Here is a 72089-nt window from a genome sequence, read left to right as displayed (position 1 = left end):
AGTTGAAACTGAGATTCAGTATTTTGGCAGTGTATACAGCGGTGACTTTGTAGGTTATAGATGAAGAAGAAGGATGTTTATTGACATGGACAGATAGAAGGACTTTTTGTTGAAATGTTTAAGCTGCTACCACTAGAAAAACAGGCTAATGAACTATAGTAACATGTGGAGGATAGGCTAGTAAAAAAAAAAAAAAAGAATCTTAAGCAGAAATGGGGAGGGGAGTTAAGAAAATTGTTAAAACAATTTTAAGCTAGTTTCAAGCAATTTAAAGCAAACTCTGGGGTCCTTCCTAGTAAAAGCCCTTTCATGAACATCAAGTGATCTTTTTTCTGTAATTACTAGAGAGATAAAGTTTCTTTGAGCATCCAGGTTTAGTCAAAAGTGCTAAAAACTTTAGGAAAAAAGGTGACATTTTCAATGTTAGGATGTATAGCCATGCAGGCAGTTGGAGTCCTCAAAATAAGAAGCTGTCTGTGTAGTGGGCAATCCATTTAATCACACGTGCAGAACCGCACACAGAACAGTTGAGGTTGGAAGGCACCTCTGGAGATCATCTAGTCCAACCCCCTGCTCAAGCAGGGTCACCTAGAGCAGGCTGCCCAGGACTGTGTCCCGGTGGCTTTTGAACATCTCCAAGGATGGAGACTCCACCACCTCTCTGGGCAACCTGTTCCAGTGCTCTGTTATCCTCACAGTAAAGAAGCTTTTCCTCATGTTCAGATGGGATTTCCTGTGTTTCAGTTTGTGCCCATTGCCTCTTCATCACCCTATCAGAGGGTCTGATTTAACCAAATGGGCACCACTGAGAAGACTCTGGCCCTGTCCTCCTTACATCCTTCCTTCAGAGGGTGTAAAATCCTTCCTCTTAGAGTAGAGAGGGGTTGCGCTTCAGCTACAATCCCCCGCCCCTACACACACACTATTCTCCAGCAGGTGTCCTGCACGCTGCTTCTCATGTTGTATATATGTACCTTTCGGCTAAATAAATGAAAGTGTACTTAAAAATCACTGCAGAAAGTAGAAAAGCTTCCACTTAAATAGTCTCTAAATGTACCTTATTCTGTAGGGGATTAGGCTATGATGATTTAATCACTTGCAGGGACATTCGTATGGGAAGATAGCTGCTAAGACTGAGCTTTGTCAGAGATCTGAATGCAGGGACTGCTAGTTTGCTATTTTTGAGTTGGAAGGATGAAAAAGGGGAAGAGAGGCTCCTGTCTCTTCCCCTTGCTCCATCTAATACAAGTGATGCCTACCTCTAACTAACCTACAGAGTACTTAGGCGTATATTTATTCTTATTACAAACTAAAGAACCTCATACAGAGCACGTGACCTGCATGAGGCAGCATGAGATAGTGTGTTAACTATCACCTGAGCATGCAATAAAAATGTTTACCATAAGTAAAATCAGAAAATGGGCAACACTTAGATATCGTTAATCCCATATATGAAATATCTTTGTTCCCATTACAGGGACAGATGACCTGAGTTCCCAGGAGGTGATGAGATCTCCTGGGAAGCAGTGAGTTCAAACAGGACACCATGGTTATCTCCATACTAGGACATGGTGTCGTGCTAGGACAAGGGCACAGGCATGTGAATTCAATCTTTTACACTGAATTCAGCCATTTACACAACGCAGTTAGCCCAGACCATCAGGCACTCTCTCTCTGGGGCACAGTTTAGGCCTATTTTCAATAGGCTTGACAAATCAGACGTCACTACCCTGTTTTGGGAGGCAGAGAGAGTCTTTTTCTATGGATAGTGCTGGTTGTGCTAGTTGGCCTCAGGGCCAGGGAAAAAGTCATGTCACTAGTTAGTTTACTCATATAGATGTAGCCTGGGATTTTGCCACAGTCCTGACACTGACTTGCCTTGTGCCCTTGGTCATGTTCATTTGCCCATTTGCCTGAGAAACCGTATAAACCCCTGGAAGTTTGGTTCTAAATCATGTCAACAGGTGTTCGAAGTCAGTTTATTTCTCATCCACCTGGATTATGTAGTTATGCAATTTGAATTATATTTTTGAAAATAGTGTTTCTGTTTTTTAAGAACACTAGTGTCTGCTCAGGAGACAATATTACACATGAGATTGTATCGAGTTCCCATGCATTTTTGAGCTGCCTGGTATGGCTATGAGAACAGGCCAAATGAGTACATTCCCTGCACTCCTCCTTTCTATAATCAAGTCTTCATCCTCCGTTGCACATTTGTAAAATATTTTAATGAGCATAGCAGCCTCTCTTTACATTGGACGCGTAGATAAGTTCAAACACGTAGGCCATATGTTTTTGTATTCTAGCTATAGTCTGTGCTATTCAAAAACACAGCAGTACAACTGAAAAACAGCACATACAAAGAAGAAATGGACAAATCTGAAGAGAAGAGATTCATTTCTGACAGGTATTCCATGGCACAAATCATGCCAGAAACAGATTCTACTATATGTTTTGAAAGTGGCCTCATTTAAATGCTTTTGTAACAGAACATTGTGCACTTCACTGTAATTGCAAGTAATACATGCAATGCACCAGGGCAGTATGTTAATTCTGTACAGTTGGTTAAATTCTGGGAAAGAAATCAAATTCTGTAAACATTATGGGGGATTTTCTCCCATGAACACCAAAAAAACAGTGCTCCTGGTTGTGATCCATCTGCAGTACAGACTTAGCGCCGTTTAGGGATACTATCATCTTTCTGTCAAGTTCTCTGCCTAGACTGTCTTTTCCTTTTGCTAGCCTCAATGCTGACCTATTATCTGTTTCCTACTTTATGACTGTTATAGAGCCTGAACAGGAAATCAAAGGCAAGAAAGGTATTATCGTCAAGGCACTGCTGTTTTTCAACTTTTCTCTTGTTTTTCCCTGCAGACAACAAGGTGCCGAGAAGGTTCATTTGCTAGACACTAAAACATGAAGAGCAGACACCTCATCTACATTTTTACAAATAGTAAACAAGTTGGACATTGATGTAAAATGGGTATTAAACCTCCCACTCCTTTCCTCTCCTTTGCACACATTCTTTACTATTGTAACTTTGTAAGGGAGGAAGGGTTTTGACTTTTTTTCTAGATGTCTGATTTTTTTTTTGTAAACAGTTAACTGTTTGGAAGTCTGAGTTGCCGTAATTTCCTTCTACTTCAGCAGAAGGTAAAGCCTCTGAGATGTCTTTCTTGAGAAAGTATAATGGAAGCGATAGAGACAAAGAAGAGGTGTGGCTTTACACTATATATGTGGCTCCCTGGAAACTTCCTGGGGCTGGGGCTGGAGTGAACCACAGCTGAAAACTCTGTAGGCTGTTTTACAGTGGTCTTACCCTGTGGCATGTGCTTTGCACTACAGGCATGAGTGCCCCAAGCCATCAGCCAATCCTTCTGCTGTTTAGCTGTGCACTTAGAATATTCCTTTACCTGGGGGTTCCCCTCATATTGAATCCTTGCTACTGGCCCTTCTCTGTCCCAGTTCTATAGGAAGTGCTCCCTTCTGCCTAGCAGCATATTTATGGATCTCAAGAAGCCAGGACGGAGGCCAAAAACAGTCTTGCAGTGTGTATTAAAAAAAAAAAAAAAAAGAGAGAGAGATCCTTCTGCAGAATATTATATAAATTCAACTTTTTTGCAACAGTTCCATTTGGTGCATGCTTGAGAGAGTCTGAGCCAGGAAATGGAACAAGCTGCTGCAGCCATGGCAGGTATATTTGGTGCAATAGAGGTAGCATGACAGGGCTCTATTACAGTAAGTAATACAATTCCAGAAATAACCTGTGCGGAACATATTGCTTCTGCTGCATATGTCAGGAAATGGACTTTGATCGATGTTGTTGCAATGCAAAATCACATACTAAAACTTTTTAATTATGATGACAATGTAAAAGTAGAGAGGGTGCTCACTGGCAGTGTTCATTGCCTTTATAATTAACAAATGGACAGCACAGATTAATTCTGCATGCTGTTCATGTTTAACAATTCTTTCTAGTTGCTGCCATCAGCATATATATAAGCAATAAGGCATGACAGGGGGCCTGGTTATCATCACCTCTGGGGTGTTAAGAGGCATCCTCTATGGGAGCGATTATCTCATGATAACCGCACCACCTGGAGTTACCATACTGCTGCTATAAAAATTCATTACTGTAAGAGAAAAATGTGTACATTTATACTAGAGGATGAAGTTAGAAGTTTAGGATGCTAAACAACACTATCAGGAGCTCTGGTTTGCATCTCTTCAACTCCATATGTGAATATTCACTAGGCTACTGTAATGCTTTCTCAGTTTTGTAAAATAGAATACCACTTTAGCAATATTTTTGCAGCAGCTTAATATGATAGTCAAGAATGAAACAGAGATGGCACAGACATCAGAGGACAGACAGTGAGTTGGCCACAGACCTTAAATTGCCTTCTCAAAGGGAATACCTCCATTGGCAGAAGACCTCCTAACAAATAGTTTCTCAAAGGAAAAGAAAGCACAGGGAAAGCACAAATCAGATTAGATAGGAGTGTCTATAATTTTAAATTTTAAATAGGCTAATTTCTACTCTGCAATGCATTTAGAGTATATTTAATTTGAATTTATTGTAAAAGTGCAGAACGAAGTACATGGGAATACAATAACTCATTGTCTGCTGTTCTCTACGATAATGTAACAAACTGTTATCTCATACTCTAACGACTGTGATGTTAATGGATTCATATGCTTTTCCTGACCTCTTCAGCACTGGATGTATGTCTGTGTGCCTTCACTGTCCTTCAGGTTTTCTGCTTCACTCTCAACTTTCTTACTAACCTTATTATCTTTGCTTCTTTTCATTTTCTCTTTAGTAGAAAGGGAGATTATATTTAAATGAGGAGTTTTAGTTCTACATTTGTAAAGATGATTTCTTGCTTTTTTTTACTCAGTAAATTCTGAAGAAACTGGCCACTTGCTGATATTGTGACTCCCTCCCCAAGAGCATTGCCTGCTCTTTCATAGGAGGTTATCCCTCTAATTAAATTCTGCTGGCCTGTCACCCAGAGCCAACAGGAGAGAGCAAAAATATCTACTCTGCTCTTGTTTACCACTCTGTCTGTTGCCTTGGCAGAGCATATATAGCATTTGGTGGATGCAAAGGTGGACTTCCCTCAGGCTCTGTACAAGGCAGTGGAAACCATGTACCCAGTCAGGAGAATGTGGTCCAGAGAGTGCAAAGTGGCTACAAAACACAGAATGGTTTCATTTTGTAACCATCTTCTGCTCACCATGTGTTCATTGTGGTTAATGACCACAAGGGCTAACACTAGCTCATCCTTGCACTCAGGCAGATTGTAAGGATCATATACTTGTGCAGTAGCTCCTAGGTACTTGGAGTCCAGCTTTAGTGCATAAAGAATACGAGGCAAATTCAGTTTTTTCATGAGTCTATGAGACAATGTGAAATGCTACCTTCCCTATGTAGATCCAAAGTATCTGAGCTCTGTACGAGCAAAATATGCAAGTGGTTAGGCCGTGATATCAACCCTTGTCAAGCATCAGCTTATAGCATAATCGAAAAGGTAGCTTTGACCTTAAGCTTATTTATACCATAACTATGCAGCATCAGAATAACATATTTTTGGTGACTTATTGACAGAGGTTCTGAAATGATTATTACTCTATACCCATGAAATATTAGTGATGAATGTAAATTATGCTGTTAAAAACTATTGATAGCTATTTTTGATATGGATTAAATGATGATTTTAGTTGTATAAATGCATAGAAAATTTGATTTTTTAAAACTAAAGGTCTTCTCTGTACTAAGAAACTGGACTATTAAGACTGCAAGTTCTGCTGGATCTGTGGATTTTCCTTTACACTGTCTTGTTCATCTAAGGGACAGAATGATTTGATTCATTGTGGTGACTCAGAAGGCTTCCTTTTTGTGGTACAAGAAATGCCTGAAAGAGAAAACTCTTCTGTTAGGGACACTGAGAATTATTTTTTGTAAATAGAATTGTATACTGTTCTACAGATTTATAAATTGTCATGAAATTGCATAGTACTAAACTGCTACATAACATCCTGTGAATGCAGGACACCATGGTACAGAGAATGTCAAAAAGACAAACACATCTTTTGCAGCAACTCAGGTGCTTCTGCAGGACGTTCTAGGTAGAAAAACTCGTGAAGATGGATTTTTGCAGAATTCAAGTACTGGGAGAACTTGTTGGGATGTTTTCTGTTGCCGTTAGAAGCTAATGCAAAAGAGAGTAACTGTGTGACTCTTAGCTTGCCTTGGAGACTGTGACTGTCTCCAAGCATGTGGCATATGCAAGTCAAAACTCCTGTATTTATGGGTTGATAAACCCCTTCACAATTCTGACTTAAAGAGTGAAAAGTAGCTATATAAAGCACTACACCAGAGTAGTTCTTCTGAGAATCTGCATTACAGTAGATAATAGGTTTTAAGAACATCAGCAACTCCTTGTCTCTTGCTGACCTCACCTGTTTCCCCGTTGGAAATCTAATCAAAAGTAAATGCTGTTCAAGATCTTCATTCAAGTTCTACTACTGCAATTGGAATTGAAAAAAGGACTGAACTAAAGACACTAGAGCTCCCATAAGGTTGGTGCTGATGATAGGCGTTAAATGAACCTGCAGAGCTATATAGTGGGCCAGGCATCCACAGTAGTGTGTCCACCTGTTTGATTTCTCAAGATCATTATGAAGCAGATGTGCCTTATCACTCCTGTCCAAAGGAATAGTTTCTTAAAAATTCTGGATGTTAACATGCAGGAGAATGTAGGCTTTTCTGCTCTCTTCTTGGATACTTATGCACAAATTCTATTAGATTACAATGCAGTTGCTTAATCTTGGCCCTTGTTTTCCACAATTTCCAGCTTCTAACTGCACAAGGAACATTGCAACTTGGAAATATGACATTAACTGCTTGCCTAAGGAATAGTGTAATGGTAGTACCCAGCAACCAAAGGTGGTAAATTACTAATGCCAGACAACCATCATAGGTTTTGGTTCACTTTTTTTTCTGTGTAAAATAGTCTAGACCTGCAAACTATGTTGCCATTAAATGACATTGCATGGACAAAAGAAGTTGGTAATTTACTGCTATGACATGTTTGAGCTTGCCCATTTTTTAGCCTGACTGATGCTGTTAGTTTCTGTGACTTTTCCTTTTCAAGAAGCATTCAGACTCAAACTTGTCTTCTGAAGTGCCATTTTGTTCAAAATCTGGCCCTTTCAGCTTTCACTTGCAAGATTATATGGTTCATGAGTCCTGCCTGGTGTGTTTTTCTTTGTTGTGTACTGCAGCTCATGGTGAGCTTCACAGATCTTGAGCAGCTCTACCTTTGATGATGTTAGTACATTTTCTCCGTGGCTGACTTTTATTAGTTTCAAAAGATAACAGTCTATGTAGCCACACACTCAGGTATGTGTGAAGGGCATCATAAGGAAAAATTAGAATTCTCCTCCTCCTCTTGGTCAAATAAAGTCCTTCAGAATGCTTAGATCTGCTTATTGTTATGATATTAAATGCAATAGTAAAGCTGTAGGAAGTCAGATGTGCTTCCTTTTCTTTTCTTCCTCCCTGACATTGGGATAGCACCTGCTGATGTTGGGTTCATTCAAGCTCTGTCAACCTCAGTGCCCCACTCTGCAAAATGAGGATAATAGTACTTAACCCCAAAGAAGATTTTTCAGATGAATAACTCTTTAGAAAACTACCAGGAAGGTCACTTGAACAGAAGGTCTGAACTGCTTTGTATGCCTGAGCATGGGCTGTTTGGAGGCTAGAGGAGCCCTTTCAAACGCATATGCTACATACGTCTGTTCCTGGTTTAGCGGAGTTTCGAAATACCATCAGGGTGTGCTTCTTGAGACTGATCACTGTACATTAAATGGCAGGATAGAAGCCATTTAATGTGTACAAGAATATTGCTTTATATTCTTGAGCACCATCTGCTGGCATTTTGTCATTTAACCAGCTACTTACACAAATGGAGGTAGCTCTATATAGGGAATGTTCCTGAAAGAAACCAGAGCTGAAGTTCTCAAGCAAATAACGTCTGGGCATGTTTCTTAGGAATACTTGGAAAATGGCAATATAGAAAAGGTCTGGAAAGGGCTTTGAGAGAATCCAAGAAGTTGTCACATGAAAAAAAACAGACTTAGTTAAAGCCTTAAATGCAGCATAAGTGATTTGACTAGTGACATGGGCAATGCTTGGAATAAGGATTTTGGCATTTCCAGGGGACAGAGCTCTCCTTGTTCTGCAGCAGGTGAAATTCCATACAGCATCTCTAGGTGTGATGGTCCTCTCCCAGAAAGGGTGGGTAACGGTTTTTGATATGAATAACTTACCAGTAGGGGTGCTTTCCTGAGAATGGGCTTTAGGAAAACCTTTCTAAGGAAAGTGCGGAAAAACATTTAAGGGGGAGGACAGGAGAGATGAAGAAAGGAATAAGACATGAATATTGGCCTGTTTTGGCTCTTTAATGCCAATACTAAATTGGCTCTTTAATGAATACTAAATAACCACTTCTGTCCTCTTTCAAGGCCTGGCAATTCAGTAGAATCTCCAAGACAGGTCTGAAGAGATTGTCTATGACAGAACCAAAATAAAGCATGTAAACACATCTGAACTAGCAATAAAATACCTAGCCCAGGTACAGACGTCTGTATAGCTCTGTGAAGGCTTCATATCCCTTCCAAGAATTTGGCGGTTTAGCCCTACCAGAATTCAGTGCTGGCTATTCCCTACTGTCTCCGCAATGACCAGAGCATGGCTGAATTTCATGAATGTAATGCTCCTACATACAACACATTCATAATAACAGTTTATGTGAAGGTCATCTCAAAGCGGTGTTGCTGTGTCTAATTCTGGGGATTTTTCCTCTGTCTGCTTCCTGTATTTCATATAGAGGCATTTGTGAGTGGGAAGGATTTTATTCTTTAGTTTTTGCAGATTCATGTGGGTTCTGGTCTTTCAAAAAATGGGTTTGGGCTTGTCTGAAAAAATAAACAGCAACTCATAATGGATAGACAGGGAAGCCCAGACAAGGATTACCTTTACATTTCGGAAAATTAAGCCACTGATGCATATTTGTGTATATTTTTAATATTTTAGCACCTTTAATATCTCCAAATGTTATAAATGTTATTCTGAGTGACATGGTGATATAAAAACTTGTGAATGACACCTGCTGTATTCTTTACCTAAGATGTATAGAGATGACAGGAAAACGAAGTAGGAAACACAACATGTTGAGTGCCGTGTCCCACAGAAGCCACAATTTTTACTGATGTATCCTAGAGATCAGTGAAATGGAAGACATTTTTTCTCCTCCTGCCCTGTCCCTTGGTATTTTTTTTCCACACAGCTAGAAAATGAAAATGTTAGAATTAGTCTAAGATAGCAAAGATTACAAGATATGAAGCAATTATAGCTCAAATACATTTTTCAGAGATCTCTGGAGAAGTTAATCTCTAATAGAACATATATACATCAGGAAAACATTAAATATTTATAAAGCAAAAGAAGAAACCACTATCAATGATTTTAGCTCCGCACCTGTGCCTTTTTTTCATGTAGCTACTTATTTCAATGTTAGTAGATATCTACCTCTTCTCAGGAGTTTGGTGCCTTTCCTGAAATCAGTATGAGCACTGGCATTCAATACCATTGGATATTCAAATGGTAACGTAGCTACATTCAACTTCATAAAATTATTTATTGAACCAAAATGACACTCAGATCCATGTACCATATTCTTATTTGTCCAGATATGGCATATGTCAATTTAGATGTGTCTTATAAAATGTGTGCTTATGTATTTTTTTATGAAACTGATGCAGCTCACCATAGCAATGCATTTTCCATTGATAGGGAGAATAGGAGAATAGCACATTGAGTGTAAGCTTTTTAATTTCCTTCAATTTCAGCAAAAAAGACTTTTAAAAACATTAATAAGTACCTTCAGCATATTTCCTTGGCTATCAGAAATAAAATTATAACTGGGATTCAGCCTAATTCTCAAGACACAGTACTTCCACAATGCTTTCCACCTACAAATTCTCCATATTTTTTGTACCAGTCAGTCCTTTTACTTTCCAGTATAACACATCACTGTGGAGAACTGTGACAGTCTAACTGGTGATTAAGTTTAAGCTAAATCTTTAATTTAAATTCAAATCCTTCACAGACCTCTAGTTTTCTGTACCTCTTTGAGTGAGTAATCTTTTCCTCAGTTCTGAGAGGAGGGAAAAGTATTTATACATTACTATTTCTATGTGTGTGGAGAAGTGTGGAATGTTACGGACAGCCTCAATATTGTTTATCATCCTTATCACTTTTAAGTAAGGAATATTAAGCTCTGATGCCTTTAGTCTTGAGATAGAACCACCTTCAAAAAACACTTTATAATATCTTGTCCTGGGAGATTTATGTAGAGATGTTAATGTAATAAAATAAAAAGGAAAGTAGATTAATGATCCTTTACTCCTGAACTTCTTAGTCTTGCTATGCACTTATTGTCTCCTTCACCCACTTTTGCCTAACCAATGTAGAACAGGCTGAAGGTGTTTGTATCAATGTGTGTTTATATCAATTTTCTTGCTGTTGAAGGAACACCAATGGATTACTACAAATGTGTGGATTTTTTTGTGAAGAAAAGGAAGAGTTTGTTGAATGGTATTGATGAATGATAACTGCTTAAGTGGATATCATTAACCACTTGGTGTGCAATATAAAGTATGCATCCAAGATGTAAGAAATTGCAGTAAATTAATGAGCTTGAAAACAGAACAACAACAACAACAACAAAAAACAGAGATAAGAGAGCAATCAGATTTCCATTAAAAGGTTCAAATTATTGAGGTTGTGATACAAAACTAATATGAGCCAATCTAGAAATGTGATTTTCTGCAAGTGCAAAATGAAGTCTGTGTGCTATGTTAACTCCTCTTAAGCATTGAGAGCAGAGGTTAAGCAGGACTTAGGTAGACCAGACCCTGTGCTGACCCTCTCTACTTGCATTAACATGTCCTATACACTGCTCAAACTGACACTTTTTTGCAGGTGAACCAATGGGTCCAAAATCCACTTTTTCTTCTTATTTGAACAGATATTATATAATATTATATAATTATAACTTATAATATTATGTCAACTTCAAAGACATTTTGCAAGCACAAGACAGCTTCTCTGCTGCCATTTGAGGTAAGGCAGTAAAAACTTTTCCTGAGTTGACAGTCCTAAGGCTTACCAACCTTTTAATTTCCACTCACTTGGGAGGAGTTCTAGAGAAGCCAAATGTTTCCTAACCAGTTTAAAATGTCTTTTCCTTATTGCAAACAATAGACAATTAGACAAAATTAAATGACCTAATGCTAGACAAAACACACTTAAAAAGAAATTAAAAACTAGGAAATTGTGGCGAGTAGTACTGCCGAGTATTGTCAGCACTAGAAAACAAATCTTAAAGCAGTTAAAAGTTACATTATGTAGCTCAAGATAGTTCTGGCCTGATTGAAATCCATTGGAATTAATGAAAAGCTTTCTAGTGTGTGCCTACGCCATGTGAAGCAAAGACCTGACTTAAGTTCAGGATTACATCCATTGAACTTGTCACACTCCTTTTTATTCTCATAGCTGGCTATTTCCCCAGCTCAGTCTGCAAAACCACGTCCATGCTATTAAAGAGAAGATAGATAGTCCTTAAGCCAGATGGCATAGACTGGTTGTATCCACCTTACACACCAGTCAGTCCTAAGGATCTGAGGTCTCCTCCAGCTGCACGTGGTGTCCTGTGTGGTCCTAAAGCATAGCTGTTATTTGTGTGTGTACCTGTAGGGATGTCTGACTGGGGTTTTTTTCAGTTCAATGTGTAAATATGTAAAATATAGTAGGACAGTTGTGTCTTCACAATATGGAATTGATTGTGTGTCTTGCATTCCCTGAGCTGTGGCAAATCTTTAAGCAGAGGAGCTACCAGTTCACCTGTGAAAAAAAGTGACAGTTTTTGTTAGAGTGGTTGGTGTGGACGGTAGGCTGGGGAATGGGGAGACTGCTTGTGGAGAATAAAAGGAGGCTGGCTGCGGTGGGGTGATGGTGAACCATGGTTTCTGGAGAAGGAATGGTCTGTGGAGATGGAGGTCCCAGACCTTGGGCCGATGGAACTCCTGAGAGACTTGCAGGCTGGGAAAGAGAGTCACAGAGCCTGAAGTCATCCTGGCTAGTGAGATGGAAGGCTTGCAGGGGGGGAGGGAAAGACCTCTGCCCACACCCACAGTACCCAAAACTTCCCCTTGCCTTTCAGAGTCCTCCTTGGTCCTTCCTGGCCTCCATTTCTCAACCTAGGGCTGCTACTCAACTTCCTCTCCACCTGCCAACCCATCCTCAGAGCTTGCTCCATCTCCACTGCAAAATTAAAGTTTGCTGCTGTCCTCCCTCCTCACACTGGAACAAGGACCAACTGACCTCCTTTGTCTTTAGCCTTGGAGCAGCAAATTCAGCTATGGCTATTCTGCTGAAGGGTATTGAGCTAGCTCTAGAAAAAAATACTGGTCACATTACCACTAAGTACAGCAAAGTACAGCAGTACAGCTAAGTACAGCAAAGGCAGAAGTAAGCATGGTATATGCATAGCACAGTAGCAAGGAGCCATTGCCACCAGGTTGGGCTGAGGGAGGTCTGAGCTGGCAGACATAGCAATGAACTTCACTGTTTTTTAAAATAAGAGGGTTCTTGTCATGGCAACAGCCTGTCTCTGTGTCCTTACCTGTCAGATAAAGGTCTTTAAACTGAATTTGAACCTGAACGGTAAATTCTTGTCCCAAAGGAACATTGCTGAGAATGGGATGATGTGTATAATCTCCATCTCCATCCCTAGATAATCTTAATTCTTACTGTCTTGGTTCAATGTTTTAATTTAAAAGTCATTGTGGATTGATCAAGGAGTGCATTTTCAGAACATAATTGGTGACATACTTCCCTCTGAATTTAACACGCCTGGAAAGACACCAGTGTTCTTCAGGCTATAATGGGATGTTACTGGTAGAACTGCGTTCCTTGGATTCCTTCAGAAGAAATCCTTCCCACACCCCCAACAGCAATTTATGAAGTGATAGAGAAGGAAACTGGTTTTATGCTGCTACTGCTTTAATATCAGTACAAAGCCTTTCCAGCAAAGATACATTACTGTGGAAATCTGGGATTCAGTGGGTCATTGAAAGACAAGGCAAAAGTGCTTCAGTTTAGCATCACAAAAGTAGCCTCAATCTATGAGGCCTAATCTTGCGTGCAGTGACCCATGGGTAGCCCATAAAAGGAAAGCAACTCTGCCACAGTGAAGTAAATTCAAGGCTGCTGCAAAGAGGGGAAGAATAATCTTGGTGGATGAGAGAAGAGTGAGGAGCTTGCATCAAGGAAAATTCAGGTTCGATTATAAAAAAACCTTTCTAATGGTAAAAATGGTGAAGCACTGTAATAGATTTTCTGGGGAGGATATGGAATCTGCAGAGCTGGAAATCTTTAAGAACTGATGAGGCAAAAATCTATCTGTTGTGACATAACTGAAGCTGATCCTGCCTTGGCAAAAGATGAGCTAGATGACCCCTTGAATTTCCTCTAGCCTATTTTTATCTGAAACTGTAGAATTTATCGCACGGCTCTTGATATTTTATGCCTTGCTTGTCGTAGTACAGTCTGGAAACACAGACTGTAGCTGTCACTTAGCAAGAAAAGAAAGTTTCTAACCATTGTGCCTGTGAAGATGAATTCCAAATTGTGGCCAAATAAAAAAGGAAATTAAAAGAAGTCCAACCTGAGAGAGATATATTTTATGTCTCATGAATTTTAAGTGAGGCCTGTGATTTTTGAATACTTTGTATTGATAAAACTAGAGAAGTCCAAAAGGCAGGGTAGAGGGACTTTTCACCGATAAGCATTATGTACTGTCATGAAACTTAAAACTCAGTAAGAATTAAATTCTGCCAGAGCTTGAGATTTTAAAGCTTTGCTCTGCCTGAAAAACATGGAAATTGTTTTCTATGCATGTTTATTTGTCCCTTTGCAACAGGAAAATACTTTTACAGTCATTACAGAAGTGCTTTAGAAAATGTAATGTAATTGAAATGCTGTAGGCAGGGGAAAAAATCATGTTTTGGAGGTGGAGTTCCCCAAAGAAACTGAGTTCTGGCTCCAGCTACATTTTCTTGCTAGAATCCTGCTTTTTAGATAAATGTCAGACAGGAGTTTTGAAGCTGAGAATAGAAGCAGATGATGAAAATAATTCTAATCACTAAAGCAAGATATAGAAACAGCAGAACAGAAAAGTGGTCCTCTGTGTCGCAAGCAGGTAAAGCTAATAAATCCATGTGTGACAGCCAGATACACTGGAGTGTACAAATTATATGCTTTTATCCAGGGAGAATTTTTGAGCAAGATTAAGGTTTTAATGTGACTGCCTTCTTGTGACAATTATCAGTTGGAAGGAACTGCATTATTTGTTGCAGTGAGAGGGCACTGAGCTAAGGTCACTGAGTTGTTCAGTCTTCCATACTGCACTTGAATCACCTTAGGCAGAAAATTGCATGCTTTTCTTTAAACAAGAAAATAGAAGCAAATCACAATGGCCGGGAAAGAATGGAGGCGTGCACAGGCTCTTCTGACTTTAGATGTACATTGAATGTCATGCTAAGGGAAAGAATGGCTAAAAGACAGAAAGAAATAAAAATGACATGTCCTATTTACATTTGTTTGTGTGCTTTAAAATATAATTGCTTTATTCTTGGGTTATTGCTGAAGTACATGGATCTTTAAGTAGCAAAAAAATAACAATGTAGGAAATGCAACCCCTCCCTCCTCCCACCCGTACCCGCCGTATCAGCGATTTAAGTACTTTGAGTACTTTGATGTCTTCAATTCTAATTCCTTTGTTGTGATTTTTATGGTGGCTTTGAAGGTTACTTTGCAGCTTTTTTGTATTTTCTTTCCTAATAGTTTTATCAGGACATGCTTCTATTACAGCTTAGGCACTTAAAGGAAATACATTATTTAAATGTGAAATGGAAAAAGTGAAAATGTAAGGCTAGGGTGCATTTTTCTTTGTCATTCGGAGACATAATAGAACAACTCAGAAGACATAAAAATAAAATTAATATGGGAAACCGCACTCTCTCCTGGCTTATCTGCTAGCCAAATCCAGACGTGGTGCTTCCATCTTTAACTAGCATCGGCATTGTTTTCAGAATAAAAACAAGTAAGTAGCTTATACGTATGTATTCTAAAGGGGAAAAAAGTGAGGCACAGATTTAAAAAATGTCTGAAAGAGCATTCTGCTTTTGACAGTGGAAAAGGGTCTTTCTTTTTAATTGCCCCCATTCCAGACATTTATACTATGCCAACTATTCTCAATGCAATTCACTTTATTATAATAATAATCGTTCTTTATTAACAGTAACGTCTAAGGATCCCAAATGGGGTTCAGGACCCTATTATTCTAGGCACTGTCCATGTGCATAAAAAAACCATGTCTGCTGTAAAGAGCTTACGATCTTGACATATGATGAAGAACAACTGTAAAAGAGAACAAATAATTGTGGAGGGGGGAGGATGGAGGGGAAGTTATCAAGAAAGCCAGTACATGGGGTGCGTTAAGCGGCAGTGTCCGAACACACTAACTGATTAGCTATTGTCAAGGGCTTTGTACAATCTGTAGAGATAGTTTTCATTGTGCCTTCTATATCACTTAGTTTTCAGTTTTTAAAATGCAAATGTGGCTTGTTACACCCCTTGAATAAACTGTCTGGAGGGAGGAGAGAAGCTGGAAGCTGGAATAAATGTAGAATTTCTAAGGGTAAGACATTGAAACCTTTGTGATAGTCGGGAGTAGATTGTTTCCATAGGTGAATCTGGCTCTGATTAACATCTGAGTACATTCAGAGAAATTTCCACTACTTCAGCCTTAAAAAGGTATAAAGGAGTTTGGAATTACTTTTGCTACTAATACTGTTACCATATATCTACTACAGGTTAAAGGAGTCTGAGAAAATAATGCATGCATGTATAGTTGAATCTATTTATGAGTAATTTCTGTTATTTTCTTCCTAGTGCAATTGCTCTTAAATAGTGAACAAGGGAATTTGCATGAATACTAGTGTGGGGATGAATTAGTTTCTTTGACTGAATTGCAAGGGTCTCAGGTTTCTTTTTCTGTTCTTGAACTACAAAACCATAACATCCCTCCCAGAATGGGGCTTGTATGGATTTTCTATAATAATCACATGGGTGCTAGCATCCTGCAAATTTCCTGCTAGTCAATTGTTATGTGAGCATATTAATGGGAATGGATCGCCACAGAACATAGGAAAGCATAAGTAAAGATAGTTGCATTTTTTTCTGAGCAAAATGTTAAGAGAAACTATGTAAGTGTTGGCAGTTCCTCAGTTTAAGGTGCCAAATGTGGTGTTTCGGAGTTATTATTATTTGATTCTTTGAAGGGAAAAACAAGTGTGGAAAAAAAAAATGTGTGTAGCCAAGCTTGTTAATAAGCCAGAAATAGGTGTCATTTAACAGTATTTCTCCAGTTATTATTTATATACAGACACAAAATCAGTATAAGACTACAAGGTCTAGATAGGGCCAGGACTAACTATATTCACAAGAGTAGTCTGATTGATGCCTTGCAAGTTATGCATGTGCCTAATTGTCTGCAGGATGGGTCAGAAAGATCTGTGAACTCCATTGCAGTTTTCTTTGCCAGGTCAGCACTGTCTCTTTCTCACCAGCACATGTGTTTAGTCCTCAGGCTGCTGCAGGTGAGCATGCTGAGAGCAGGGCTCCTGGAGCCAGTTTTTAGCAGCCAGTGCTGTTGACCCGGACTGAGCCACTTCAAGGGAAGCACTGAGCTAATTTAGGAAGTTAGTCTCCTAACTTGCCTGGAGATGTACTTCTCCAGAGGGACATTCAGAGCAGACTGCCAGTTTGGGCTCTCTGGGTTTAGGTTCTGTACAGACAGTCTGAAGTTACTCAGCCCTGTCTCTGGGGAGCAATTTTGCTGAAAGGGAACTCCAATACTTTGTCCTCTAGCTTTGCAGGGGTTAGCATAAAAATAATAATAAAGCAATGCTTGTAGGTAATTTTTTTCCTTTAGATAATGATCACATGATCATGTTCTCTATTGGAAGAAACATGGCAGAGAACGGCCATACTCAGTACTCAGTAACTTGCAGTAACTACAGCTACCAAGAAGTTTTGCCTCTAGTCCAAGGTAGCTGTCACCTCCACAAAGCACTTGTCTTTGAGAAGTGCTCGTTTCTCTTGACTGAAGCCAATGAGCCCTTTGGCAACTTAATCTGGATGTGCTTTAGATGGCTAAGATGAACTGTGATGAATTCCACCTCAGTTCTGCCTACTTTGAAAGGATGGGGTGAGTCATCAGTAGAAACTTTGTGGTGAGGTTTACAGAAGAGCACAAGGAGGTGTGATGTGATGGCCAGTGTCTGCTCCTGCGTTTATCACCCATGGCTGTTTCTCTACCCTCTTCCCTTGTTTCCAAGGTGTAATCCTACCTGAGTGGTAAATGAACCAATTATGTTAGCAAGGCCTTGTGCGTGTGTGGGGTGAAGAGACAAGGCAACATGCAAGTCTTTTTGAAAGCTGGCCAAAGAAAGCCTGGCCAGGGATATGCACTTGACTTATCTGTTTTGAAAAGGTCACCCCATTAGAAGGAGGATTTTGCAGCTGGAAAACTGAGCAGACCGGTGACTCCTCTCTGGCTTTGCACACTTAAAAACATTAAGTGTTGCTCTTTCTCTAGCATTTCCTCTGGGCTAGCTCCAGTGGTGCCTTCTTTAATGGCTTCAATGAACTGTTAGAGGTTTTACTCAAAGACGATGCGGGGAGCCTGGGTACCTGAATGCAGCATGTATTACACTAGGCAGTGGCATCTGTAGAGGTAGGTGCTGCAATGATAAGTCTGGCCATCTTTTTTTTTTTTTTTTTTTTTTTTTTCAGATTTAACCCTTTACACACACCTGTTTTGATACCAGATTTAAAATCACATCTATATAAAACACCCCCTCTCCCTACTCTGCATGCATACAGACAGACACCAGCATACAGACACCTGCACATGGACACACAGACACAGACACAGACACAGACACACAGACACAAACACAGACACACACATGCTTTTGGCAGAGGTCTCCTTGAATCCAGGGAAAAAAGCAAATATCTCTTTTCCTGATAAGCTGAATTGTATTCTGCAGTCTGCTGCTGCTTTGCAAGGTGGATTTTAAGAATTAAGAAGAAAAAAATAAAACCTCTAGGAAAAAAAAGAAAGCGCTAGATCTAGTCAGTGTCAATTAAAAGGGAGCTTCTGATGCAAATAGCACATCAGCACCAATTTTGTCACTTAAGAACTTTAAGATCAGAAGCAATTACCTTCAATAGCACCTTGTTTTTATGTGTCTACCCTTCATAGCCTTGGCTAGTAACTCGGCCTACACCATAATTTACACTGACATCTAATTTCAGTGGATCTGCAAGCAATCTAACTGAAGATGGAGATACTGAAGAGTGAGGAGTCCTGCTTTATCACTGCAGACACAAAGATTCATTATTTTTTGCCAATTCAGAAAGCCAATCTTATGAGAATGAAGATTTTTTGTGTGCGTATGTGTCTGTTTTGCATATCTCATTACTTGAATTATTTCTCGGTTTAGGCAAATGATTGCTGCCTTTAACTAGATGATTAAACACTCTAACATCTCACAAAGAAAAAAACCGAGCCAAGTACTACTAGCATTGAGTAGATTTACCATTTTCAAGTGTCTCTGCAAAATGAGAGCACAATAAAAAGAGTGCATTCATTGCTAATCATATTCTTTGAAGTATGGTAGAGACCTGGCAATTTTATACTGTGCATGAAAGTCACGGTATTAGACTAAGATTATTTTAAGAAGCACTTTTATCATTTTCTAACTGACAGAAAGGGCAAGTCTTCCAGCCATGCAGCTTGATGTTTCCTCATGAAACAATAAAAGAACCCCACAATGATGTGATTAATGACTTGCCTCCATTTTCTCTGATCCCCAAACTTGAATACAGAGCTGCAGAGATCTCTGCACTATTATCCAGCCGTCTATTAGGCCAGGCTAAAACCAGCACAACTTCCTTTGAGAAGCATGTTCCTAAGCCAAGGAATTTGCATATCACAGGGAATAAGGTTATGTAACACAGTTGTTGATTTTGATGATGCAAAGTGCTGTCAGGGTTGCTTTTGTCACAAATAGTGGGGTTTTAAAGTAAGTGTTATAAAAGCATGTATCCTTGCTTGCTGTTTTACAGTATGCAAAACCGCTTAATTTTCTACATGTATAATTAGTGAGGGAAATGTTTGCAATTTGTGTGTCAGTGTGTACCTTTTGAATTTGCGTTGTGCAGATGGTGAAACAAGGCAACTGTCACAAAAGATGACTCTCGCTGCTCTAGTGGGAAATAGTCCCCCTCACTTGCAGTCTCTCTTTCCCAGACTGTTTTGAGCGTTGTAGGTCACTTTTATGCAAACTCTTGCAACATAGTTGCAAATGCCATAAATCAACTTTTGCTTTTGATTTAGGTCCTTAAGAAAGTGACCCCTTTTGATATAGGCCAAAAGAGAGCGAGCCTGAATATTCAAAGATGGTTAAATCTGAGGAGCGTTACCAAAACGCTGTGATGCTGAGGGCAGTTTAGGTGCCCAGCACCTGACTTACCACTTCTGTCCACTGAATGTGGGTAATTTACTTACAAAATGATTGCCAAAGAGAGGAAGAAAAAAGCCCTGCTTTAAAGAGGGGGGAAGAAAAAACATGGGAGGGAGAGGTTTCTCTGTTGCAAAAATAACTGGCTGCAGGTTCTTAAAATATAATCCAGATTGATGAAGGGATAAAAAAGGACAGTTTTACCACTTTAGTTTCTTGCCACTTTTCCGTGATGGGAATGGAAACATTCCTAGGCATAACCTGAAATACAGAAGTTATAGCAAACAAACAAATAAATACCAATCATGATGAATATACAAAAATGTAGCAGTTAGATCCCTGAACTCTTAGTAGTTAATCTTCTGCTGTAACACAGCTGAAGTGGCAGGAGTGGAAAAGCATTTGGAAAGTTCTGGCATTTTGAATCCTGCTATATACATTGAGCTATTAAATCTAAATTGTAGAGAAAAAGCACTGATTTGATCAGAAGCAACATTTGCACTTTCCCTACAGAAAGTATTCCATCCAGTGTCAGTTAAACCAGCTCTAGTTTATTTAGTCGATGGAGTAATAAAATTAACTCAGACAACAAGTGTTAGATGCCCCAAACCAAGGGCATTTGGGACAAAAAAATTCTTCAGTTTTCAGGGTGTCTTTTGATACTCTAGGCATTATCTTGTCTGCAGGGCAAACACTATAGGTACAAAAACCTAAATAGCATCAGTCCTAACTGGGCTGCAGTCTTTCCTATGTACAAAAGGCTTTCTTTTGCCTTCACTGACGGCCGGGAAGTAACCAACAACAGTGCAAGTCATACTCCGAGGACTGCCTTGCACTGGTGTAGCAGGTAAAACATATTCCTCCTTCTCCACAGCACCTCAACAATCTCCACCAGTGGAAATGTTCCACGTGGTCTCACTAATCTAATCAGACTTTATTAACCAGGCCCAGATGCTCTCAGCTTTCTTTGGTAGAAATGTCTTCTTGATACAAGGTGGTGTCCTCAGGACCAAGGCTATCAAAGCAGAACAGAGAGCAATGGCCACTTCACCTTCCTTGATTGACTTTTTAATCAGTCACAGAAATGGAGGTCCTGAAAGCTCTGAAGGATGGCAAAGTCTTTACATCATTCTTTGGTGAACAGTCAGTCTTCCCCTTTGCTTAGCTCTCTGTTTACTTCTAAACAACCTTTCTGAGATGCCAATGTATTCCATTAGAAAAGGAACTCTCCACATGAGATTTTTCATGTTGCTTGGGATACAAGTTTAAGAAAGCTTCCTACTACTGATTTCAGAGGATTTGGACAGGGAGAGGAAATATCTTCAAGCATTCTGGCCAACCAGACTTCATCCACTAGCTCCCTTAAATTCTTAGTATTAATGATTTTGAAACTTCCCTTACAGATTTCTTTTTGCACATACTTCTGTTTAATTTAATTGGAATCAACTGTGATCACTTACTTCATAAATATTTTGTATGATTAGTTCCCCACTGCCAACCAAAGATGGCCCAGCATTTTTGACTCCAAAGCTCGTTGCTGAAGAAACTTGTCAAGTACCATATGCAGAAACATCTGGACCTTTCATCTTGACAAATTTCCAGATAGCTTTTATTCTCTACAATAATAATGTGAAGTCTCCATCTGTGTTCAAATCTGATTCAGGGGGGTTTAGAAAAGCCTGCCCTGACAGAACCTTTTCTGTAGTCTTTCCTCAGAATCATTTTTCATATAAGCCTGTTCCATTTTATCCACGTTATTACTTTCTTTTTTCTTTACAGCCTGTCACATTGTTAAAGTACAATGCTATTCTACTGCCTTTATTTCTGGCTTTCTGATGAAGGATACCCTTCACTACCTATTTCAAATTAGGATTGTTATTCCACCATATTTCTTTTATGGCTGTTACAGAAGTATAATGTCCTGCACCAGTAGCGCCAGTTCCTCCACTATGTTGTCCAGGCTTTTTGCATTAATCCAGGAAAATGTAAATTATTTCTCTCAAAGTTCACCCAATTTCTTACCTGAATTAAGTGCAGTAACTTTCATTACCTGGATTGACTTCTGCTCTCTTCTATTGTGGTTCTTTGGGGGGGGGGGGGGGGGGGCTTCACGTGTGTTTGCTATTCAACCTCCTGCCTTTTGTGTCTCTTTACCCGTTATCGCAGTTTCGTTTACCTAATTTTTCTCTGTGTACTAAAAAACAGGTGTGGAGCTGTTAAGATTCTCTCCCAACCATATTCTTAATTTCAGTTTCATCTCATAAGACCTGTCTATGCTGATTTTAGCATCTCAGTACTCCAAGGACATATAGAAGCCTCACTGATGAGAAGGTACAGAGATGCCTTTTCTGCTGCCAAGACTGATAGACCTTCAGGGCACAGGAACCCTGCCCTTATCCTGTTGCAAGCCCAAAAGCATGTGGTGAGGCTGCTCATTGTGTTACCACCTGATAAGCTGGTCTGTACATTTTTCTGAGGGATATTCCTTACCTCTTAAATATCCTTAGTATTGCCTTGGTGGACTGGGCAGTAATCTGGTTTTAACAATTGTATGATATGTGAAATGTCTTGCTTGCTGGTTCCCCACAGTTACCCCTATAGCTAACAAGAAAGAATGTATTTCTAAAAACCAAATATTAACAGCAGTTATGATGTTTAGAGACAGGAGTATATAAATAAAAGAAAACCTGTACTTTAGATCATCTCCAAAGGATTCTTTCTCTTTTTCATTGATCAAACAAGCTGTCAGGATGCTTAGACAGCCTTGCAGCTGGCATACATTGATTAGACAAAAATCTTCCTCCTACTTACTTTCACTGAAGAGGGTCCTTATTTTGGGGATGCATGCAACCTTACATGCACCAATTCTCTCCAAGTTTCTCTTCAGATCTAGATCTTCCTGAAGAACTCTTGTGGACCCTAACTTGACTGGGATGCTTGTCTGAACATAGTGCTGAAGAACTATTGCCTTTGCTACCAGCTTTCAGAAAGACTGATGTTCCTTAGGCATAATTATCAAAGCCAGTGATTGTTATGGTGACTATCCCTGTACATAACTAATTATATACAAATCAGCAGAATAATATTCCTTACTCTCAGATGGGTGCTGTCACTGTCATCATATCCCCAAATTTTCTCTCTAACAGTAGTGATTACTTTCATTATTCTTTTTGTCCATTCCTGTCCTCTGCTAGAAGGTAACAATGCCCCTAAAAGTCACTTTAGAGCCCACTGTGAATATCCACCCCAAACACAGAATTATTGAATAATTGAGTTTGGAAGGGATATCTGGAGGTCATTTAGTCCCACTCAAAGCAGGCTTAACTTCAAAGTTTGATCAGATTGGTCAGGACCTTGTTGAAACAAATTTGAAAATCTCCAAAGATGGAGATCCCAAAACTTCTCCGGGAACCTGTTTTAGTCCTTAACCACTCTTACTTTGAAAATAGTTTTCCCTTGGTCCAGGCAGATTTCCTGTGCTACATTATCTCTCATCCATTTGCCTGGCACCTCTGAGAAACGTCTGATGCTGTCTACTCTGTAACTCACTTTGAGGTAGCTGAAGGCAGCCATCTGAGTCTCCATCTTAGCCTTCTTTTCTCCAGCCCGAACAAACCCATTTCCCTTGGTCTGTCTTTGTATGTCATGTGCTCCAGTCCCTTAACCGTCTTACTCATTCTCTGCTGGACTCTCTACAGTTGTTACTGGGAGCATCCAAAACTGGACACTATTTCGGATGCACCTTCACATGGGTCAGTCAGAGGGAAATAATGACTTTCCTGTACCTCCTGGCTATACTCTTGCTGATGCTGTCCAGTGTGCTGTTAGCCTTCATTGCCATAAGGGTGCACTGCTGCTTCATGTTCAACTCGTTGTCCACCAAGTCCTTTTCTGCAGAGCTGCTTTATACGTAGCCACCCCAGCCTGTGCCCTTACCTGGGGTTAATTTTATCCCAGATGCAGGACTCTGACGAGCTGAAAAAGAATGCTGACCCATGAATGTTGAGCAAAGGCAAAGCCCCCTGCCCTGCCCCCAGTGAACCCACAGCTCCTCCCAGCTTGGTGCTGTTCAATACTACCCTGTTGTCCAGCTCATTGATGAAAGTATTAAACAGGATCAGCACCAGTACTAAGCCCTCAGGAATGCCACTTATAACTGGCTGCCAGTTAGACTTTAAATCATTGACCGCCACCTTTGAGTCCCATGGTACAGCTAGTTTTTCACTCGCCTTAAAGTTCACCCCAATCTGTCTTGTAGCTCTTCAGTTAGCCTGCAGGAATGCTATGGGAGATCGTGTCAAAAGCCTTGCTAAAGTCAAGGTAAAAGACATGCACTGCTTTCTCTTTGTCTACAGAGCCGGTCATTACATCATGGAAGGCAATCAAGATTAATTAGGATAATTAAGGATAATTATAGATAAAGGATAATTATAGAATTTTCCCTACCTTCCATCAACTTCAGAAGCACATTTTATGTCCTTCCTCTGGTGGTTAGTTCACTATTCCAGTTTCTGGATCTGCACTGGTGACAGACTTATTAATTCCCCTTCATAATTAATCCCCAGTTGAATAGATCTGACTCTTCTCATGAATCTCAGGTTCTCTCCTCTCTGTTTTATCACCTCTTTTCCCTTGCAAACTCTTGTATATCATTCTCATTTCTCTTTGGGCTTTAGCCTGTAACTATATCTATCTTCTGTTCTTCTCTTGAGAAACTGGTTGCTTATTTCTTTATTTGCACTGCAATTTCTGCTTGGCTTTTTTCATTATTCTTCAGTGCCTTTATTTAGAAATATATTCACAACTTGATTGTGTTTATATTTGAGTAGATTCTGGCACAAACATAACTACTTATGAATTTAGCATGGAGTTATCCACTAGTTTAATCATAGCTGCTATACACTTTGATTTACACAGACTAGAAGCATGCTTTATATGGCTTATTAATAGATAGAATAACTCATTTAAAATTGGTGCTCAAATTTCATATGTAAAAGATGGAACTGTGTATTTAAGCTGAAACACTCCATTGTTTTGTAGTAGGGGAAAAATGCCTGTTTACGTTTTCAATTTCAGTTAGTGGATGCACAGTTTATACGCATGTGTTGCTAAAGTGGACTTTAATAGAAAAGCGTAGCCTAATGTATGTATATCTCAGAGATGTGGCAGGCTTTGATTTGCACCTAGGTAACTGTCTTATACTGCAGACTTGCAGGATCATATATAAAGCTTTTAGATAGTGACCATGGCAGTATTTAAGTGTTAAAGAGATTACTGTAGTAAATGAATCTTGTCTAGAAACTAACAGAAGAAAATCTGTTTGGCTTTCCCTTAAAAACACAATGACTTTATCATTTATCCTGACTCCGAATTTTGTCTGTAACTCTTCTGGTTCACACAGTTGCAAAAGGAAAAAGGATACATGCTCCTCTTCCTGTCTATTTCTTATCCAGAACCAAGCAATTACATTTTAGAAGAAACCATTTAAAGGACAACCAATTTCACTGCAAGCATGTAGGCCTCCAGCAGTTTAGCGTGACTCTTACTGCAATGACATCTGTAAATTTGTATCTATCTTTGCTGCAGTGTGCCTCCTATTGTTTTCTATAATTCTGTGGCAGAAACCACATTACTTACTGCCTGCTGAGTTCAATACTGTATTTCAGTAGTTCCTGCCATAATGGACATATCATGCTCACCAAAATGGTATGCCTAGGAGCCTAGGTAGACATTACTGTATGTGTGTGTGTCTCTGTGTGTGTGTGTGTGTGTGTGTAAAAACAAACCTGCTCAGACTTATATGTTTTTACATACATAAGAATATGAAAGAAAGAGAAGTGGATAGATTTTTACAGATATGTATATATCTATACATAAAAATATATTTTGCAACAGACTTAGAGACAAACATCTCATGGCATGTGCAGTATTCTGATTGTCCAGTGTGTTACTTTTGAAATAGATACCTTCTTTCCTCCTGACTGAAGAATTATTTCAGTAAGATGGACTATTTCCCTGCAAAAGTGGATTATGATAAATGAATAGAAAATGCTGCAGTTAACTCGTGGGTTACCTTTCAAGTATCTTGATACTCCCATTGAATATTTCTGTCTTTGAGTTGCTAGCATTTGAAAAGTGAGTGGCAAACATCCTACTGGGGGCTCCTAACACTCTCTATTCTCTGTTGCAGGTAATATGTGTGGGTCCAAAGTCTTCGTGTTTGTAGTGGGAAGCAGACAATCTAGCCTACAGTGTCTATACGTATCTGGCAGAATGCTGCATTACAGCCAGCTTCCATGAGGTTTGTATGCAGGGCAAAAACCAAAGTCCACTGAACTCACTGAATGCTGAAAAAGACCAGCAATATCTGAAAAAAGACAATAGTTGAGTACATTTAAAAGACAGATTAAACCTACCAAAACACACAAGAATCTGAAGTCATTATTCTTCTCATATGAAAAAAAAAAATGTTGCTATCTTCACCTAGAGCTAAATTTAAGACTAGAATCTCTATTTTTATTTTGATTTCCCCCCTTTCTTTTCCTTGGCGGTTTTATATCAGACTTTCTGAGCTGTCTCGTGAGTACACCCCTCTTATGATTTGAGGACACCAGTTTTTTGGAAGTCAGTGTTTGAATGGAAATGTTGCATCAAGCTGAATCTACACAATGCAGAATGAAATACAAAAAGATTTCTATATTTTAAAATACACATTGATCACAAATATGGAAATGAATATTAAAATTAAAGAATTATAGCAGTCTGATTTATATTTGTCTTTAATTTAGTTCTCTTGTCCTGTATACATGACACATTCTTTAATCACATGACTGAATATTATTTTTTCCCGCACAGAGACCATTCTTCTTTCTTAGACTTGAACCCTTACACCTCTAACTGATCTAATTTAATTCTCTCACCTCATTTCTCAGCCCTTCTTTTGTGCTTTTATGCTGAAGAAAAACTGAATGATGCATGCTGCTTGGTTTTTCTTTTTAAGAAATGGAAGATGTCAGTCAGAACAGAATAATTTGGTCAAAGTTCTGAACAATTCAAAGCAAGATTTATAATGCAAAATATTGAGCAGCTTTAACAGTAGGTCATGCTAGCAGCACTGCTTGCAGTGTATTTACTCAACAGCTGGAGAGGAAGAGAAATAGTTTAAAAAGCAAGCAAATCAAGCTTAAGTAGTATCAGTCTTCAGAAACATACAGCATTAAATACATCCTGATCATTTATGTAGGTGCTATTAAATGCCAAAGCTTTTTCTTCTAATGCTAGTAAACCACTTAAGATTTATTAAAAACGGGGAAAAAAGGGGTAGCCATCCATCAAATAAAACAAACAATTGGTGAGTTATAAGTGGTCAGAGGCCCAATCCAAAGGAAGTTCAAGTATCCCCTGAAATCTCAGCCAGTGCCGTAATGAACCCAAGTCAGAAGGAATCCTTGCAAGGAAAGAGTCTAGGAAAAGAAAGTGTTCCCTCAGCAGAGAGAAGTGAGACAGCTACTGATTCAGCTGTTTTTTTATCTGTGGCAGATTATGAGCTTAATGACAGTGAAATGATGGTTAGTAGGTCATCAGGGAGGCCTAAACGTATGAATGCCCAAGAGGAATAGTCTGAGTATTCCTCCTATGTTAGATAAGTAAGTCAAGATAAATCCCTTCGGACTACTGTGTTAAATGTACTTGAAAGAGAGGGGAAAAAAATGCCTATGCATATAGCTGTCCTCAACCTAGCAGAATCTGTAGTTATACTTTTTGGCATAAAACTTGGATCCAATTAAAAGTGGAAAAAAAGGTGTCTAAGAAGAAAACGGGGGTAGAAACGGTGGAAATTCTGGCATACTGTATAGTTTAAACAATAGTTTGCTTCAAGAATCACGCTCAAGCTTAGCATGAGAGTCCCGTGGTTCTATGGAGTTGGTCACTAAGTTGTTACCAAAATGAAAACAAAAGTATTAACTTTTTTTGACTCCTAAAAAAGGTAAAATACAAATGTAATTTGTGCTTTCTCCTCTATTGCAGTTGAGCAGATGAATACAAAGTGTGTTAATGATGGAATCAAGTCTGCTCTTTGGGAGCAGAATCCCAAACATGACCAGCAAGGCATCTCACTGATAATCTGACAGAAGTCAGGAGTAATTTAGAGCTGTCTCAAATTTAGACAGAAAACTCAGGTCATGCAATAAAACAGAACACAACATGTATTTTCCCTTTAGGTTTTAGCTTTACTAAATAACTTCACAAAAGAAAATTAACCATACAGGAATCTCAACTACACTTCACTTAGCTCAGTTCAAAACTCGGAATCGCTGATTCAAAATTCAGCATCTCTGAGACCTGCCCACCTGCAAGCAACTGGGAGGGCTCCAGTTTTCAAAATGCAACTCAGATTTGCCTCTCAAGGGCAGGGCTCACACAGCGAGCTATGATTCTGGTTCAAGCTCGTTTCCGCTTCAAACACACTGTAGTGGTGCCGTGGATTGCTTCATTCTGCTTGATACAACTGTTGGGTTATTACTTGATTTCCTAATATTGAAAAGCTAAACATAAAGCATACTGTCATCATTGTTAGGAATCCTACTGACTCTGTGAAATGTTTATTTATGCTATTTATGTTATAGCTGAAGTATGATAGCATGTGCTGTGTTTTATTCACCTTCAGAACTGCATGATATTGGAAGCCTGGGGGACGAGTACAGAGGAGCCTTTATATTGACTTATTACTTTCAGACAGTCTTCGTAAACAAGGGAGTGATCTTCACAGAGGGAGCTACTCTGGCATTTGGACATCTGTGAAATGAAGGAAACACAGGGCAAAAACAGGCTGGTCCTATTAAATTGTGAGCAAATAGATACTACCTGGATTCTTCGCAATCTTTCGGGCTTTTCTAGTTAATAGGATTTATACTTCCTTCTTTGTAAGATTTGTGTTTCTCTTATGGTAAAATATACCATAGTTCAGCACTGTGAGATCTGGGATGATGTCTTACTGCAGCAATGAATCTATGCACATGACTGTGAGAAGAGAAACATAAAGTAGAGCAAACTAATTGATTTTGAGACCTTGATAGAATTTTACGTATCAACTTCAATCTGTGCCTATTTGACAATAGCATTTGCCTTTACCATTTCATGAATGTGCTTCATCCTGTTGGCATTTAAAGTGATTTAAATGACAACAACTACATGGACAGATTTTTGAATCTCAGGCTCCCTGTGGCTTTTTCAATGCCTGTTTGCTTTTTATAGCTTTGTTTCTCTTTCTTATCATGATTAAGAGGTGAGACCAACAAAAAGCAAAACAAAGTCTTGTCTGAATGTACTTAGGACTTGGTATGAAATGTAACTGGGGACTCTCTCTTTCTGCCTGGATAATCCACAATGGGAAAAGACAAATTATAAATAACAGTACTCCAGCAGACAGAATGCATTAAGATTGATAAAAGTGGGACTGCTGATTGATTTGATGGCTCCCAGAATGATGATATAAAAAGTATGAGCAAGTGGCAGTGATTTACATATTAAAATGCTTAGGAACATGATGGTGTTTGGCCTTCTCTGTTGAATCCACTTTCAGGATTCAAACTCTGCAGAAGTACACTTTTCAAGCAAGTGTTCAAATAGCACTGTAGCTTTAAAGTGTACATCTTCATAGAGTTGCTCTTGACAAGTAGGCTTAATTTTCTAAGATAAGATAGTCACAAATGTGGATGCATCATTATCTGAAGTGTACTGCACATTTAGTTTTTATGTGGAAGAACAGTATTAACCATTTTGAGGAGTTGGATGAAACCATGTCAGTAATAAATAAGGACTGTTTGCAGTTGGAATTGGTTTTAAATTGGCTCCTTCAGTTTATTTTGTTACGAAAAAGTCACTTATTTTAAGGAGCAACTGCCATGTGCTATTGCTGTGCAAATATAGAAGAGAAAGAGACCATTTAAAGTTTCTGTTATGGGTTACTCCTAAATATTACATGTTTTACAATCTTCCAGACTACAAATCTGATCTGATATGTCAGTGTCACTAATTCACCTTGAAAGGGTCATGTTCTTGAGCTTTAAGTTAAGGAATTTCTGTTTTTTTTTTTAAACTTGGAAACAGCCAAATATTGGAAACCACAAAAACACACAAATGACCTGAGTTTAATAAATACGTAATGTTCAGAAGGAAGGCTAGGCAAGTTTTAACCCATATTGCATGTGATCAAAAGCTTACCCAGCCTTGTCTGAAATCCAACAAGAGTTCAGAAGACCCTGATCTCATAGGTCTTAGAAATATCAGTACTAGTACTTAACCTAATCCAGTGGATTCTTGCAGAATTAAAAGATGTGAACCTAAATTTCAGTCCTGCTCCATACAGTCCTAATCTTAAATACAAGGGTTAGCCTTAAACTCCAAATCAAGCCAGACATCATCCATGATACCCAGAGAAGCATAAGCTCTTTTCTATTTTCCTCCTAAACAAATGATTTTTTTAGGCTCTGTGAGTAAAGGGGTCTCTTTAGGCCTTCTCGCTTGCTGCTCTAGTGTTACGTCCACACTGAACTTCACACAGTGCAATTTTCTGAGACCTGCTGTGGTGTTCCATAAACCTAGGTAGAAACAGACTTTTAAATTTGTGCTTCACTATAACAGACCCTTATTTGAGGAAGAGCAAAACATAATCCACTGATTTATGATTTGTGTATTAGAGAATCCCTCAGTAAAACCCTCTCTGCATGCTTTGCTCTCTGAACCTCAACCAGAACACAAACAACAGAGTACAGCAGGGTTTGTCTCTACCTATTCCACCAAAAGAAAATAGATGGCTGAATAGGTTTTAAACTGTTAGCCTTTCAGGCTCAACCAGAAAGACTGGGTCTTAATCTTAAAATTTACAGGACTAGAGGACAAAGTTCTTGGCCCGATACTTACCAGAGGTCAGCGAAGGTCCATTCCCTCTCCCTTCTCTTCCCCCTCTCCCCGGCCCAGTTTAAAGTGTTAGAAAGAGTATAAAGAGTATAAAATATCCCAAAGACCCTTGCCTGAGCTGGAAAAAATTGAGTCATTCTTTACTTCTGGCATGCTAGATCACAGAAGACTTGTAGGCCTCTGTGATCTTATAGCAACAGTTTCATCAGAGAACAATGAGGCATTAGAGAAACTGATGTCCTTAATTACCATGCCTGTAATCCTAACCAGAACCATGATGCTATGTCCACTGACACATAGGAAGATTCTTGTCAGACTAGAACAGAATATCCATCATTCTCTCAGAAATTTTGCCAGAAACTTGCAGTCCATCTCCTAGCCTCTAAGAGAGTTTAAGAGAAAATATAAATTGAATTGCCTTTAGTTTTAGGTCTAGGAGACATGCAGGAGCCAAGATAAAGCACATTTCTCAGATACTATTGCAAAGTAACACTAAGTAATGATACTGCTAAGTTTAACTATATTCCACAGGCTTCTGCTCTTATGAGGAAAAAGAAAAAAAAGAACACCTTTTTTCTTCTCTTTTAGAGCAAGCCTCAATTAGAGGGGAAAGAATCTTGTCCCACAGGCTTTGGTAAGCATAAGCCCCGCTTCAATCCCAAACCTAGACTGAGCAAAAAGCTAGATATCCCCAAACCGGCTTCAGTAAAAATATTATCTGTTCTTTCCCTCTGACTCTGCTATGCAGGATTTCCAGATGCTGAAGAGGAATAGTGCTGAATTCTGTCTTCTCTATAACCCCAACACTAACCATTCACCAACAGCTGTACTACTCTTCTCTATATTCTGTATCAATAATTGTAAACTCAACTGTTATGCTTTGCTTAAGATGAAGATGCTTCTGTATTCGGAGGCAAATGAAATAGGAATTGCTTTTTCTCTGTGACAGTATTTTACATTCCTGAGCCTTGAAAGGTGCAGAAATGAAGTAGACACTTCATTCTCTCTTCTCTGTAGTTCTAACCGTAGCTATAAATTTAGTCAAGGGAACCATCTTGGGACAACTGCTTACCCTGAGCCATACTTTACTCTAGGTTTACCAGTTATAGAGAAACACTGTACAAGGAAGAAAATGAAAAAGGAGCTATTTTCTTGCTCTGATACCTGTCACCTTGCCAAGATCAGGTGGGAAAAAAATGCCCAGAAGACATTATCTTCTTCCTGAATGATTCCTCATCACGTTTGAGGAAGCCTTGCAGAATCAGCAAGCTCCTGCTGTCCATGACCGTGACCCTAGCTGAACCTTAAACCAGGGCTTAACAGTAAGCCAGAGACCTCAAAGTAAACTACCACTTTTTGTTTTGATTGCGGGGCTTTAGTCAGCAATAACTGTAGCTCCTAACACACAGTTATGTTAAACCAAAACCCCAAAGCCCCCAAATTTGCTCTACAATGGTTATTTTTAGTATGAACCATTCTAAATCTGATGTAAGGGAGCTTTGAAGGATTCAGTAATAAATCAATGTCTTTCTGTAATTCTGACACAATCTTCACTCTGTTTTTAACAAAAGCCCTTAGTCACTATTGTGATTAGATTAGGAAAAAAAATAAAAATAAAAAGAAACCACCGTCCATTCCAGAATCATCCATCATCAAAGACTGGTTAACCTTGTGGAATGCAGCAATAAACAGGACTTTTCAAGCCCTCCTCTGTAATCTCAGTTTAGGCTTAATGAAAGATTCCTAGTCAGCTGTCAGAACATATAAATTATTCTTCATTTATAAAATTAGCCTTGTGCAACAGTTCTTGCAGGACACAGAAAGAAAAATAAACTGTAGTCCAGTAGCAATAGCTGAACACTGATATAAGGATTAACATTAGTGGAGCACCTAAAATAAACTCTGTCTTTTACTATCAGGATTCAGTCTACCCCAGAATGCGAACCCAACCAGCTTCAGCAAAGGCCAGCCTTTTGACTACTGTCTTCCATAATGATTGTTTTAAGAAGTTATTTAGTCTTAAGAATAACTGAGAGAACGGTCTATAGGTGGGGACAAAACTTGAATTATTTACTTCCTCTATACTTGACTTTCTCCAAAAAAAAAAGACACATGAGAAAGGAAGATCTTATTTTCTGAAGTTTATGAGTGTAACCCTGACTAGAGCCTCAAGCATAGGCTTAGCAAGAGCAGACATTCCAGAGTAATAGCCAGACTATAATGGAATAAGAGCCAGAAGTCTCATTCTTCTAGCACTAAGCATCTTTTTGTAATAGCAAACTCTTTGGGCTGCAACAGTATATGCAGTCAGCTCTGCAACCTCACCCTGAGTGCATCAATTCCCCTAACCAGCCTCACCTGGATCCCCCACTCACACTCTCTACCAATGGGCCAGGAGACCCATTTAAGCTCAGGTCCAGCTCTGGGGCTGAGAAGTAGATTTGTCTTTGGCTTTGTTTCTGGTTCCTGTTGTCCTGACTTTTTGGCTGAACTTCTTGGATGGGCCCTTGGTAGACTTATCTCACACTGGCTGATGACTGCTGTACTGTCAATGGAGCCTGTTACTGGCAACTCCCCTGCCTTGCTGAGGTACCATGGGGCTGTTCCCTGGCATTGCAGTTGCTGCCCCTGGGTTCCTCCTGGCTCCTCTTGCCTTAAGAAGTAGCCCTGCACTTGCTGCTGCCTGATACTCCTTAGTCAGTAACCATAATCCCCATTCCAGTCAGTTCTCAGATGGTCCTTGTTGGAGGTCAATGAAGTATCTGGATACACGAATAAGCCAAGCTTTCCTGCCTCTGCTGCTGTAAGCTATGAAATTTTTTCTGTAATCCAAGCTCTTGAAGACCTTTTATACTTAAATGTAACAATGTCCTCAGACTAAACCTATAGCTACATATAGCTATAAACCTAAATCTATAGCCCTTAAACATGGACTCTTCTGTTCTCTTGAACCCACTCTTGCTGAAGTCCATCAGGCCTTGAAAACAGAACTCCTCACCATTTGAAGTCCATGTTCCCCACTATAAGTACAAACTTAATTGTAGCCTCAGCAGTAAGCCAATAAATGCACTCTGAGTGGAGCAAATAGTCATTTTCTCCTTCAGAAGCTGGTCCTCATGCGGGTTCAGAGAGCTGTGACTGCTCACTCACCTCCTGCTAAGGCTTTAGGCCTAACACAGCTCATGATAAGGCCTGATACATGCTGCCAGCAGCCCCATTAGGCTAAAGCAAGAGCAACGTGTATGCCAGACACTCAAGCACAAAGAATAATGAGGTCTGCTATCCTTGCAGTTTTATAAATAACTGCTTGTTATTATGCCTGATAAGACCAAAATGCTTTGGAATTAAGTAAATCCCTGCCCAGTGACCAAAATGACCAATAGGGATGGTATAGACCAAACTTTCCCAGCTGGAAGGTACAAATATGTCAGCTCACCCAAACAGCCTTTGAGGTGGATCTACCAGCAGCTGGATTGTGAGGCTCTTGTGTTTCCTAGTGCAGTTCAGGGGATGCTTGCATCATGGTGGAGGAGGAAGGATGAGCACCCTCCCTGCCAGTTACATAATTATTTTGCTCAAAAGCATGTGATATTAACAAATTACCAAGTTAATGAAGCAGCATTCTAATGAATTAAATAACTAGAGATTTGACAGTTTAGGCTAGTCTTCAGCAAAGGAATTAAGCCCTTTTTTGCTTGTTTGTTTATTTTTTTCATAATGAGCTTGTAAAAATAAAGCCTGTTTCACAGGGTATGCGTCCTGTAATTTGGGAGATCACAACAAGCTGTGGCAGGAGCCTGATGGAGGTCTGCAAGGAGCTCCATTATGGGCTGTCCTTCTGCCCAGTCTCTGCACTCTACTCTTAGTTTACACAAACCTAGTTTGATCAGAAAAACAGAATATTTGTTATTACCTTTCAGCATTTGTTTAGATCTTGGCTGGATGTTATGCAATCTAGTATTTAGGCTAAGTGTGCAAACTCAATTTTCCATAACTCTGTTTAATCACAGCACAAACTTTAAGCTTAATAATATCCCAAAAGTATTTATTTAGGCTAGAATAAAGCATATGATGTTCTCACCTTCTAGAAGTCCTCATCCATGTCAGAAGACATTGCTGGATGATAAAGTATACTAATTGTTCCATTATTCTCTGTCTGAAAATGTATTCCTCACTCATATCCCAACACCTGGCTTCAAAATACAGGAGAGATTCCTGTCTGAATGGTGAGAAAATACATGCTGTTTTCTCCTGGCATCAGCCTTCATCATAGGTAACAGGACTACTCCTTCAAATCTTTAGGTCACTTTTATTTGGGTATCTTTTACTGAATGTAAATACTTGAAGATAGGATCATATACAGAATTTATGACTATACAACACTTTTTATTGCTAATACACACAGTGATGGGCTGGAATATTATTACACTAGGCACACACAAGTCCACTACTTCCAAAGCCATCACACAATGAATTTCTGCTGGCTAGGCAGTCATCTGTCAGGTGGGGAGGTGTCAGCCTCCATGACTCCTTGGAAAGGCCTGATCCCCTGTCAGATGGATGAGCTGCCATCCTCCTCCTCTATCCTGCTTCTATGTCTTTTTTTTACCTTGCCATATATTGCCTTTTTTGTGCATACTTGATGATTTCACTTTGTTTTAAACTATTAGTAACTAGTATTGAGTCCCCAGCCTCATGTTTCTGTACTTTATTTCTACTTTTGTATCTTGCATGGCTTGCCAGCCTGTGTACTCTTTTGCATTCAGAGTAAGGTGTTGATAGCTACATGTCCTTGTTAACTTCTTTATGTAAAACTGGGCTGTCCCTTTCTGTCTTAATCACAACCATGACTCATATCCTAACCTTAAAAATAAGAATGACACAGGTAAGTAAGACCAAAAGTTTTCCCATTTCCTTCTCTGCTGCTCTTCCTTGGACAGTGGACTTTGCAGGATGCAGGAATGAGACCAACTCTCCAGGCCTTATGGCCCAGCCTTGTGAAGCTCAGCTGTGTGTGGCCCAGGTCCCACAAAGCTCTGCAAGGTTAGAAAAGTAAAAACAGTCAGAAGTGAAATCACTTCAGCCAATAATAGTGAGAGCTCAGGAGGAATATAGTGGCCTGAAGAGATAAGAAAACTTGAGAGAAAATGTAGGGAGTAAGAGAATGGCAACTCAGCAAGATCAAGGATCATCCTGCTCCAGGCAGTAACTAAAACTGACACGTCCCCACCCGACTCATGACCGCTGGCCAGCAGAGACACACTGGGTGCCTGCATAGGGAAAGTGAGCATAACTGTTAGTCCCAATTATTTTCTGTATGTAGAAGATAATGGTACTCATCAGTTTTATATAATTCTGCTTGCAAGTTGCCTTCTTTTGCAAAGCTAAAGGAGCCCAGATAGAAGGAGTCCTCTACAGAAAGAGTTACACTAGTCTTCTAAACAGCAAGCAGAATCCTAACTGCAGGAAAAGTCCATACGAGAATATAATGTGAGGTATTCTCTCCTTAAAGTACCAGGGGCCTTCTATCAGTGGGCCTTGCAATAACCCAGGTTATAGCCTTTCTGTTTGTAACTCTAATGCTAACCACAGCTTGCAGTTTAACTGACAGACCAAGTGAACTTGCCTGGCATTAGAAGAAAATAATAGCCATTCTCCACTTCTGGTACTTACAATTATCTATCTTAGGGATATTGCATAGGCAAGTAATAAACATGCTTCTTTAGCCTCTGCTTCCCCAAATACTGATCCTAATTCTAACTCTAGGTGTAGCCAGACTTTAGGTATTCTTCTCTGCTAGAACCGCATCTCTGCTGATCCCTAAAATATTGCAAGATACAGCATTAAAACTAGTATTTCAATTCGTGGAGAGTGATTCACTCTCACAGGGCTCACAGACATGCCACAAGATTGTGACTTTCTGATATGGCAGCCAGAAGATGCAACGGGGCTTCTCAAATGCCTACATTTATTCACCTGAACTCCACCCTCCTGTCTTAATTCTTAATCCAGACCCCAACCTAATTTATGTTTAGCTTCAGCCCGGAATACTTGCCTGAAAAATTAAAGCTATTTCTCCCCAGCAAGTTAGCAGGTGAGTTTCCTGGATCTTTGAGAAGCTCTTCAGATATGCGGAAATGTTTAGTGATATGGAAGGGAGTTGCTACCTCTGAAAGAGCAGACATACTGATGCTTACTGACAAAAGCTGGCAAATTCAAAGTTAGGCCACAAATACCAGTCAAACTGTAGGTTTCCTATTGGTGACAGTAAAAAGGAAAAATGCTTGATTAACTTTGAATTTCCTGCCTTTTGAAATTCTTTTTGCATTTCTTTCGTAGTCTATCGGGTTCATCAGATCAAATAGTGGGCCTTATCACATCAGTCAAACTCACAAAATTCAAACTTTTAAAGTCTTTTCTCTGTCTTTATATCACAGCTATACTGCCATTGGGCTCTTCATGAAATAATTGTACATGTCTGTCTAATACAGAATTATCCTGATGTTTTGTTGTGATTTAAAAAAGAAGCTATTTTGTATACAGGGTATGGGTCAGACTGATGTTTTAAAAGACTTCTTCTTGGATGATACTAACAAAAGGCATTTCCCATTTATAACTATAAAAGCTAAGCTCAGAACAAACAGTCTAAAGAAGGAAATGCAATGACACAATGCAGAGTGCCGAAAGAGTATCATTACAATTCCAATGCCTTCTCTAGGCTCTGGATATTATTATGTTGCTTAAAGTACTTTTGTTTCAGAAGAGATTGGAATAAGAAATATCTAGGATGGAAAATGTGAATGTTCTGACCATTAGGCTCTCAAAGGTTGATGAGGGTATAGCCACACAATATATTGTGGTTTCTGTGCTTTTTTGTTGAACTCATTGTTTGCAAGAAAGTATTCGAATACTGATGTGTTCACTTTGTTGATAACCCTGTTTATTTCCAATTCAGAAACATTTGTGCAAATGTATTTTTTCTTTGTACAGATGTTAGGAGAATAACATCTTTTTGGCATACCAATAACTATATGCATTCTAAACAAATGTAGCTGTTCATAAATAGGTGTATTTCGTATTTTTTCTATTTCTTTAAAAAGAAGTTTAAATTCTCAAAACTGAGAAATACAAGCGTTAAAATGTGACCTTAATGTTAAATATTACCCATCATAAGTAGTAAATAGTTGAGGTGAGCATTTCATGGACGCCTTAAATTCCTTAGTGCATAGAGAATATATTGATAGGCATGGGGTCAGAGTTTAGATTGACTATAATAATATTTAATTTTAGTGTTCAACAGTAGAATTAAAAGGTTTTTTAGGGCAGGAACCATCTTTTTGTTCTCTGCTAGTACAGTATCTAGTGCAATGGTATGTACATGCTTAGGGCTCTGAGGTGCTTTTACATTATAAATGATAATCATAATAATCTTCCAATACCTGTAGTAGATTTAATAGAGCATTCTCAATTCAGACTCTAATTTAGAGATGCCATTATTGCATATGCTGTGAAAAGTCTATTGAGGTAATGTGGAGTGACTAACTCTAGGCAAAAACCTAAATGTTTAATTAAATTTTACTGGCTTCTCATACTTCACAGTGATTTCTAAGGCAATGCAGTAACAAAGAAGAGGTTGACATATACCCCAAAAGTACACCAGTGAATTTTATGTATCAGCAAAGAGTTCTTTGAAAGGGTTAATAGAAATAGCTCTGAGGAACGGAGAGTTCCTTTTAATTGAAATAGGGCAGTCTTCTGGGAGTGTGGTTGAAACAATCAGTTCTGCAGTAAGAGCTTTAATTCTGTAATGATGTCCCTACGCTACAGAGGTTAGATATTGCAATATTAATGAATTCTGATGAATGATGGGAAAATCAATAATGAAAAATTAAAACCTTAGCCCTCTACTAGAAAAATCTATTGCTTGGGAAACAAACAGCAATGGATACATATTATTGTATATATAATATTGTCCTATTGGATCAGTTCAATATACTGTCTCTGGCAGTGGCGGTAAGGAGATGGTGTTTAGGGAGCAGGTGAGCCTGGGCACTGTCTGGACAATCCCATTTTACTGTCCCTCCAGCCATGAGTGTGGACATGGTGGTGTTACCAGATGTATCCCTGCTTATTCCCTTTAGTGTCTACTTATGGACCTCTTGTCCATCTATCTGTTTTATCTCCTTTTGAACCTCTTGATGTTATCTGCCTTCACAATATCCTATGGCAACAGATTCAAAAGTTCAGCATCTGATGTACAAATATTAGTTTTATATTTTATTCTATTAGTTTCAGTGAATGTCATCTTAATTTAGCACTGAGGAATTTGATTCATGGCTATTCATGGCTTTCATGACTGTGTGAATCTCTGCCGTCTACCTCCTCAGCCTTTTCCTCTCAAATGGAGGAGTCTCAGGCTCTTTAGAATAAGCTGCTCTGTTTCTTGGTCATTTAAGCTTTGTTTTGCTATATCTTTTTTAACTCTATGTCATTATTGAGATACAGAAAAGAGAACTGCGCATAGTGCTGAAGGTGTGGGACAAGATGGGCTCTCTAGGCTAAGACACACCTCAACTTTGAAAATTATGCTGCTGTGTGCTGATGGGGTATTCCTGGGTGAGTTATTTGTTCCTGCAAAAACCCAGGCCCTAGACTCTTTTTGCCTTTGTTATATGGGATGACTACAAAGGATTCTGGAGGTCCTGGTAAACAGCTGCTGAAACTTTTGTTGTCTACCCTTGACTCAGTGTTGAGAGGGAGGGAACACTATGCCTAGCATAACCTTTGGGGCACTGAACATTCTGGTTAGGCCAGTTTCAGCTGCATCGTGGTATTAAAGGAATTATGCAAAAAAATTAAGATACAGTTAGATCATAAATTCACATATAACCAATGAGCTGTGAACAAGTAACGTTTGTGCAGTTTAAATCTTGACATTCTTACACTGAAAAGCAAAACTCCCATTGACATTTGAGGTCTGATTTTCACTAGAAAACATTTATTAAATTCTTAGGGTGAACTCCTGGTCATATTGAAATCAAAACTAAGCTCTCATTAATTAAAATAAAAGAAAACTTTTTATTTGTTTCTGTATTTGATTTGAACTTTGAGATTTTTAATGTTAGCTTCTCCATGTGTATTATTAAGTATTAGTACACTTGTTTAGGCTTTTGATTTGCTTCAAATCTTAAAGAATGATCTTGATCTGTGACAAATGTACTGGACATAATGCACTATAAAAATCTTAGGAAAAGTAGCCTTTTATTAATGGTGTGAAATGAGACTGCTATTTTGCAGCCTAGGAAGAAATAGTAATCAGAGAGAGCCAAGGGGATTGCGGATTATCCTGTATGATTCCTCAGAGAAGAGATGGATAAAGCAATCAGTAAAGAGTGAGCTAATCGGAGGTTGTATTTCTGGGAGTATGTATAACTACAGAGTGATAATAATAAAAACCTAGATGAGCAAACTCTTTAGGGACCTAGAGCCAAACTCTAACAGTATGAGATACAACTTTGAGATATCAGACTTGTAATAACATTAGGAGTCACATCACTGGTATTATTACCAAAAGTAAGGTGTGCTTTCTAAATTTTAAAGATAATTCCATCTCATAAAAAGGATAATACAGTTGAAGTGAAATTAATCTCAAACTGTGTCTACCCACCTATCCCCAGCTGGCTAAAACAGCAATGTAGAAATGGTGGTATTTCATCACAAACTTGACTTATAAAAATGCTGATTGATTTCAGATCTTCCTAACTCTTCACAACTTCTGGCTAGCAAAAACTGTATTGAGAGATGCCTGTTACCTTCTGGATGAGCCAGAAGGCTGTGAATCTTTCTCCTGGATATGGTCTCATTGTAGAAACTGAGTATTCTAGTCCAACAGAAGTAAATTGGTTTCTGTGTGTAGTGAATATCCATATGGTAAGAATCTGGAAACTCCTCTTCAGTGCACCAGCACTTATTCACCTTAGTAAACTCACTGGAGTCAATGGAAATATGTGTAAAATTGCCTGCATGAAGACAGACTTTCAACTTGGACCTGTTACCATTTATAAAGGGAAATATTTGTTCACAGATGGAAAACACAATTTTTTTTCTTTCAAATGCATAGGAATTCAAGAATCTTGCTTTAATAAGCTAATGTAGACAATCTACACAAGAAAACTAAGAAAAAATGCAGTAATGAAGTATTAGAGCATTCTTAACAACTTAAGAAGTAGAGATAGTTAAATAACAATGGCTAAGGAAGGAAAAGACAATGCTCCACTGCAGGGAAGTATTTACTGATCCACAAAATCACTTCAGTAATTTTTTATATCATATGGAAGGAACAACAAATAATTAAGTTTCTAATTTAACTCAGTTGGTTGTCTTCCTGGTGTTTAACAGTTTGCAAAAAATAGAAGAAAATAAACAAAATCAGGATAAAACAAGGGAGACAACTTAGGGTATCTGACACATCTTTCAGAAATTAGTTGTAAAATGACACAGCGCACAGTGCAAATTGGAGCAATGCAGGCAATCCCATTGTTTCTTATTATTTAACCTCTGCTATGAAGCTGGTGATAAACATTGTTAAAGGTAAAGCACGTAAATTCCCTAAGAGTCACCTCTGAGTCATTTTCCAGTTCTATTATGCAAATAATACTTTCTGCTCATTACAGTTTGTGTTTGGGATACATGCTGGCTGAAGAACATCAGGGCTGAGTCATCTGCTTAAGAGGATCACACTATAAATGTGATGGATTGCAACATTTTGCAGAGTACAAAAGGTAATTGAGTGAAGTCAATTAGGAAGGTAAGAGGGCTTACTGGAGAAGAGAGCAATCTGTAAACTACTGTCACATCTTTTTTTTGGCCGGGCTTTCCAAAAAAGCTTTGTAGGCCATCTAGGCTGAGAATTTAAAGGCTAATGGGAAGTAGCTTTTTTGAAAATTGTGGCCTTTGTGTCTATGAAAGCCATTGAAGGTCTGTTACTGCAGACGAAGGAATGCCATTTTTGGAACAATGTAGGTTGTAAATAAATATATTCCTTATAAATGTGTGATATTTTAAATGCTATTAAAAACAAGAGTTTACTGAATGTAATGCCATTAATTACAACAGTCACCGTACTTGGAAATTAGAAACATTACATCTCACCTTGTTAAAATGCACCTAAAGAGCAGCTCTTCATAAGAAGTTACTTCCCCTCAGTTAGGTCACAAGGTCACTATATTGTTGCTGGTTTCTCCATTTTCTTGTCCAAAGTGGTACTCCAATTGCTTAAGCAGTCCTAGTTTTCCTCAGCATGCTTATGATTGAGGAGGCATCGCCTGGATTGCCAAAGGAAAATCATTGCTTGAATTCTGTAAAACCATCCTTAAGGATATCCTTAGCATGTTTCTAATTAGAGAAAAAAGATAAAATAACGTGACACATTCTGCTTTCGTCTTGCATTTTAGATGTATTGCCAACACCAGCTGATTCTCCAAGTCTTAGTTTTGAAAAGCACCATCTTTTTCATTTCATATAAAGGCTTAATGTTAAGAACTAGTTGCAGGAAGCCTTTGTTCATATAGGTCACAATCTAGCAAAAAAAAAAAAAAAAAAGAAATCTGTAGCAGATAGTTATTACTGACTGGTAAGCGTCCCCTGTACTTCTATGTTTAAAAAAACCCACAGAATGATACAGGACTAAGCTGCCCCAACGGCAAGCCCTGCAGCAGGGAATCATAACACAGTTCAACTGAGGAAAACATCAGCATTTAAGTTTAAACTGAAGACTAATTTTATTCTAAGAACTAGAGGCATCCTTTTTTGAAGAGATTTTAGACCAGTAACAGTGTCATCAACAGAAATGAGGTGCCTAGCCTTTCCATTTATATATGGAAATCTGACTTGGCTCTTCCAAGTTGGCTTGTTGGCCTGGCTCTGTTCCAAGACACCTGAACTAATGCGAAAATTAATTCTTAATTCTTCACTTAAGATTCCTAAAGATAATGTTAATTTTAAGCAGAGTTAATTTTAAGTTTGTACTAATGCTTAACTTCAGATACATTTGGGGATTTTGAGTGGGGCTTACACTGGGGAAAACATTCCTTGTTTTTTGATTTCTTATTAAAATATTGATTTTGCTAAGTGGAAAAAATAGAGCCCTAATTCTGATCACATTTGGTCCTGGCACAGCAGAGGAAGTTTTATTCCACTTCAGTAAGGGCTTTTTGCAAACCACAGAGCCCATATTAGGAAAAAGGAATTCTGAACAAAAAGACTGGCTGTACTTACTTCTTTATCAATAGTGATATCTTCATTCAAAAGTTCCTATATCAGCTCTACTTATGGCTGTAAGGGTTAGATATGTTGTTAAATAGGATTAGATCTAAGAATAATGATCAGCTTGTAAATAAGAATTTTTTTTTCCCTGTGGAAATTGCACATTTTTGTGAATAAAATTTGGCTACACTCTCTGCTGCTCCAGTTCCACTTTCATTTAACAAATATATACCACAAGTGATGTAGGCCCCAATTTTTTTCCTACTATACAGCATTTAGCCTTCGATAATTTTAATACTTGAATGGTAAAGCATTCATCTGCGTTACTATTATCATTGCTGCTGCTGTTATTATTAGTTATTCACACTTTATTCTTTTTCATTAGTATTTATATCATGTAACCTATTTCAGTAAACTAATTACAGATATGATTCTCTCAAGTAGTTAAAAGTAACTGAGTGCAGAAGCCGAATATTTAAAGCTGGATACTTAGTAAGATTTTTCAAGATTCCAGAACAAAACCCTCACTGAATTCAATGGAGTTTTCTGTAATTCCCATAGAGCTCACCCTGAAAAGAAAAAGGACTCTGTAAATGACTTGCTGCCAAATCAATATCTTTACTGTGTATTTAACTGTCTTTATAAGTTTGTGATAAAATACATTAGGCCCATATTCTTTGACTTACTGTGCAGCTGATATCTCAAGTAGTTCTTATGGGCAAGAATTATCAATCTTTGTACAGGCTGAACTTCCACTGATATTATTTGAAGTTTGATCTATACACAGACAGCAGGATTTAATGCCCTGTACTAAATATTCATTAATAAAAGCATGTAATATTTTCCCTAACTTTACCTACTAATGTGAGAGAAGAGGTGAGGAGATAATATGAAACAGCATCTTCTCACTGAAGTCAAAATACTTCCCCATAGAAGCTGGCCTCTGGACTTCTGTATAAGTTGCTGTATAAACCAAATCAACAAAAAATTATGTCTCAGAACTAAAGTATGAAACAATATTGTCTAGAAAATAGCTAGTGGATTTTTATATTAGTTCAGTAATGACATATAATATGACCTGTACACAAGTATAAGAAGACACAGTTGTTCAAAAAATCTCAAACACGAGAAAACACAATCTTCTACAGTCCACTTCTCTTATATTTTCTGAATATAATACTATGATCTGCTGTAATTTTATTTTAAATTAAATCATGTCAGTGCAATAATTTCTGTAGTCCTTGGGCTTTGTGAGACATATCACTGTTGACCTGTCAAACAATTCTTTTCATGACTCCCTCTCCATCCCCCCCTTTCAGCCCAAAGGAAATGCAGCTAAGGAGAAATGCTCATGTGATGGGTGCACAGCTGGGTTTGTCCTTGGGCAATTCTGTTCCATTTTTTCATTAATGACTTGGATGGTGGAAAAGATGGTACATTATATGTTGTGTCTGACACCAAACTGGGAGGATTAACACCTCTTTCAAGGGCTGGCTCAGAATTCAATTACCCCTTGACAAAAGGCAAGTAGAAAGGGCTATGCTTCATCAAGGATAAATCAAATTCACAAATGGGGAATGACTAGCTAAGCCAATATGTAGGAGCAAAGGGTCTCTCACAAACTACATACGAGTCAGTGCCATGGGCTCAGAGTGACACCTTCGTCTTAAACTTTCTTCCCCACTTACTGAATAAGGCACATCTCTCTCAAACTGTGATGATTATTCAGCTTGCTCAATTACTTTGTCTAGCTGAAAGAACCATGGAGATAATCCTAAAGTTAAGGCGATGTATTTGAGAGGTAATACGGTGAGCTCTCAGGCTTATCTCTTTGTGTCTGTCACCATACCCAAACTGTGCTTTTCACCTGAATGAACTTGTTTTTATTTTGTTCTCAAATCTTTTCTCAGCCCTAGGAAGGACTTCAGGATAAATATTGGTGAATAGTGTCTGTCTTACATTATATATATATAATATCACTTATAGTGAATCCAGTGTACCTCGAGCTTTCCTGGACAGTGAGGTCTGCATTTGTGCTTCTCAACTTCCTTACCCCCAGAGCAGCGTAGCTCCAACAAAACTAAGAGTGATCCTGGCCTGTCCCAAACCATGCCCAGCAACTGCATGGCAGAGTGGGAGGCAATATGGGCCTAAATTCACCCAGGGATGATGCAAGCTGTGTAATAGTATAGACAGTTGTGTCCCAGTGCTTATCAGCATTCCTGGGAGCTGTTTAACCTACTGGAGTAAACTGCTCCTGCTCAGTTCAGTTTCCCATGCTGTGGAGGTGGAGTGGGGTGAGGTGGTGTAGAAAACATAATTAGGGTTTACTGACTACTCTCAGAATATCACCAGCCCTTTATAGGCTTAGGAGTCCCCAGGAGTCTGCAGACTACTCTTCTACTAAATTGAAAGGTGGGTAATTCAAGTTGCCAAGCGAGTGGAAAAAGTGTCCTTTATGAGATGTTAGCTCCTACTGAAAAACATCCTACTAATGGAAAGAGGATCAGAGAATGCGCATCACCTTGGGTTTGCTACAGTGAACAGTATTATGTTATTGTAAAACATGTGAACCCTAGTAATTTTGATAAGGTGTAGGAATATTGTATGAAAAGCACATAAGTTCTACATTTCTCAGGTTGTGTAAGGTCTAATATGGAATACTCCACTGCTGGGTCAATGGTTTTAAAACAAGATGTGAACAAAATGCATCACAGTTGAGGACAGAGCCCCAAAACAGTACAAGTATTTAAAAAATATGACCTATGAGGAAAGCTTGAAATAACAGTATTTGCTCAGCCCAGAAAAGAGAAGGCTGAGTCATGAAACAATCTTCCTCTGTTTAAAGGTTGTTGTAATGAGCAACTGTTCCCAGGCTCTGCTGAGCAAGGACAAGATGGAATTTACTGAATTTGGATCAAGGAATATTTAACTGAATATTAGGAAACTATTGCTATTAGGACGGTAAAACACTCAAACAGTCTTTGTCTCATAAAAGGACATTTATTCTCTGCAAATTGCAACTGATTCAGAGGAACCCTACTGCAACCATGGGACACCGTAGTAGCAAGGGCAGCACTTGAATCCCCAGATAAACTCAGCTGAATGGCAATTTAAATGTTGAGGTTATCATTGGCAGTTTGTTGCTGCTAATTCAGAAAGCATAAACTCTTTTGGAGCCTGATGTTACCTAAGGTAAAATTCAGGCTGAACTATCTTCCAGAAGAGATCTGGTGCTTGAGGTTTAATTGGATCCTAAGGCCTGTAAATATAGGGAATGGTGTATGTGGCTTTGATTCATCTGAAGAGAGTTAGGCTTAAGATTGTCTTACTGTGACCGATAGGACCTGCCATTTAACTTCAGTTATGCCATGCTGCTCAGTTTTATGCCTTCAGGTTGCCAATATTAACAGCCAAATATTATTTCACTTCACAGGAACTATCGCTCAGCTATATGCTTTTGTGGATGTTAAGGAAGGGGACCACCTGCCATACTAGTTTGTCAGACATTACAGGACTTTATTCGCTGAGGCACTACATTCATATGAAGAATTATTTTACTGAACTGTTTCAAAACTTCAGCAACAGTTGCTGGCATTTTTAGGGCACCTACAAAATAGCAAGCCAGGATTTTTGAAAGTTTCTACCCAGAGATACTGTAGACTTCATAATTAGGCTGTGTCAATCTGGCTAACAAGTTTCTCTTACCAGACCTTTATATTTTGAAGCTGAAAGAAATGGTTTTACCTTGACCTTATCAAATGACAGAAAACTGAGCCCTGCAACAGACTGCTGTACTGATCATCTGGACTGGCTTGCACTTGGGAAGGCTGTAGCAAAAGAAAACCACTGGAGTAACAGCTTCTCCTTTTTTTTTCTCTTTATTTTTTTGTTCAGATGGGCTTCCATTCTCATGCCAGGTTAACTGGCCCAGGAACTGTTCGTTCTGAGATAACTTACTGCCTCAGCTGAATTATCAAGCCATTGTTTTGACTGAGATAGTTTTCAGCCATCCAAAGTGCCCTCTAACAAGCTCAACCCTTTCTTACTTATCTAGCTTAAAGAAAAGGGTGTGAGGAAACTCAGAAGTTTGATATTCTTTGCAAAGTTCAGAAAATAATTAATACCTACGGGAAAACACCACATAACATGCACATCAGTTATGAAAAATGTTAAAAGAAATAAAATTCAGATTGGAAGTCAAATTCAAAATTGGAAGAATGATTTTCCTGAGTTTTTCAGGAAGAAACACATATCATTAGGGGACTTGTTATGCCTTAAGTCTTTATAAAACCTGTGTTAAGAACACCCTGATCTCACACATTTATTTTGTCCCTCCATAGAGTCCCCTATCAGGCACAAGGAAGAAGATCAACAGAAGATATGTGGGTTGTTCTCTGTTTGGGAATGTGATCCACTGGGAATGAGGTACACTTTACAGGAGCCAATATACATCTGCGACTTCATATTGATATATATAACTCTTTTTTCCCAAATCAGGAGTCTGTCAAGCTACCAGTGATACTATATATTTATCAGGGAGGGCACCCTGTTATAGAGTTCATTCCTGCTCATCTCACGGGAGAGCATCTACGCTCAGAGGAGTTGAATAGTGCATTGAACGTATCATCTTTGACAGGTTAGCTATATCTGTCTCTCTAAAAGATGGCTTTGTAGTTTCTTCTTAGCAGATAGGCCATCTGTAACTGAGGCAAGGCTGGGAAAAAAATCATTATGTGCTCAAAACCTGCATATTTTTTTTTAGTACTCACCTATAATGGCATGGTGGTGGATGAATACAGGCTTTCATAGAACTGAACAAAAGCTGAGATTATTTCAGTTTTATGTTCTTCTAACCTCAGTATTATTTCCTGTTTGCTTTTTCACTGCTTAAAACAGAAGCTCTTCAGGTAATGTACTTCTTTGTATTTATACACTTACTGTCATGCTGTGAGTGCTAGCAGAAACAAACAATAATATATAGCATTGCACAGAAAGACGTGCAATAATTCAGCAAAGGCAGCAGAGATATGTTACCCACAAATTAATGCCTCTATAGCTACAGAAATCTTCCTAGAACTACACTGATATCTTTTGAAGGTTATAAAGTTTCTCCCATGGCAAACAGCTAAATAGTTCTGCTCTACAGCCAGTCCGATGACCCATTAAAATGTACTTCACGAAATGTCAGCTCACAAATAATAAAAAAGAGACTAAAAACCAATATAGGAAGATACTTTGGTTGTGTTTTTTGAAGGATTTCCTAGTTTCTCACTTCCTGAGATTCCCTGTCAAACTATTCTAATTAATATACTGAGACTATGGGTTATGATAGTGTAATCATTGATCCTACACTGAGAGATGTGCTTGCATCCTGACTATCTATTTCCTTGAATGTGACATACAGAAATAGCTTTATGAAATAGTGTAATATAACACTGAAATAATAAGGAAAAAGGATAATGTGGATGTGCATTGCCTTAATTATTTTAGAATAACAGTGAGACATGGGCGATGCCAATATCTATTGGCTGTGTCAGGGCTGACTAATTTAGCCCTACGTTCCTGCAGTCCACTCGAAGGGACCAGCTGGCACAGTTGGATACGGAGAACCACCTGCACCTGTTGGTTATATAAGTGTTTCTATTCTCTCCTAGCCTCACCCCGTTCTTCAAATCAAAGTACTTTAATTGTATCTAGCTCAAAGATTTGGCAAAAACCTAAGCACAGGCATCAAGGGACTCATAAAAGCAGCAATAAAAGAAGCTCAACTCCTTCAAAATATACATCCAAAATATATTCATTTTTTTAAAAACCTTTTTTCTCATTGGTGACTTATCTTGCCTCTTCACTATGTATCCATGTTCATTTGCCATACAGATTAACACAGGCAACTTTTTTCTTTCAACTTACCTGTTCAAATCTGCCTCTTTCAGAATTATATATTTCTTCAAAATTTTACTTCATCTTTAAGTTACTTATAGGTCCATTTATTTACTTGTCATTTTATTTTATTAAGCAAAATAGAACTGGAAAAAAGCCTTTCTTCTTCTAAATGAGCGTGTTCATCTTTGACTTAAACCATGCTACTGAAAGTCAAGAGGCAAAAGTATTTTATCTTTTCTTTTTTCTATATGAAGAAATATAAAGTAATTAAAATTAATATTATACTTGTTTCTTACTTAAAATAGCTATCAGGGAAAAAGAAATCATTTTGCTTAGAGTGTTTTAAAAACTACTGTGCATTCTCCTGTAGGGTCATTACTGGCTCTGAGGGTGGCCTGGGTGGCAGGAGCATGTGGTAGCAACAGCATTCACCAGCCCAGTGCATGGTGGTTGGGAAGCGTCCTGGCAGGATTGTTTGGGGACCCTTTCTCCTGAGTGGTCAGGGGGCTGGAGCACATGATGAACGAGGAGACCCTGAGTTGGCTCAGCCTGGAGAGGAAAAGGTCCAGAGAGGACCTAATTGCTGTCTACAGCTATCTAACCAGATGACACAGATACAGAGAAGACAGACTCAAAGTCTTCTCAGAGGTGCACAGTGATGGGACGAGTGACAACGGACACAAGCTGGAACATGGGAAATTCTGATTAGGTATTAGGATTTTTTTTTTTTTTTTTTTTTTTACCACAGAGGCCATTAAATACTGAGCAGAGTGCCCAGAAAAGTTGTTCTGTTCCATGATTCTATGATTACCATTGACTTCAGACATATTGCTTTTGAGACCCCTATTTCCACAGGTCTTGAACATGTATCAGTGAATGTAGTTACTTTATGGACTTGTGAGCATTTACTATTCCTCAGAATCAGTTTCTAAATACATATATACATATCTATGAAAAGGCAAACTTTATGCGTCTTCTCATAAAATATTGCTGAAAAAGATAGTTAGGACAACCCAAAAGCCATTACAAATGGGTGAACATTTTCCTGGGTTTATGGGGGAATATAGAGAATTTTTGTAAGGTTAAACATCACTGTTTCTTACAGAGAGATACAGTTCCAAACAGCATCTCTTTCTGAGAAGGTAATGAATTTTATTGTAAATGTAAAGAGTCTGGAGGACATACATTTTCAGCCAGTATTTCTAAACCTAATGAGCTACGTCAAGGGATAATAGAGAACTGTGATGTGACTTTTCTGACTGAGTAGAACCTCATTAAGCAGTTAAATAATTTTTGTATCATAATGTGTTTTGAAACTGAGGATGAATATGTTGTATCAGGAGAGTGCAGGGACCTTCTTCCCTCATCAAGAATTGTCTAAATGAAATCCGCATGTTTCTACAGGCTGGGAAGTGGATGGCAGGTTGCTACTTGTCTAGTTTCTGTCATCTGAATCTAAACCAGCAGCACTGACTCTCAAATCGGGCCTGGCATGGGACTGCGCTGTTCAGTCCTGGCTCTTTACAGGGAGTAAGTGCAGGTCAGATGGTGCTAATTTTTGCTTTCTGCTCCCTACCTGTTTGCGCTGGTTAACACACCGAGGTTGGACTGCTTGCATGGGGAAGGGAAGAAGCAGTGTCCCCTATCTGGGGAACCAGCCTTTCTTCCTAGAGGTGGATGGTTTTGGATAGTTATGTGGAGTAATGGACTGGTCCTTACAGTTTTGTAATCAAGGCTCATGGTCGAGCCTTTTGTGTGTTACTTAATTTAGAATCTGTGCACATTACAGGCATTTGTGCTCGATAAATCACTTTTTTAGATTTGTTTACTTTAAGTGATTTTACTCCTGATTTTGATTTCTGCTGTTTATCTATCAGAAATTGTTTTGGGTGAAGTCACTCTGCAAGGAACTCAGTGTATATGTTGCAGTCCATGTTTGTCAGGAATCATCTGGGACTAAAGAGACGGTTTTGCATCTGAGAATGCTGCCTGAGAAGATGAGAAGGCTTCTGACTCACAAAAGAATTTTCTGTCAAAGTTTTCAAGTGGTTATATCAGATTTATTTCTCAAATGTGGATGGAGCCTATGGGCCTGTGCCCATGAGAGAGGGCTCTGCCTGTGCTCGGGTCACCTTTGGCTCCAGGCTTGTCCCCCTTGGAGGGCGGTCCTGCTCTTGCTGCTCCCTGACAAACCTTCTCAATGTTCCTGAGTTTCTTCTCTCAGCAGAAACCTGCGAACATACTAGAGATTAGCTGATCTGACAGTCTTTAATTTGTATAATTCTGCATTTGTGTAATATGTCCCTGATCTATACAATTCTCCTAATTAGAGTTACATTCACAGTCCCTGTTAGAATTTAAATCAGTCTGTGGATTTTCTTGTTTAAACTGCTCTTCAGTGAATTGCTAGATTGTGAAGGGTTGCTGATGTGTCTAGGTATTAAAGACATATAGAGAAATAAGTGTTCCTGTCTCTAAAATCCCTCACTGCTGCTGAAAATATACATCCTTACCTTCCAGAAATATAGGAAAGTGAAGGAATTTGTTCAGGAGCTTAAATACAGAGTTCTTGTTTTACGCACCAGTTTGTTTACTTATATTCTCAGGTACAGGTGGTCAAATTTATCAGCTATTTGAGAATAATCCTATTTCATATTTTGTCAGCTGTCACCTCTTTCTTATTTAGTAAGGCTACACTAAATGATTGAGGGAAAGATTTTAAACTTTGCCACAGGGATTTCTTCTTTATTAGAAATAGAAGCAAATTTTGTGTGTCTTGGTCCTCAGATTTGCTTACTACTTCTTGTTGCTCAGGTGTCAGACTGCTACATTGGGCCTACTGAGTCACATGAAAGACAAAAATATGTTTCTGCCAAGAATACAGGAGACAAAGCTAACCAATACTGTTTTTTATAAATGCATGTATTAATAATGTTATTATGAAGGGTGGTGTGTTAGTGGACACACTGCATGTTCTATTTTTTTTGTTATGAGTTGCTAACAATTAATTTAGTGCTGACCAGAGGAAAGTTCTTCTCAGAAGAGGAATGTATCTCATGTTGCTCCAGAATAGAAAGTTCCCAGGCATCTCCAGAGTGAAGAACTACAATAACCTGAAAACAGAACAGCACTGCAAGGAGCATAAACTATGAGAAGATGAAGTTTGGTAAACCTCAGGAAGGGATTACATGACAAATTGCAGCATTCCACCATATAGAAAATTGAGCTTGGAATGTGTCCTTGGGTACTCATTACTCTGCTTTCTCCAAAGATGTTGAAGGGAGATTGAATTGCAGTTTGTTTGTACCTTATCTGTATTACATTAATTGCACACTTCAGGACACTGGTGGGGACAATTTTTTTTTCTCTTTGTTTTACTTATACTCAGCTTTTCTTCTTTGTCCTCCCTTTTTCCTCTGATGTACTATCGGTTGTTGAATCTGTAGATAGTACATTGGCTGGAATGCATGGGTGTCACTAATAATGTAAAAAGTCTGATGTGCTTGGCTGGTAAATCCTGCTGAGATTATGAGAGTTAAGACTGTTGCAGATTTAAATTCACAAGGGATTTCTCTTCAGGTGAGACTGTGGGCATGTTTTTGGGGAGAGCAGAAACATCTTGCCATATTTAATAAATTCCCTGCTATTGGAGGCAATTATGAAATTCACAGTACCCATCGTGCACTTTCTATGGCATTATTTACTTATGGCTTTTGGTCTTTTCATGCTCGTATATTACTTATAGGGTGTTTGTGAGTGTTTTGTGGTGTAAGTTGGGTAGTAAAGTGCAGTAGGCATTTTGGGGATCATTCTGAATGTCACTGACTGTATTACAGGCAGATATGAATAAGTGATGTAAGTGGCACTTCTCCAGGCCTCTGTTTCAAGTTGGGGTTTTTCTTGGAAAAAAAAAAAGAGTAAATTTTCAGTAAAGAAGGATTTCTTTTCTTTGATATGTCTTTTTGGCTACTATCAACAATGCAAAGACTGTAAGTCTTGTAAATGAAAGATATGACAATTAAATCTATACCATCATAAAGAGAATAAATATAAGGAGTCAAGCAGTCCAGAAAAGGGCAGATTATATGTTTGTGGATGTAATGGTTGTATATATTTTACTCTGAAATGTGAACAGTGACTTCTACTGCCTTGTTCACCAGTGCCCTATCAATGTAAGGTGTCTTGGGGAGCAAGGGACATCCTTGAACATATTTAATTCTACAATTATCATTCTTAAGTAGTATAAATTATAGTTACCCTTTAAAGAATAAGTCCATCTGTGAGTAAAAAGAAACACTGGGTAAATTGCAGAGATTCTTATAATTTTGACAGAGTAAAAATAATTGATGTTACTAGAAATATTTTGCTAAATAACATAGCATGATGAGTTGAATAATACACTTCACAGAGGGAAATGAGGGAAATTATAACCTTACAATTAATGTTGTTTCCCATTTTGGTACATCATAGAAATAGTTTCACATAGTAGAAGCTTGTAGCCATTAACAAACACAGGAGATAGAATTCACATTTGCAGAAGTTTCTATCAGAAATTGAAAAGAAAAAGTAAATTACTGGATAATTCCCCTCCCCAAACATCAAATCACTGTAATTTTTTGAACAGAGGTAGAAGGTATCTGTCTGATCAAGCACACACACAGCTAAACATCTATCTAGAGCCACTGGAAATAACGTAGAAGCTTCAGCAGCATTTCTCTTGGAATAACATCTGCTTCACTCTACTTTTTTTGTCAGACTGGTGAAGTAAAAAAATTATTTCTGCCAATTGGTTGTAGAGAGACTAGGTATCAGAGCACACTTCTGTGCAAGTTTTTTAATGTATGTTTTCAAACACCTGCTATTAATTAGGAAAGAGATTCTCCCCATGCAACAGGCAAGCTTGAGTGCTATGAATCATGTAGAAATACGATGGAGTATAAGCATACCTTTGCTCTGTCCTTTGATCATCCTGCAAATGCAGAGAGCCTTCTTGCAGTAGGAAAGAATTTCTGTCCTGTGGATCAGGGGCACCAGGTTCTCTGCTTATATTCCAGTAATTAAGCTTCCGTAGCAGCCTGAGACAGTAATTCCCTCTTTTATTTCCCCCAGTGGCTTTCCAACACACATCTAATTCGTTCATACTAGGTTCAGAGGAAAAGGTGTTAGTCTGTAAGATTCACCTTGGGGACGCCTTGCAGTGGAACATAATTTTCATCTCCAGGGACGCATAAGGTTACACAATACCTTTGTTAAGACACTGTGTGTATATATATATACATATTATATATATAAAGAAAACATTGTCAAGATCAGTATGATGCTTAACACTGAAAGGTATTGCAAGTATTTTTGTATTTTAAAGATGAAGAAAAAAGAGTTAGGCGTGAGAAAAACAGTGTGTTGCATGACACTAGCTCATGATTCCTTATTCAAAAAATGAATCCCTCTTGTTTCATATTTGTTAACTGGAAAGTGTAGGCAATTTGCCCAGTAATTGATATTTTTAGATAAAAAGCTTCTTCCTGTCAACCACATTTCTACCCTTCCAATTCACCATTCCTCATGACATCTAGGTACCATTCATACCCATGAGTAGTTCAGTGTTAAAAATCTAGTGAAATTCTTTAGATTCTTTAGATCCATGGATCCATTATGAGGAGTGTCTATTATTGCAGCTCATTTATTCATGGAAACCAAGGAAAATTAGCTTGGCAAACAGCTCTACTGCAGTGTAGCTTTTTCAAGTTTTCCCACAGCTTCTATTTTCATTGGAAAATACAGGTTCTGATTACCTAGCCAATGGCACTCCTGCTGCTAGGATATGTCTAAATATTTCCAAGAATGTAGCGTCCCTCCAGGAAAGAAAGCCCTGGCCAGGTCCATGGGCTGTCTATAAGAATTATTTCTTTATGGCTCCCCACCTAAGGGAGAAGGTGGTACCTCAGGAATTAGGGACACTCGATGCACATGGTACCCGCTGACCATCACCGCCTGGTTTGCTGCCTTTATTAGGCACTGGTGGCACTTAGAGGCACTGTGTGTCTCTACTATGCAGTCATCTAGATGCTGCAAATTTCCAGAGCAGAAAGAAGGAAAAAGATATATTAAGAGAGAAAAAAAAAAAAAAAAAAAAAAAAAAGAGAGAGAGAGACAAAAAAGGAGGAAGAATTCTCCAGATTCAAGTGAAGAGAAGACAGAGGAAGAGGAGAGACTTACATACCTGCGATGAAGGCAGTAGAAAAGGATTTGACATGTTTAGGGTGCTGATAAGTGGGGCAACTGAGGCCAAAGACATCTTAAAAAAAAAGCGATGATGAAGTACATGAACTTGAATAAATAAAGACAGAATGAGGTGAAGTTGCAGGCCAACACATGCCTAACACAGTTGTTGCTGAAGAAAGGCAGTTGTTGTAGAGTGCTGCTTTTGTGACTGCAGGCTGCTTACCTGAAACACTGCTAACCTTTCTGATGCCTTGAAAAATTAGTTACTTATATTAAACTTAGATAAATTTCCTCAGAATATACACCACTGCTCTCTTCCCTTGGGCATCTACCAGTCTCTAAATTACTTCTCAGAGCTGTGCCAGGAAATGCTTTTAAATGTTGGAAAGTATACCATATATTTCATAAAAGCTTTTCGGATTATTTAACTCCTGGTTCAGCCACTTTAGCTACAGAAGAAAGATTGCAATTTTATAATTTTGCTGTGACACATGCAGAAAAGACATTTTAATAATTTTGATTAACATGAATTGATTTAGCGCTTCATTTGAAGACTGCTTTTTTTAATTGCTAGTTGTTATTAATATAAAAATCTCTGTAAACCTCCTCCCTAAATTATCTAACTACCATATGCTGACAGAAATGGCATTTATACAAACAGTTTTTTCAGGAAAGGAAAAACAAGCCGAGTACAATAAACAACAATAAAAAATTTGTTCAAGGTCACAGATTATTTTTTTCATCTAGAACATGGGCAATTATGATACTGTACTCATGTCTTTTTTCTGGATATAATATGTTGCTAGTATATGCATAAAAAAATTAAAATAAATATGGAAAGTATAGGAATCTTGTGTGAAACAGAAGCTTGCTAATCATTAATTAGCACTGCTAAAGTCAGAAAATGCTAAAGCTCCTGTCAGAATCAGATTCATTGTTGCCAGCTCTCTTGGTTTTAATGCAATAAATATTTTTTATTGAAAGCCTACCATAAGTTCAATGATTATGCAAGAATTTCAACTTACATTAAAAAAAAAAAAAAACAAGTTTAGGTGTCCTGTAGTTAGGCAAAGAAGCTTGGAACTGTGAATCAAATATAACCTCATACAAATTTAAAGCATCTTGATCTTTAATACATGCTCTTTATTTCTGTATATATAGAAGCAAAACATCGTTGGTAGGGGAAGGGAAGCTTTCATTTGGCATGAAAGGACTTTAGTGTCCTTCTTGTGTGAAATTTGAGTTCTTATTCATTGGTCTTTGTGCTGTCTTAGCCATTTTCATATCTTAGTTCACCTTTAGCTGCCAATAAGTCAGAAAGCAGTCTCTCTTTCTTCAGTGCAGAACTCATTTCCCCGAAGAACAAACTGGGCAACATATCAGGGTAACATTTTTATTGGCTAGAGAGCATGGTTCACAACATGAATGCATGGGAGAAGCATTTATTTTCCCTAGATAGACACCTTGCTTTTCTTCTTTCCACTGAAATTCTGCAACTCTGCAATGATTTCTTTTCTATTCAGTGGGAAAATTACCTTTCTGTATTGTTCACATATTTTCTTCTATTAATTAAACATAAAAAAGTTAGAAGGGAGAAACTGATAGATCTTGGGAGCACCTGTAGGAAAATGGCTTTTTTTCTCCCTATTGCTGTGCTTTGCTTTAGAACCACTATGAAACTGGAATCCCCCAGAGCATTCTGCATAACCATTTTGTGAAGCTGATTCCCCAACATTTTCTGTGAATAGAATCAATATCCTCACACCAAACAAAACCATGCGCTCGTACTTATTTACACAAGTGAAAATAAGGGTCAGCTTTGGCCGTGCTCATTCGCCTTGTGTAGTGCTTTACAAGTGAGTTGTCCCACACAAGCTGTCATGGTTGCAGTGCAGGGTTGAAACGGCGCTGTGGAAAAGGCACCAGGTTCTGTGTTAGAGTAGTGCTGTCAACCTATTCAGCCTTTGACTCAGCAAACCTGTTTATTTGGATGGGGAGGGCCATAACACAGCGTGTGAGGAAGTAAAAGGGCTTCCTCAAGTTCTGTTTAGCTGCACCACGTTTGGACTCCCCATCTGGACTCATCACTGTACCTCAAGAGCCTGTGTCACCATTGGATGCCCCCTGTTTAGATGGTTCCCAGTAACCAGTTATATACTATACACTAGTGGGAACCATCATATACTCTACAGCATATGAGTTTCAAATCTGTGGAGGCTGAAGTACTGAAGTGTTATTTCCCTCAAAAGCACTTCTTTTTGAAAAGAGTAAAGGAATTGTTTTTCATTGAAATCAATTTAAGCGCTGAAAAGTCCAAGGAGAGATTTCCCAAGATGCTTTAGTGGAATAGGTATGCCATAATAAGCATGATTTAAATATATTTGTCTGTATATATCAGAGTACAGTACATATATCAATATAACAATACAATAGCAATATATCCATACAATAGCAATAGACTAAAAATCCTGATCAGCACTATGGTTTCCTATTTCAGTGCGTTGCATTGCTATTGTTTTGTTAGTGATTATTTTTACTGCCAATGTGCCTACTAGCTCTACTCACAGACTGGAAAATTAGTATGCAGACACAAACAAAAAGACACCTGTTCCCCAAAGACTTTACACTGTTAAGTATAAGATATATCAGCTCTGTGCTATCAATATCCTCAGCAGGATAAGTTAAGATCCAGGAATATCTGAGACACCCCTACTATATTGCTCCAGAGTGAGAATGTTTTCCTTTCAGAATAGTGGTGGGAAAATTCTAATTTGGGAAGCAATGTGTGAGTTTTTATACACAAAGTTGCATTCAAGTAGTTAGGTTTCATTTCCATTTGTCTCTTTGAAGATTGCTTGCTTTGTCAGAAGGCATCTACTCAGGCTTCTCCCGGAGAGCTTTGGGCAGCCATCAGCTTGCACGCTGACACAGCTGTGTTTTAGCAAGTGTGCAGCTGGGGTACTTCAGTGGGGACTGAGGAAAATTAATACAATTACTCTTTAATGATGGGCTTCTTATCATTAACATTGACATTTCACTGACTTTGATACATTGCTGTAGAAAACACTACACAACGACAGAGAAAGTCAGAATACCTGGCCCAAACACGCCAGGAGGGAAAAGTGAGGTAAAACCAGAGGAACCTCCCCTACATAAATAAATAATGCCACCTTCTTCTTCATGCTTGAGAACCAAAGTCAGCTTATTTTATGTCTCTTCATGACAAACGGTTGAAGATTGTTAACTGTAGTACAATCTGTGGAGGGAAGCTGGAGGCTTTGGTATCTGGCCAGGACAAAATGTGGATCTGTGCATTAAGAAGGGAGTGGGTGACTGAAGCAGTGGCATAAACACTTGTAGGGTCCCTCTCTTAAAACTGTAGTCTGCAAAATAGTTAATGTTGCGAATGACAACTGTTAGGTTTTAGTGTTGTAGTAATTTTACATAGTCCAAAGGCTACTTATTTAGGTGCCTAGATAGAGATTCAGATATTTATTTAAATACATAGTTTTAATATTTTACCTTCAGATTTTCTTGGAATGGAAAGAAACAGAATCACCCATAAATTGTGTAAGTCTGAGCTACTGACTTCTGTGGCTGAGAGTAAAAGAGTATGTGATGATAGTCTTCAAACCTTTTTTTGGCTCGAAATATATTTGAAAATAGTTTTTTTCAAACTTCTAAAAATATTAATGTTAATGCATAAATAATAATGTTATGCACTAATGTATATGAGATAATATCAGTCTTATATGTAGCACTGGAATATAAGGATTTTTTTTTTTGCTTCAGATTCTGTGTTTTTTAACACTTCTTAATTGTTTGTGCCTTGGGTTAGCCCATCTTCTTAAGCTGATGCAACATGTAGAAAAAAATGGGTACAATGATGCAATTGGTAGGAACTGGAAAACTTCTCAGCATTTATCGGAGACTTTGTGCATGTAGCTGGTTTTCAAAATGTATGCATTTATTTCACTCATTTTGATCAAGGTATAAATCACAGAAGAGAATCCTGCCCACTGAACATTTTAAAAAGGCAGACAGAGCTGCACATGGGTTCAGTAAAACAGGAGACTGTGAATCTAAATGTGAAATGAAAAATAGATGAAAATGCCTTGCCTCAGACAGTTTAAATATTAATATCAACATATCTTGGAGGAAAAAGACCAATATTTTGTGGTTGTGACATTTCCCACAGTTACAAAATAAGCAGATTTCTTAGGGATATGTTGGAACAAGATGGAAATTTTTTCTATTTTGTAAATGGCAGTATGATTTTGGACTTACTTTAGCCTGAAACATTAAGTTCAATTACCTGTCAATCTTTTTTAGATTTAAAAATAAAGCAAAAGAAACAACTCTGCATAGCTTTAAAAGTAAATGTCTGTTATACAATGCTCAGATTCTGCAATAACTGTTAAGTAGACTTACATGTTTCCATTGTTCATGTAAAAGTTTCTCAGAAGCAAATATTTTGTAGAGTTGGAGATTATAAATTACCTCTTTATCTTAGATAGCAACCACCCTATTTCTAATAGAATTGGATCACAGAATCACACACAATGGCTGAGATTGGAAGGGACCTCTGGAAATCATCTAGTCCAACCCCCCTGCTCAGGCAGGGTCACCTAGAGCACGTTGCCCAGGACCCTATCCAGATGGCTTTTGAACGTTTCCAAGGATGGAGAGCAGCCTCTCTGGGCAACCTGCTCCAGTGCTCTGTCACACTCACAATAAAGAACTTTTTCCTCATGTTCAGACGGAACTGCCTGTGTTTCACTGTGTGCCCATTGCCTCTTGTCCTATCACTGGGCACCACTGAGAAGAGTCTGGCCCCATCCCCTTTACACCCTCCCATCAGGTATTTATACATGTTGATAAGCTCCTCCCTCACTTTTCTCTTTTCCAGGCTGAAGAGTCTCAGCTCTCTCAGCCTCTCCTCATATGACAGATGCTCCAGTCCCTTCATCATCTTAGTGGCCCTTCTCTGGACTTGCTCCAGGGTGTTCATGTCTCTCTTGTACTGGGGAGCCCAGACCTGGACCCAGCACTCCAGATGTGGCCTCACCAGGGCTGAGTAGAGGCGAAGGATCGCCGCCCTCGACCTGCTGGCAACCCTCTTCCTGGTGCAGCCCAGGAGGCTGTTGGCCTTCTTTCTCACAAGGGCACATTGCTGGCTCATGGTCAACTTGTCCACTAAGACCCCCAGGTCCTTCTCTGCAAAGCTGCTCTTAAGCTTCTCGGTCCCCAACATGTCCAAGTGGCTGGGGTTATTCCTCCCTAGGTGCAGGACTCCGCACTTCCCTTTGTTGAACTTCTTGAGGTTTCCCTCTGCCCATTTTTCCAGCCTGTTCAGGTCTCTCTGAATGGCAGCACAGCCCTCTGGTGTATCAGCCACTCCTCCCGGTTTTGTATCACCTGCAAACTTGCTGAGGGTGCACTCTGTCCCATCATCCAGGTCATATCAATATATATATCATTAATATATAAGTTTTCCATCATCTCCTGAAGAATACTTTTGGGAATTTTTTTAACAAAATAAAGTCTGATTTGGAAATCCTGACTCAGACTCAGATGTTCTGGGCTTTGGGTGTTTGATCTTAAAATGAACGGTAGATGGCTTCCAAGAACATCCCCATCAGTGAACAACAGTTGCAGATAAAGATTGAAGAAACAGCCACAGACTGTACAGAAGAATGCCAAAGATCTGATGTGAGAAGGTCAGGTTTTATTTTTTGGATCCACTGCTTTTAAAAAAATAATCAAAAACTGAGGCTGTTTGACACTGCCAAATTCCATACCTAATAACATTTAAAACTGTACTTATAGCTGTACTGGATTACACTAAAAGTCTTCAGAATTTAGTATCTCCTGTGAGAGAGGCAGGTAGCACAAATGTAGGAAAAGAGTTTCAGAAGAGGGCAAGTATATAGTGAAGCTTCCCCACAGGCCTTCCCAGCTTTCAGCAATCTATCTGTTGCATCCTTAGTGTTGCAATTAATAATAATTGATGGATATTTCTTCTGCCAATCTAGCTAATCTGTATTTGAACACATAATGCTGGATTCAACAGCGTCATGGCAATGAATTCATAGTTTAGGTATGCACAGCATGGCGAAGTCATTTTTGTCTTTAATTTAATGAGTGTTTATTTCACAGAATAATCATTCACTGTTGTCCCTTCTGTGACAGTCAGTCAGGGCTTCACAGACCTCTATCATATCTCCCCCCACCCCAAATGTTTTTCATCTAGCTGAGAGCTCTGACCACTTTTATCTCTCCTCATACAGAAACCATTCAGTAACTTTGTTCATTGTTGTTATCTTCTCTGAGTTTTTCTAATTCACTAGCTCTTTTTTGAGATAATATGATGGCTGGGTTTATACAATACCATAATGGCATTTTACGTTTTTGTCCTTTGTTCCTTGTCTAAAGGAGAAAAACACAGATATCATATTGTCTTCTTCATCACTGCTAAGCACTGAGCTGATGAAATGTGCTATTTACTGAGGTTATGTCTACAGTGTAGTCACAGCATATTGTGTAGTTTAGGCATGTTAAAGACTACATTAAATTAGTGTCATCATGACAGCAAGGAGCTTAAACCAGGGAACAAGCGCCCGCCCCCTCCTCTACCCCCCCAGAGTAGCCAGTAAATGAGCCTATCATGAGCTCTGTGCAGCCATGGGTAGTCTGAGCTCTGCAGAGGTGTTATGTAGCCAGTCAGGCTCAAGCCTCTACGACTGTGTGCAGTTATTTCATCCCAGGTATTCAGTTTAATTTGTCTTTGCAGAGCTTCAGGATATACCAGCCAGCCCCTTCATTCAGCTTGCTAAGGTCCCTCTGGATGACAGCTGTGACCTCCAGCATAATCCCTCCAGTCACCTGCAAACTGATGAAGGTGACATTTGTCCCACTCTCCAGGTTGCTGGTGAAGGTGTTGAACAGCACTGGTCCCATTGCTGGCCCCTGAGGTCTGTCATTGATAACCATCCTGGGCTTGGCAGTCTTGCAAGCTTTTCGCTCACCATCCGTCCAGTCTGTGCATCTGTAGTTTGGTTGCAAAGATGCTGCGAGAGCTCGTGCTGAAACCCTTGCTGGAATCAAGGTAAATGGCACCTCTGCTCTTTATTGGTTCCATTGTGTGTTTGTTGAAAACTGAGGCATTTTGGTTTGTCAGCAGAAGTGTGGAATGATATAGGGGGAAAGCAGTTAAAACCACAGTGAATACCTGCAATAAATGCTGAAGAGGCTTGAGCCTTGAAAACTTTAGAATATTTTTAGATGGCAAGACGTGCTTTGTCCCAGATGTGCTTGACAAACTCCAGTTTAGTATTTATATAGGCTGACATAAATATCTTTTGCTTTTACATGAAAAGGAAATATCTAAATTGTCTCTAACTTTTGGTATTTTTCCAGTGTTTAGTGACAGTATGGTATTTTTTTGTAAAACATTATTTTTTTTCTCATATATACATACGTATATATGTACATAAATATATGTGAGACAGTCTTCTTATTCTTCATGATTCAAAAATATATGTAAATGCTATTTCAGAAAAAAACAGTGCTCAAAATAAATCCTATTTTGATACATTGATACATTTGATACATTTTCTTCTTAAAATATCAAAGATACTTAGTCCTCTGACCTAGCCTTAGCAATGTCGTTTCTCTCAAACCTTCAGACAAAGTGAGGACATTCAGATCTCCTGCATCTCAATCAAGTAACTTCGTGATATTTAATTCATAAAAAGTTTTGGTAGGCATTCTTGCTATTGGGTTTTATAGACTGAAAATGATGAAGTTAACTGTAGAATGGGAAACAAGCTTTGCCTATAGTCCAGAGTGGTATAGAACAGAATAATGGCTTGTTTACCTCTGACTGGCTGATGCCATATTGTTCCACACATTTTTTTTTCTCCTTTTCCTACTTGACAGTCCTTCAACAGTCAATTATATCTCTAATAAGGGATTATTATTTTCTGCTCTGTAACATCCTATACAGAACAACAGAATTCACTGCCAAGTAAACATGTAAGAATTATGTAAATCATTTCAAATCATATACTTTTAAAAGAAAAAAAGAAGAATATGAAATTTAGTGACCTTTTGTATTATCCTACACTGTCTCTTTTCCTCTGTTTTGCATACATCCACATATGTGCATGGATACACTCACACACATCAGTTTCTTTGTCTAGCCACAGAGAGCAATAAATTTTATCACCTGGAAATTCAGGTAATAAAAAGCTGGGGAATTAGTTACATCAGACAGATGAAATGAGGCCATTTATAAATGCCCCAAGCCTCCTTAAAAAAAAAAAAAAAAAAAAAGAAATCCTTATGCAGTGCATTAACTCTGCGCACAGGAGCAGCCTCCTTGGAGCTCGTTTGCATGTTTGAGGAGACCCATCATGTGTACACGTGCTCATCGTCAAACCAGTGCCACCAGGGGCTGGCAGGTTCCCTGAATCAGAGCGACACATTGCCTGGCTAATATCTCCCTAGCTTCTGTGGTGATAGATATTGACAGCAAGGAAGCTGCCTGTTTTTGTTGCTAATTTGTTTTCTGATTTATAGCTCTTTTGTGTGTGTGTCACTTTTATGTATGATATATTTCCACTGTTGATGCTGTCTTTCTTCTGCTCACGATGGTGTTCCTATGTCCCAACAGATTCGTGTGTTTGTGGCAATGAGAGAGACAGAAGTGACAGCTCTCCTCCTAGGATGCAGCTCATAATTTATCCCTTACAACTGAAGCATAACACAAAACCATTTTTTCAAGTGGTCACAGATGAGCAATGTCTAAAGGAATTTTCTTTTTCAGATGCTTCATTAATTCATCTGTTTGCTGATCTTAGTTATGCAAACTGCAATAATGTGAAAATAGGTGAAAACACATTCCCTAAAGCCTTCTGGAGAATGGCTTGATTCTGCTATCAGTGAACACTAGGTAAACCTAAGTTCTTAACTATATTTTTAACTGCTTGATCTTATTGAAATGTTATATTGCTTTGAGTGCAAAATTTTATTTCCAGCTAGAAGAAAGCACAAAATAAAAGATGAGAGAGAAACGGAGGCAGAAATTTGGGCAATTAATACTACCAGCTGTGAATAAAGTGGCTACGAATATGGTGAGCTCAGAATGTTTAACGTATTTATACCAAAAGATGCCTTAGCTATCTGTAATTATGTAGCGACATGACTTCCCATATAAAACTGTATCACACAGAATTAAAGGTAACTACATTCCATACAGTAAAATAAAGATAAAACTAAAGATGTGAACAAAACTTGGCATGTTATTCCTGAAAAAATTCTGAAGAGTGAAAAGCTAAAATATCTCTTGCCTAAAGCTTCTGCATATATATATAAATATATATAATATATAAATATATTTATATATATTTAAATATTTATAAATATAAATATATATATTTTTCAAAGGAATAAAGGACAAGTATCCTGCTAAAGGATTCAAAGATAATTTTTTGAAGAAATTAGCTTTGAAAAAGTTTACATCTTTCTGCTCTCATCGAGCTCCTGTTGCCTTCTCGAGCTGTGCTCCTAGGAAGTAGCAAGGCTCCCTAGTCACTGGGGTTAACCATGGAAAAGCAAGTATGCTTTTAAAAGGTGTTTCCTGTTCCTTAAGGAGGAATCGTGAACAATTGTCCAAGATATCACTGTTCAGAATCCCACATAATATAACCTAGGACATTACTTTTTAGTTTTGTAAATGGAAGTTATGTGTGAAGCTTTTGCTTGTTCTGGAAATTATTTGTAGGAAACCAAAGGAATTGGTCTTGCCCTACCTCCTTTAATGAAAGAATATCCAATAAAGCCAAGTGAATAATATTTTGCATATTTTATAAGACTAAATCAAATGAAAATTGATAATCGATTCTTTCTGTTTTTTTCCCCCTCATATAAAACAGGATTACAAAACCTTTCAGATTGCTGAAATGGCTGAATTGGGTTTAATTTCTACTATGGACATATTGGTGTCAATGTGTTGGTGAGATGAAGGAAAATTGGAGACTCCCCTAGGTCCATCTGTGAGGAAATGTTTGTGGAGAGAGAGAGAGAGAGAGACAGAGAGAGTGTGTGCACTCTTACAGATCCCTTATCCAGATCAATTGGCACCTGCCCCCCTCAGGTAGGTTTTCCCCCATGCTGAGGACTGTGGAAATAAAATCCTCTGAAACTAGGTGATTGAAGCAGAGAGTAGCAGTCAAACCTTGAGACACTGAACTGTGAAGATCTTTTTGCTGCTTTTTCATGGCACATAATCCTATTTTAAATCAATACTTTTTTTTTCAGTAGAAAGAGAAGAGGAGGGTTGCCAACATACGTATTTCAGCTAAGCAAAGTTTGGGCAGCCCTCTTTTAAAGGTCTATGTCAGTTTACTGCTTGTCCTTTTACTTGTCATTTTCAATGGCTTTTGGTACCTTTCTTATTGCTTTATTTAACCTTTGTTCTCCGGGTTGTGTCTGTCCTGATCAATGATAAGTACACACCTTTTTATTTTGGACTCTCTGTGGACTATAACATGTTTTTTTTTCAGTTGATTGATTGAATTGTTTTATTATCACCATTTCTGTTTTCTCTCTTAAAGCTTGCTTTCTTTAATTCAGTTTAAACCAACATCTGAATAGCTGTAAAAGGCTGATGATACCAGTGCTGTCAAGATCCCATTGATTTTCCAGCTGAAGCTGCTGTAAGGCAATCTGGCTGCTTTCTCTCAGTATTTTGGTTTTTAATTTTCTGATTATTTTGGTAGCTCAGTAGTTTCTGTAGCAATGAAGGTGAAATCATCCTTCCTTTTCATGTACATTTCCTTTTTGTGTTAGTCCCAGCCAATATGGCACTGTCAGAATGTGTTAGATACAGCTTTTTATGTTGTCTGAAACAGTTTTTCAACTGCAAACTGGAAATAACAATTTGAAAGCCTGTGTCCAGGACTGTGTTTAGTGTATTGTGTTAACACTTATCATCATTATGGTTATTTCTACCAAACGTTTTCTGCTTTTCAGATAGTGCCAATTTTCCTGATGGGAAAGATCACTTGGGTATTAGCTGTGGAGGTAAATAATTGGCCATGAAGAATGTAAGAGCTGAACTGAACTGGATTAATGTTGAATGGGTTGTATTTAGGTATACAGAAATTTCTGACATATTGGCTCAGGTCCAGGTAGCTGTCTTTTATATTTTAATATTGCATCCCTTAGTATGAATTTAAGATTGTAAACTTTAAAAAATGTCAGCAGTTTTTTAGGATAAAGAACTATGATGACCTGAGGGTGGGCCTGCACTGCTGAGTGGAGATGATGTAGAGATCGCAGAATCACAGAACAGTGAGATCATCTAGTTCAACCAGTCTACCCAGGACCACGTCCAGGCAGCTTTTGAATGTTTCCAAGGAAAGAGACTCCACAACCTCTCTGGGCAACCTGCTCCAGTGCTCTGTCACACTCACAATAAAGAAGTTTTTCCTCATGTTCAGACGGAACTGCCTGTGTATCACTGTGTGCCCATTGCCTCTTGTCCTATCACTGGGCACCACTGAGAAGAGTCTGGCCCCATCCCCTTTACACCCTCCCATCAGGTATTTATACATGTTGATAAGCTCCTCCCTCACTTTTCTCTTTTCCAGGCTGAAGAGTCTCAGCTCTCTCAGCCTCTCCTCATATGACAGATGCTCCAGTCCCTTCATCATCTTAGTGGCCCTTCTCTGGACTTGCTCCAGGGTGTTCATGTCTCTCTTGTACTGGGGAGCCCAGACCTGGACCCAGCACTCCAGATGTGGCCTCACCAGGGCTGAGTAGAGGCGAAGGATCGCCGCCCTCGACCTGCTGGCAACCCTCTTCCTGGTGCAGCCCAGGAGGCTGTTGGCCTTCTTTCTCACAAGGGCACATTGCTGGCTCATGGTCAACTTGTTGTCCACTAAGACCCCCAGGTCCTTCTCTGCAAAGCTGCTCTTAAGCTTCTCGGTCCCCAACATGTCCAAGTGGCTGGGGTTATTCCTCCCTAGGTGCAGGACTCTGCACTTCCCTTTGTTGAACTTCTTGAGGTTTCCCTCTGCCCATTTTTCCAGCCTGTTCAGGTCTCTCTGAATGGCAGCACAGCCCTCTGGTGTATCAGCCACTCCTCCCGGTTTTGTATCACCTGCAAACTTGCTGAGGGTGCACTCTGTCCCATCATCCAGGTCTTCAATGAAGTTGTTAAACAGTATTGGCCCCAGCATTGACCCTAGGGGACACCATTAGTCACTGGCCTCCAGCTGGACTTTGCACCACTGCTGACAACCCGCTGAGTCCAGCAGTTCAAAGAGTTTCCAGTCCACCTCTCTATTTATCTAGCCCATACTTTATCAGCTTGTCTATGAGGATGTTATCAGAGTGTTAAAAGTCTTATTCAAGGTAAGTCATGGTAAACATCATCCACTGCTCTCCCCTCAGCCACCAAGCAAATCATCTCATCATACAAGACTATCAGGTTGTTTAAACATGATTTCCCCTTCGTAAATCCATGCTGACTACTCCCAACCACCTTCTTGTCCTTTACATGCCTGGAAATAGTGTTCAGGATTAATTACTTTATCACCTTCCCAGGGATCGAGGTGAGGTTGACTATCTGTAGTTCCCCAGATCCTCCTTCTTGCCCTTCTTGAAGATAGGGGTGACATTTGCTCTCTTCCAGCCCTCAGGCACCTCTCCTGATCACGGTGATTTGCCAAAGGTAATCAAGAGTATGTCAAGTTTGTTGGAATGTTCTCTAACCCAGTCTTCCTCCATCAAGAGTAAGTCTTCATTGCTCCAGACTTCCCCTCTGATCTCAGAAACTTGACATGCCTGAGGGTCAATCTTTTCAGTAAAGACTGAGGCAAAGAAGGCATTCAGTACCTCTGCCTTTTCTGTATCCTTTGTCACTAGGGCTTCCACCCCATTTAGCTGCTGGCCCATGTTTTCCCTAGACTTCCTTCTGCTGCTCATACTTAGGGGAGCCCTTCTTGCTACCTTTCACATGACTTGCCAGTATCAACTCCAGATTGGCTTTACCTCACCTAACCTCATCCCTACATGCTCAGAGAATACAGAGACAGAGTCTCTATATTCTTCCTGTCCCTGCTTCCACCCCTTGTACTCTTCCTTTTTATGTTTGAGTTTTGTCAGGAGCTCCTTGTTCATCCATGCACACCTCCTTCCACCTTTGCTTGATTTTTCTGCTTGCTGGGATGAACCATTCTTGAAGTTGGAGGAAATGATCCTTGAATATCAGCCAGTTCTCTTGGACCCCTGTTCTCCACGGCTGTATCCCATGAGATTCCTCCAAGCAGACCCCTCAAGAGGCCAAAGTCTGCTCTTTCGAAACCAGGGCTGCAGCCCTGCATTTTGCCCTGCTGCCTCCTCTCATGATCCTGAATTCCACCATCCTGTGGTTGCTGCAACAAAGGCTGTCCTCAACTTTCACATCTCTGACCAGATCCCTGAAGTATTGGAGCTATACACCACAAAGTCTTCACAACACAGCAGTGGTTTCAGGACTGTACAGATCATGCTCACCAAAACTTCTGCTGCCAGTGTGAGCACAAGCAGAGCCATTTCAAGTGTCTGTGTGACTGATGTGTGAGGCAGTCTGTGTACTTACTTGTCAGGTTCTTCCAGCTGTGCCAAAAATCAGAAATTCACATATTTATTTATTATAGCAACATGCTGATCTGAGTAAGAAGGTTTATTGGCTTTCTTACAAAAAATAAAATAAATCTTATTCTCTTTGTCTGAAGCAGGATATGAGAATAATGAAATGGCTGTATCAGGCTTGGCAGATTGGGAGTCCAGAAGGAATTTTCCTGTGTCAAATTAGTAGGGATGTTCTTTTTGTTGCCTAATAGTATTGTGAGATCTACTTTGCAGACTCATTTGGCAATTTATCTAGCCAAGCACATGGGAACAGCAGTCTCAAAGAGTACATCCAGGTGGTGTTTTATCTCTTGCCTTATTATGTGGTGATTCTCTTGGTCTCTTCCTCTCCTTTCTTCTCACTCTTTGAGACCTTGAAAGCAATGAATGGGTCAGATCTGAATTCACCTAAAAATCTCTGTGGACCTTGAACATAATGCCCAGGATAATATACTAGTACAGCAGAAAAGGGACTTAAAACTCATGTCTGCATGTTATCCTAAAGCATTTGATACAATTGTCTACTTTGAGGAAAAGCCAGCCCAGTAAATGTAAATAAACTCTTGGACCAAACAAAACAGAAATGTAACAATATCCCAAATAAAAAATTTATCACTCCAAAAGATCCCCCCCCCCCAAAAAAAAAAAACTACCCAGAAAAAATAGCATAAAATACTCTGGGACCCTGCTCCTGCTCCTGCTGGTTTATTTTACTTCATTTTTTCCCTAATATTACAATACTGTAATTGCCTATGGTATATTTTAGGCCAAGGGCCCAAAAAATCTGTCACTGACATCTTTAAAATAATTTGACTTTGAAAGAGTTGAACTATCAAACCCACCATGATTAGCTGTAGAAATGCATATGCCTGCATAAATGAGAGCTCCAGTGTTGGAGGGCAATTTGGGACTATAGTGGACAAACTACATCTGAGCTTGTGTTATGCAGCAGAGCACTGGCAGATCCTTTGGTGTATAAACAGGGGAGCAATAAATGGGAGCAGGAAAGTGATTTTAATCTTTATACATGGCAGTGGTGAGCCTGGTACAAGAGTACCATGTACTGTTCTGGTATCAATATTTTTTAAAAGGATGTTGGAACAGTGGTACAGAAAAGAACCATAAAATGCCCTACAGAGACTGCACAATCTCTAAGAGATAATTTGATTATAGTGTGTAAGTATCTTCAGGGGAAAAATATAGAACAGTGAACCAATGACTGGGAGCTGCAGACAGACAAGTTAAAATTAAAATGAGGCACAATATTCTTAAAAGTGAGATTGATTAACCATTGGAACAAAAGAAGTGCTTGAATTGTCTTGTATCACAGTCCTGTAATCAAGGTTGGATGTCCTTCTGAAAGTCAAACACAACTTACTGGGCTCATACAGAAGTAACTGGGGGAGTCTGAATGACCTGTTAAATACTGTCTGACAGAACAACTGAATTATTTAGCCCTTTCGCTATGGAACTCTCTTATAAAGTGAAGCCATGTATCCATTCCGGACTTTTGTCAGGTAGGCTGATTTCTGGGCCACATCTCTCAGTGCCCCCACATCAGATGGGGAACTCAGAAGCATTCCACTTGTGTTCTCTGCTGAAAATGACACCAAATTTCTCTTTGATTAATCTTGTCGATATCAGAATTAGAACATTCTTTGTATGAGAAATACCCAGAAAATTTGGATATTTCTTACCTTCCCTCAAGGCTGAATATTAGTTATGTTTAATGCATGTAATATGATATAAGGGCTATCTGTCATCAGTATGTTCCTCACAGATAGGACAAAATCTTAGAAACCATGAAATCTTTTATGTGAAAACTGGTTGTTCAAAGTCAGGGTACTCCTAGATGACATACCAGCATAGACTAGCTCTAAAGAAAACTTGGACTCTGATTGGGAGTTGGGAAAGCTCTATTTTCCTGTCTAGACTGTGGCCTATGGTGTCTAGTTTAGGAGCCCTACCACAGGCTAGGCAGCACTGTGCTACTTACTGTACAAACACAGAGAAAGGTCAGTCCTTCCTGAAGAGATCTTATATATTATTAAGACTCCGTATAAAGCCTTGGTGCATCATCACATGAAGGGCTTATGCTTTTGCATGTGACCAATTTACTGGAGAGGGCAAGTTATCACCCATTAGCCAGTCGATGTGAACTGTCTGTCTGCACACACAGTCCTGTTGAGGGCTAAGTTAATTTCAATTTATCTGGCCCTTTCTGCAGGCTAAGAGCATGTATGTGGACAGTTACCATGGACCAGCTGATGCATGGTGACTTATGTCCCCATAAATGATGTGTCTGAGCCTATTTTAAATCTGCATCTGTCCCTCTAGCTTAACACCCATAATAGAGTTACTCGACCCAAGGAATATACATTCATGCATGTTGAAGAGAAACGGTAAGATGAAACAGTGGATGATATCAAAAACTGCAATGCTTTTTTGCCTTGCCTATCCTGCATATATATGTAACAGATACAGGTGAAAAGAAAACCTATTTATTACTAGCTAGTGGTAGACATAGAAAAAAATTGCAATTCATGATAATTCTTCCTCTGTGTGGTGCCAATTTTTCTGTTTAATTAGCTAAGAAACGTATTAAATACTCAGTTTTTTATCGTTTTTCCTTTAAAAATAAGTAAAGCATTTAGCTAGTTTACTGAACTGTTGCTACAGCATGCCTTGGGGGAGAAGGAGGCAGCTGTCAATGGTTGACTGAACTGAAATGTTTAAAAAATAATGATGAATAACATGTACAGTTATGGCTGAAAGTGTACATCAGCTTAGAGTTATCAGCAATGGCAAAGAAAATAATGTTACTAGCATCTATAGCCATTTGTAACAGAGAATGGACAATGAGTGATTTTTTTTTTCTTAGCAAAGCTTTAGCATTAGCAAGAAGACCTTTCCAAAAACATGAAGCACTTTCATTATTTCCTGTTAAAATTCAGTCAGATCCTGTACTTCTTCTGTTCCACACAGGATGAAAGAACGCCCCCTCCCCTGCAAATTAGTGGGTTGTATTTTTTTTTTAAATCTGATACCGTTCCAGTTTCATCTTTTTTATATGCAGTGCCTACAATACTCTTTTGTGGATTACTTCTGATTTCTGGTCCTGCTCTTTTAATCCTCATAGGCTTATTTTCTAAATCAGGCCTATTCCTACTGCCTTATTTAAGATATCGTTCTACTATTTTATTAAATTGGTTAGCACATACTTTGTAAAAAACTCACTGGAGGTACTAGTGGACTATGTTATATCAAGTATGCTTACTGCTATATTTTCAAAGCACCATGATTTGTAATTTAACTTCATGACTCCACTTGGCATCAATAGGAAGCATGTGTAGTTGGTACTCTAGTTTACTATCTGAAAATGGATG

General features: G+C 38.8%; 1 long non-coding RNA gene across 1 annotated transcript; it reads left to right on the top strand.

Moving 5' to 3' along the window:
- The first annotated feature begins 25918 nt into the window (after window positions 1–25918).
- Window positions 25919–28975, top strand: LOC112995180 (uncharacterized). The gene is made up of 2 exons (XR_003262119.2): window positions 25919–26029; window positions 28397–28975. It is a non-coding gene; the product is annotated as an uncharacterized LOC112995180 (long non-coding RNA).
- The last annotated feature ends 43114 nt before the right edge of the window (window positions 28976–72089 follow it).

The sequence above is a fragment of the Dromaius novaehollandiae genome, chromosome 3 (genome assembly GCF_036370855.1).
Source record: "Dromaius novaehollandiae isolate bDroNov1 chromosome 3, bDroNov1.hap1, whole genome shotgun sequence".
Lineage (NCBI taxonomy): Eukaryota > Metazoa > Chordata > Aves > Casuariiformes > Dromaiidae > Dromaius > Dromaius novaehollandiae.
The sequence above is the reverse complement of the archived record's forward strand: the minus strand, read 5'-3'. Positions and strand labels throughout refer to the sequence as shown.